The 72089-nt window shown below is 45.7% G+C and overlaps 1 protein-coding gene across 2 annotated transcripts; it reads right to left on the bottom strand.

Annotated features, from left to right (window-relative positions):
• Positions 1 to 28277: 28277 nt before the first annotated feature.
• On the bottom strand, positions 28278 to 67585 carry LOC111158844 (CMT1A duplicated region transcript 4). 2 transcript variants are annotated; one of them, XM_022521127.1, is made up of 3 exons: positions 67450 to 67585; positions 31029 to 31103; positions 28278 to 29112 (listed from the first exon to the last, which is right to left on the bottom strand). In XM_022521127.1, exons 1-3 carry the CDS (start codon positions 67475 to 67477, stop codon positions 28655 to 28657), a joined length of 561 nt encoding a protein of 186 aa, XP_022376835.1. In that variant the 5' UTR covers positions 67478 to 67585; the 3' UTR covers positions 28278 to 28654. The 2 variants fall into 2 exon arrangements, with proteins under 2 accessions (XP_022376835.1, XP_022376834.1); XM_022521126.1 differs by lacking the exon at positions 67450 to 67585 and adding an exon at positions 43808 to 43883.
• Between the last annotated feature and the right edge of the window lie 4504 nt (positions 67586 to 72089).

Below are 72089 nucleotides of genomic sequence, written 5' to 3'. Positions count from 1 at the left end.
GCTCCTCGGGCCTCCTGAGATCCTTCTTTGCTTGAGGCAGAGGCAGAGACTGCGCTTCCGTTTCATGACACAAAAAGGAACTATTAGGGTGAGCAAAGAGATGGCATGCGTCCTCCCACACACAGATGACCACTTGGTTACCTTGGCTTTAAGGTCTGGACTTGCCCAGAAATGGGAGCGTTCCTCTAAAAGTGCTGAGCTGGGTTTAGCATGGAGAAGCACACAGGGCTGATAAGGACACAGTCTCCGTTAGCCAGGAGGGACAACGGGCACTCACCTAAGTCACTACAGAAGCTGTCCGTGATTGGTGCTGCTATGGGCTGAATTGTGTCTCACGGAATTCACATATTGAGGCCCTAACCCCCCAGCACCTAAGAAGGTGAGTCCATTTCAAGATAAGGTTTTTAAAAAGTAATTAAGTCAATAAGATCACGAGGGCAGGCCATGAGTATGACTGGGATCCTTCTAAGAAGAGATTAGGTTGCTGACACATACAGAGGGCACAGAGGGAAGACCCCAGGAGGACACAGGGTAAAGACCGCCATCTACAACCCAAGGAGAGAGGCCTTGGGAGAAACCAACCCTTGCTGGGACATGCAGCCTCCAGAAGTGAGAGACAATAAATCTCTGTTCTTCTAGCCCCCAACTCAGTGGTACTTTCTTAAGGTCACCTGAGCAAACTCACAGAAGTGCCACAATAGAGGAAAACCAAAAGTGCTACCAGCATGCAAAGGAGACAGAAATCAAGGCTTACAAAGAAGGAAGTCAGTGGAGGGGTTATTTGTGGGGGTTCCAGGATAGACTGGCTGGGCTCGGACACCCCTGACCTGCCAGTCCCCTCCACGACTGTCCCCACCAGGTGTGGTCATGGAGAGGATCAACTGAGATGAACGGGTCCATAGAGTAAGCCCACAGGAAAGAGTAGGTATTGCTTTATTAATTATTGTAGAGGAATCGTTCCTCACATAAGCAGAGAACACAAGAAGAGGAAGCCAGGGCCTGAGAAGGGGAAAGGTGAGTCACCTGCGAGAGCCAGGAGAAGGAAGATAGGATGGTGGAATGCAGGGCAGGCAGGAAAGCCAGGGAATGCTGGATTTCCCTGCCGGACTTTTTCTCCAGTAGAGAAAAAAGAACTGTTCAGGGTTCCTAAAGCAAGTCAGAAGTAGGGCAGGGAATGCTGACCAGCTAGTGGAAGAGGAATCTGAGAGAAAGGCAAAAACCCAGGCAGACCAGATGCAGGTTTCTCTGATGCAAAGGAGAGCCCAGTGAGTAACGGTGGCCCTTCTATTCGTTGATCTTAAATATTTATTTTAATGTTTGCATGCATAAACAATGCAAAGAGCCCAGACGCAGTCACTCCCTCCAGCTCTTAAAAGATTTCTGCAAAAGTGTTCCTGGAAGAGGCAGTTAATGCCTTTGCTCCTTTGCCCTGAAATTGATTTCTGAGCAGTGGGGCCCTGCACTTGCGAGCTGGCTGTGAGTGGGGTTCCTTGGGCCCCTCACACCTTCTGGGTGGGGATGTGATGAAACTCTGGGAGCTCGGGTTTCCAGAGAGAGAACAGTCCCTAGAGAATTCGGCAGGGAGGTGCCCGATAAATAAATAAATGGGTGCTCCCAGGGTCCTGTCCATTCACCAATACTCTGCCCTCTAACCCTCTATCAGAATGATTCAAGCATGAGCCCTGCCACCTCTCAGCATGAATGGAGCCTGGCTGTGCCCACTATCCCTTCTTTCCTGTCTACCCTGTGTTATTTGGGTAGCAGAGAGGTTGAAAGTTGTAGGTGGCTAGAGTATGATCTAGTTCAATGCTCCCATTTTGCAGATGAAGAAACTGAGGCCCAGAGAAGGGATCTGCTCAGTGTTTCAGTCCATCAGTGCCCACAGATGACATTGGAATTCAGACACCATGACTCCCAGCCCAGGGGTTTGTCCTGTCCAGTGCCCACCAGAGAAGCGTTGACCCACAGAAACATAATGCAAGCCAGAGATGTTGTTTCAACCTTTCAAGTCGCCACATTTAAAAAGTGAAAAGAAACAGATGAAATTCACCTCCGTCATGTATCAGCCGATGTGTGCAAAATGCACAGACTCCCTCAGTCCACACCTCTCATTCCACAATCTCGAAGCACGCTGTGCGCCTGCTTGGGCTTGGCAGGGAGGAGGGCAAAGAGAGGGGGTTCAGACTGAATAGCAGCCTTTCCAAGAAAAGCAATCAATGTGCAAGCCCACTACGCCGTACATTTTGCAGAAAGTCTGCACTTCTCTCAGGAGCATTAAGCATATAGAGAAATATCCTCGTAATGAATGTGTAGGCCGTGGTCGACATTGTCCCAGCCTACAACACACAGAGGACTTTTCATCCAGGCACCCATTTCCAGTGTGCTTTTAGCTGACAAAGGACTCCTGTGGGCTGCTGGCATTCCAGTTATCTCCTGAGGTGGCTGGAAGTGGGTGGCAGTGCCAACTTCTGGGAAGAATGTTGGAACAGAAGGGCCTGGGGAGAGAAAGGGACTGCCTCTCATACTAGAGCCCATGTTAGGTCAGCCCAGATGACTAACGTGGCATTCCCTCACTTTTTGGGTGCAGGGAACTATACCAACTCGCAGAGCTTCCAGAGTTCTATCTGAAACTGTAGCCAATGTCAGAGCTCCACTCATTTCCAACAGTCTGGAATTTCATTTCAATTCCTTTAAAAAGCAGTTGCCAACCGGCTTGGCCTTCATCTTGTCCAAAGGCGTCAATGTGCATCTCAGGGCCAAGGGCTTCTCTGCCCCTCTAGGAGTTCTTTTCTTAGGGCCACTGAACAGATAGACCAACCAGGGCTGATGATAAACAACAGATTCCCAAAGGAACAGAACTCTAAGAGCAAGGCTGGTATACTCTCCACGACCAGCTGGCCCAAGGCATGGCTTACCTGACCACCATCAAGGCCAATGCTCAGGTCAATGGAATTCACAAGCTCCTCGGACAATCGGTGGTCTCAGAGTGTGGTTGCAGAGTTTGCTTCTAGAGTTAATACCGGTCTCAGAGGGTGGTTGCAGAGTTTGCTTCTAGAGTTAATACTGGTCTCAGAGGGTGGTTGCAGAGTTTGTTTCTAGAGTTAATACACACACATGGTCAGCAAGTCCTTGAAATGTGGCTGGTCCAAACTGAGAGGCCCTCTAAGTGCAAAATATATACCAGATAGCAAGGGCTTCAAATGAAAAAAAAAAAAAAAAGATGTCAAATACCTCATCAAAAATGTTTATATTGATTCCATGTTGCAATTATTCCATCTTGCATATATTGGATATGTATTATTAAAATTAATTTCATTTTTTTTTTTAAATGAGACATGTGGCTCACATTGTATTCCTACTGGAGAGCAATGTTCTAGTAGAGGCATTTGCTCTGAAAGGCCACTTCCTGGGATTTAATTCCAGTGACACTGGATGGGATTTGACTAGGGGTGTGGGGATTGATGGCATAAGCTTGGTGGCTGGTGACCAGGACAAGGATGTGAAATGGGAGGGCTGGTTGAAAGCACTGGAGCAACAGGGGCCCCCCTCTGCACTCCCTCCCCTGATTCATGGCCCTGGAGGCCATGGCTTAAATTCAGGTGAGGCACCATCACCTGGACGCAGGTCTCTCTGTTGGAAACCTGCAGCAGAACATCTCCAGATAAGAGCTGAGTTACGTGATTGCTTCTCACCCTTTGGAATTGGAACATGAAATCTAGTGCTGAACCTTGTTGACACAAAGGATCCTTATAATGATGGAACTGATCTGCATCTTGCTTTTGGTGGTAAATGCACAAAGCTATGCAAGGATGGAAAGAGTTCCGTGGGCGTGCGGTGATGAGGGCGGCACAACCGTGTGAGTGTACTACATGTCACTGCATTGTACACTTAAAAGTGGTGAAGATTATAAATTTAGTTAAGTGTATTTTCCCACAATTTTTTCAAAGTCAGGGACTTTGCCCTAAAGATCTAAAGATCAATGACTTTCCTTCCTGATTTACCCTGTTCAAGAAGGTAGAACCAATAAGCCATAAAGCATGTTAGCAAGACCTGGGGTCCCAGCTTCTGGGTGATTGACCTTAAGAGAAGCAGAAGAAGGGTGTGTCCCTGGCAAACCTGTTGGGAGAAGGTATGGACTGCCCTGGTGGTCCAGTGCCCAGGCCTCTCCTCAAACATGTTCCATACCCAGATGGGTCCTTTATGCCACCCACAGGTGGACCCCCAACCTATTAGTATGGAGGTAGCCTTGATCAAAAATGCTCATCATTGTGGGTGTCAGAGAGCCAAAAGTCTAGGTGGAAGTATCAGTGCCTAGAGCTCCAAAGGCACTGGGAAGCCAAGGATTATTCCTGGTAGAGTAAATCGAATCTGCTTTACCATGTGAGGTGGGATTGGCATTTGGGGAGGTATTTCTCAATATCACCTCACTCAAGTTGCAAGGTTTTTCTTACATAAACTAAGGGGGCTTGACTTCATGGGGCCAACCCAATAATTATAGTCAAAGCAGCCCCGAGTTTCCTCGTTCACATGAAACATGTAAAAGAGCCCACTGAGGGGCACCTGGGGGCTCAGTCAGGTAAGAGTCTGCCTTCGGCTCAGGTCATGATCCCGAGGTCCTGGAATTGAGCCCCAAGTGGGCACCTTGTACAGCAGAGAGACTGCTTCTCCCTCTGTTCCTTCCCCACCTCACGTACTCTCTCTCTCTCTCTCTCTCTCTCTTTCTCAAATAAATAATTAAATAAAATCTTTAACAACAACAACAACAATGAAAAGAGAAGGGCAGGGAGTCTATCTGTACCCCAAGAAATAGGCCACCCAGAGATCTGCTGCTGAGTCACCAGGAGACACCAGTCAGCAGGGAGGAGGGAGCTGCCAGGCTGGGAGTGTCTCTCTTATCCCATCATAAGAGAGCACAAGATAACAAGGGTCCAATTTTGGTAATGGGGTCAATCCAGAAAATAATGATTTCTTTCCCCTTAAATTCACATTAGGCTGGCCAGAGCCCCTAGACTGCCCAGACTGTGTATTAAGAATGCCAGACAGCTTGGCCATAAATTTCAGCCACAAGTGCATGTATTTAGACCCAAACTTCCTCATCCCTCTGGTCTTGACCTCCACCATGGCTGCCCAGAACCTGCGCCAGAAAGCAGTATCAGTGGTTCTACATCTGACCTGGACAAAAACATGTGGACATCTATGAGATTCTGTTCCGTTTACGATGTCTCCTTGGCCACTTTACCCCGAGCCAAGAGATTCAACTGTTTATGAAAAACAGTATTGTATTCCCTCTTGGTCATCTAAGTCATGGGAAATTTTTGTGCGGTGATGCATAAATCCCAGAAAGTTTGGTTTAAAAAGTCCTCTAAAGTGTGGGTGGTTCCTCAAGTTTGTCCAGATTTACTGAATATCCTGTGACCATAAAACAGGACTGAAGGCTTCACCCGAACATCCACCCCCAAGAGGCCCTTTGGAATCATGGGCTCCCCCATTACAGAGTTTGGACAGCTGATTGTTACATGGAGGACTTTCAAACTTGCAATCAAAGTGAGCCTACAAAGCCCAAGTCAGCAGAGTGGCTGGAGAATATGATGTTTTGACTCTGTTAAGAACGACCCTCCCATGATCCAAAATCCCTCTAATAAAGTCATTGTAGTAAGTCCCAAATTGAGTTAACTATTCTCTTTGAGAAATCCGTCTTAGGGTTTTTTATTCACTCTGTCTTTGGTGTCTTATTCAATCCATCAACAAGTATTTCATGAGCACCTGTGTATCGGAGTGTGACAAGGCCCCTGACTTCTCCTCCCTTCTCCCAACCCTCTGCCCCCTCCTCAGGGAGTTTCTCCCGTGGCCTTCTTCCATGACCAAGTGACCATTGAAGAGCATTCAAATAGAAGCTCCCACGTACTGAGATGGAAAGAGGGAGAGCTTTACTCAGCAAAATTGGTCTTAATTGGTTTCTGTAAATACACAAACAGTGTGTGTTTAACCCCACCTTTGTAAGTATATATTTAGAGATGGATAAATAAGTAGATAGACAGATATTCATGTATATATTTCAACACAATAAATCCGAAAGCAGGTATACAAAACTGGCCACCGCATTACCCGAAAGCATTTATTTTCTTTTCTTGTAGCTTCTTCTCGTATTTTTTCTAGAGTAAACACATATTGCATGTGAAATCAAAAAATACAAGTGGGTTTTCAAGGAAACACTAGCATGAGAGGAGATGGTAAGTCGGTGTGATAACCACTGAAAGAGGTTTACGTGTGTGTATAGTTTGGGGGAGTGTTCTGAGTTCTGGCTGAGATCATAGACACTCTGCACATTTTAGGGAAAAGTAAATTTTGTTGTTTTTCCTGTGTGACTGGGATTAAAATTATATATGTGTACCTGTACATTATATCACTATATTTAGTTATCAAAGAGCCTTGACAACCATTAACATCACCAATGCCTGGACCAATCTTATCCACTATACTAACTGGTCTTGACAACAGGAACTCTATTACCCACACCAGACCCACTAATCAACAAATTTCTGTGTGTTATTTCTATTCACCATGTGAAGCTTAGGTGTTTCCCTGATCAGGATGGGCTTCCAACGCAAAAAGAGTCTTGGCTGGTGCCCTTATGAAGTCTTTTCAGCAATTAGTCTATTATCAATCCTTTTAATAATCCACATAGCAAATGATATCCTTGCAATTATATGGTATCTTTGCAACTTCCTTGGAAAATGAGGAAAGAGTCTTTCTTGCCCTGCCCCTGTTGTTCTGCTTGGGCGGGAGCCCAGAGGAGACTTAGGGAGAAGCTGCAGGAATTGAAATTGATCTACATAAGAAAGAGCACAACAGGAAGGAAAGGGTGGAAAGGCACAGAATGAGGAAGGAAGTGGAAAGAGCTTGAAGAGAGGAGGGAGGGGAAAGCAGGGAAGATCCAGTGCAGCTGGAATTCTTCTAAAAAAAAAAAGTGGGAGGAGAGAAAAGGGGCTTGAGCAGCTGGAGCTCCCTGGGGACTCTGGGTGGGAGGAGAGAGAGGAGAGGACAAGAGAGAAGACAGCATGAGTTATAAGAATGGTACAATGTGACACATTTGGCTTCCCCCCTCCCACCCAAGAAAACCTTCAGCAAATTTGCATTACTCCTCAAAGTTTGTGTCTCTTTGGCATGTATTAGTTGTCAGATCAGGAATCATTTTGTTTTGCTAGATGGGGAATTGAAGGGGTAGAGAAGGTCAGGGGAGATCCCCTGGGAAGCATTAGGCTCTGCCTTCGCTGAGTGGCCCTGCCCCCATGGTGCCACCACCCCCAGCATGAGCCATGGCATCACCCTTTCCATGTGGCTGCATGGAGGCCAGCTGGAACCAAGTACCACAGACTGGGGGCCTCCAACAACAGAGATCTTTTTTGCAATTTTGGAGACTAGAAGTCTCGCAATTTTGGAGACTAGAAGTCCAAGGGCAAGGTGTCACGATGGTTGGTTTCTGCAGAGGGCTGTGAGGCTAGGAGCCGCTTATGCCCCTCTCCTTGGCTCGGAAATGGCCCTACTGGCCTCCCCATGGTTTCTTCCTCAGTGGGTGTCTCTGTGTCCAAATTTCCCCCTTTTTATAAAGACATAAGTCACACTGGATTAGGGCCCACCCTAGGGACCTGATTTTAACTGATTACCTCTTTCAATGACCCTATTTCCAAATAAGGTCACATTCTGAGGTACCAGGGCTTAGGACTTCAAAGCACAAATTTGGGGGTGGGAGAGACACAATTAAACCTCCAACACCCACTGGCAAACCCTTGGCCTCTCACTGCAGCTTCTACCTTGGAGGTCACACAGGGGAGTCCCTCCCCTTTTCCTTCACAGGTGCTCATCCCCAAGTCCAGGCCTCCCTGTCCTCATAAGGTATTGCACAAACTCCTCTGAATTCTGGCTTGGTGACCTAGCCCTTCCCCATTTTTAGCCAGGACATGGGGTTTTATTGGATGCTTCCATTTCTCTGGGAAATTCTGTAGGGATTGAGAAGAGAGGAGACTCTCCCAGGTGGGCTCAGATCCCGTTGAAGCTGAAGCTATTCTTTGTTTTGATGCCCCTGATTCCAGCTTCATCCCCGGGGGGCTGGGAGGGCTCCAGTGGAATGGACAGGAGGCTCCCTACTCCTATCCCGTTCGCTGCTCTGGGATAGACCTGGGCCTTGGCCTCATCTCTCAGGGGACTCCCTGGTCCTTGTGGGGATGAGTCCACTCCCCACAGCCCGGCATCTTCACCCTAGATGCCTGGGAGGATCTGCAACTGGAGAGACTGGTGAGCGGAGCACACATCCAGGCTGGGCAAAGTCCCTGGTGTAAAGGCCAGGAGGGGGATGGACAACCTGACAACTGACAAAAGTTGGAGGAGGGGCTTGCTGGTCACCAGGTGTAGCAAAAGGTTTGCATCAAAACCCAAATTTCCAGCATGCAATACCGGGGAGAACACAGCTCACAAGAGTAAGAACTTACATTTGAAAATGTCTTCAATTGTGTCTTAGGGGATTCGTAATTGTAGGGCTGCTTAAGACAAGTGGTTTTCCCATGGAGGTCCCAGGGCATGCTAAGCCTTCCTGTGCGGTCCTGTGGCCTTCTCCAGGGACCGGGGAGAGAGACAGATGAAGGGGCTCCACCGCCCTCCCTCCACCCCAGCCTCCTCCTGGCTCCTAGCAGATGCCCTGCCCTCACCTGCCTGATAGACCCCGCTCCCCCAAGGGATTTCATAGCAAAAAAAAAAAAAAAAAAAAGTAAAAACCATATATTATATGTAATAAAAATAGATATTATATTATTATATTTTAGGTAATAAGTATATATTAATTATATGTTATGACTTTATATATAAATATACATTGTTTTACATGTATATAAAAATATACATATATATGCATCAATTATTTACCTAATGAGATCTCCATGCATATAAAATCGTTCAATACATAAACTATTCGACTTACTTGTGATTTCATCTCAGGATCGCTACATGACGTCAGCGTGGAGGGCTGTAATTCATTCCTGATGAGAAAGATCCTCTTCCACATCCCGGGGAGCGGACTAACTTGAAAGGACCACTGTCTCCAGGGGAGATGCTCCAGCCGTCAAAAACAAGAAATATTCGGAGGCGGATCAACCTTGGCCTCGGATACTTCTGGTGGGTCCTACGTGCACCAAATCAGCTTTTCAAAATCAAGCGCACTGATCTGGCTGCCTCCGTGGGACACCCCCTTCCGGTAAAAGAAGATCCGACGTGGCAGGGCTGCGCACCTTCTGCGAAGTTGCAAGCTGTTGCTTCAAAGGCTATGCCTCCTAGGGCAGGAAGAGCATGGGGCAGAGGGGATTTTCCTGACACCCCGGTCCTGGGTCACTCAGTTCTTACATCTGGGGATAAGGTGCTCTAAGCAGAGTGGCTCGAAGGAGAGACACCAGGAGCTGGCCTGCTCTACGGCCCACGTTAATTCTGCTCCCCAGCCTTTCGCGGGGTGCCTCCTGTACTCAGCAATGTGCAAAGTATTGAAGTTGAAAGGGGAGAAAGGGGCAGTCCTTGCCCTTAGGGGGCTTCCGGTGTCATTGGAGGGATGGAGCTTTATGCACAGACGATCAAATCCCGTGCAAGGTACTAGCTGGAAGTTGCACTCTTCTAGCCCAGGGAGCACCAAGGTGAGGCAGGGCCCAGTCTGGAAGCCCTGGGAGGCTTTCTGGAGCAAGTTCGTGTGCATTGCCTTGCAGGACTTGCTTTATTGAGTCTTGGTTTATAAATACCTCCGGCCAACACAAATGCACTTCCACAAAAGGATAGAATTTCAGCATTAGAAGGAACCTTCATGTTCATTAACCCCACGGCTGGTCTGATGCTCGAAGCTCTTCTAGGATACATGCACGGAATCGTGGGTTGTTTTGTGTGTGTGTGTGTGTGTGTGTGTGTGTGTGTGTGATTACTCTCAAGACAGGGTGCTCACTACCACCTGGGGAGGGGTTTGAACCACCCCAGGGCACTCATGTAGAGGCCAGAGTTTGCAGAGCCTGCTTCCAGCTTCGGGGAGTCTGAAGGCTGAGGAATGTTCCCCGTGTGTCTGGCTTGTTCCACCTGCCCGGGGCCCCAAGCACAGGGATTCCGGGCTCTCAGGTTGCATCTCGGGTGTTGGAATGGAGCGGCCAGCTGCCCGCAGTCACTCTGAACGCACGCAGCAACTCAGGGCATGGCATGTGCCCTTCAGGAAAAGCAGCCCGGCCAGGCACCCGGGCCCTCCCCAGGCTGTGCCCCTCCTCTGCCCTGGGGCCCAGGGTAACCACAGCCGTGGTGGGGCCTCGCCTGGTAGCTCGGCTCACCCCAATTAGACCTGCCGTTCACGTTGCTTGCAGCATTGTCATCTCACATCGTTTTATATCTGCCGTGGCCCCAGGGTCCCCAGTCCCTCTTCCGAGTGCATCGAATATTCCAGGTCATGAGAGCAGAGGGGCTGGGTCCCTACGGAGCTACTCCCGGTAAAGTCGAATTATCCTCATCCATCCCACCTCCAGTCCCCAGTCAGACCCTCTGTGTTTTTCAGTGCCCTGCCCTCTCTTCCGACCCCTTCCTTTCTTGGCATCCCTCTCTGCCATCCTCCCCGCACGGACCCTCAACAGAGAAGAATTTTGTTCCATCGTCTCCGATAGCCTATGAAGCACATAGTAGGTTTCAACAGGCGTTTGTCAAATGAAGACGTGAATACAATGTGAACCCTGCTCTCCCCACTAAATCTCACAATTATCCAGGGACAGGGAAATGACAACACATCATTGCAAACAAGCAGGAGGAGTATTTGCAAGGGTTGGAGGCTCAGAGCCCATAACCATGAGTCCTCCCTAAACATTTGATTGCTTGATAAACAAGATGTAGACACGCGATGCGTTTCTTCTTTCTCTGCTCCTTAGCCATGCCATCCAAACATGGAGTCAGCTGCCTTTGTTAGAACACACGTCTTTGCTTGTCTGGGCTTAAATAAGGAGAAATGAAAACCGTGGCCATTGCATTTGTGCAGCGATGTATAATCTTCAGGGAATTCTGTGAACAAAGCCATTGTGTGTGCCAGTGATGGACTAGATGGCTTCTGTAGCTTTTTCTAGATCAATCCCCTTGTTTTATGGAAAAGAGCAGAGATTCCAAGTGACTTCCCTGAGTTCCTGCAGGGAGGTGGACACGGGGCTGGAGCTGTAGGTTACCCCATTATCCCACGTTCCATCTGCTCTGCCCAGCCAGCTGCCTCTCCTCCAGCCTCTCCAGGAAAGACTCCCTCTTTTTACAGCTCCCCTCCAGGGATCTTCTGAACAACATCTTTTCTTTCCGGGGCTTATTCAGAAAAGATACGTGACAATGACAAAACATCTGTGGCTTTCCAACCTGTACCTGGAGTTTCTCCAAACCATTTGCTCCTCATCATAGCTGCTGGTACAGCTTTCTCCTGCTCCCACAGTGGAAGCCCGCAGAAGTGGAGCTCTTCCCTGGTGGGATTGTCTGATGAAGATCTAGCCTCCATTTAAGAAATGTGGGAGGGTCGGGGCGCCTGGGTGGCTCAGTGGGTTAAAGCCTCTGCCTTCGGCTCGGGTCATGATCCCAGGGTCCTGGGCTCGAGCCCCGCATCGGGCTCTCTGCTCAGCGGGGAGCCTGCTTCCTCCTCTCTCTCTCTCCCTGCCTCTCTGCCTACTTGTAGATCTCTGTCTGTCTTAAAAATCTTTAAAAAAAAAAAAGAAATGTGGGAGGGTGCCTTCTTGGAGCATATTAATTTTAGTAAGAACCAATTCTAAGATGATTTCTATGCAAATAGAAATATAATATTAGTGGCCATGGAGGTAAAGTGGGTTTCTTTTTTTTTTTTAAGATTTTATTTATTTATTTGTCAGAAAGAGAGAGAGAGAAAGCACACAAGCAGGCAGAGAAGCAGGCAGAGGCGGAGAGAGAGGCAGGCTCCCCGCTGAGCAATCCCAGGACCCTGAGATCATGACCTGAGCCGAAGGCAGCAGCTTAACCCACTGAGCCACCCAGGCGTCCCGTAAAGTGGGTTTCTTCATGAAAAAAAGGAAGAAGAAAAAAACACCCTGATTTGTAGTGTTTGCTTATTTCTGGGGTGTGGATACTCCCACCACGGTTAATTTCAAGCTGCTAACATGTCATTTAAGAGGAGCTGGAAAGGGATGTACACAGTTGGCTCTTATCAGCTCTGCTGGCTCCAGCCACCACATTTCCTGAGATTTTTTTTTCTATGAGCCAGTGCCTTTTTAAGCTCACCTCACTGTGATCTATCTCTAAAAAGCACTGGAGCAAGGAAAAGACCTTCCTGACGGGTTTTGGGAGGACTGAATGAATACACACAAAGTTGATTCACAGCAGTACCTGGCCCACAGGAAGCACTCGAGAGACAAACACAACCGTAATTACCACCATTGCAGCACACGTGATCTCGTGTAATCTCTTCAACAGCCATAGGAAGCAAATGCCCATCAGACAGCTGGCAGGAGCCTCTCCTTGGTGAGCAGGTGTGTAGGTAGAGCTAAGAATATTGGGTAGTGTCTACTGCTCCGCTGGGGAAAGCAAGGCTACACAGTCATCTCTTGACGCCAGCACCGCAACTTCCCAGACCTCCTGAGGATGGCTGTGATGGTTCCCTTCTTGTGTCAATTTCACTAGGCGAAAGGATGCCTGAATAGTTTATAAAATGTGATTTCTGAGTGTGTCTCCAGAAGAGATTACTATTTGAATGGGTGGACGGAGGGGAGGTCCATCCTCACCAACGCAGGTGGACCTCCTCAATGCACTGGGGGCCTGAAGAGAACACAACAGTGAAGGGAGGGGGAATTCTCACCCTCTGCTTGAGCTGAGACCGATTGGCGCCCTTGGTTCTCTGGCTTTCGGACTCAGACCAGGACTTACATCATCGATCTCCCCAGAAGAATTAATCAGTGTTCTCGAGAGGAGCAGGATCAGTAGGACATATAGAGAGGTGTACAAGAGGACATTTATTATAGGAATTGGCTTATGTGCTTATGAAGCCTGAGAAATCCCATCATCTGCCCCCTGCAAGCTGAAAAATCAAGTATAATTCAGCCTGAGAGTGAAGGTTCGAGAATGGGGAGACCCCTGATAATCAAGTAGGTGGTCAGTTGGAGCCCTGGGGCATTTCAGCATCAGCACCCAGGAGGAGGTCCCACAGGCCTGCCCGCTTACAGGTGCATCGGCCCCTCTTACCACCCCCCCCACCCAACACCTGTCAGTTGAGCTTGACACTGAGCTGCTGGGGAGGGCTCTGAGGTTTCCCTGGGTTGAACTCAGGCAACTTCCTTATCCCCCGAGCAGTATTCACAGCCCAGTCACTCCTCATCTGCCTTTGTCCATTTCAAACACACCTCAACGTGGTCTTTGAAAAAGAGAGGTAAGAGTGCCCGGCGCTGAATGGTGTTCACTGGCATGTGTGTGTAAATGAGGTGGGCTCACCTTGGCTTATTAGTGTCAGCTCTGGGCACCTTTATTCCCTGATCCTGAGGTTTGGATGGTTCTGTGGCACTAGATGCTTGGGGGAGGGGAGCAGAAGGCAGCCAGCTGCTGACTCGTGACTGCTCAGTCAGAGTGGGGCTGGGTGGGGGTGAGTCTGGGGCTGTCTTGTGGCTGCTTCTCCGAGGAGCTGAGTTCTGCTCCCCGAGGTCCTCATACACTCTCAAAGATGGTCTCTCCTGAAGGCCGCGGACAGCACCCTTGCCAAGTTGCCCAGGGCAGGGGTGCACAATGGGGGCCTGTTCCTGTGGAAGCCAGGAATATTCTATGAGAAGAAAGCAAAAGGAAAAAAATGTCTAAATATCTGTTTGTGCGTCCTACACCTCACCCACTCCAAACATTAACTTCATACCAAGCTCCCACTGAATCGGTGTCCAGGGATTTCAGGCAGCCCTCGGGCAGGTCAGGAAGGAGCTGAGGAAAGTCAGCCATTTCTATACTAGTTCTGGTGAATGTCAGCCCCACAGCTGAAGCCCATGGTTCTTGTTTTCGGGGGTTTTTTTGGGGGGGGGAGTTGTTGGGGGGTTGTGGGGGAGGTTCCTTTCTCTGTTTTGTTTTTTGTTTTTTTGTTTTAGTTTTTGATGAAATTATTTGCCACAGCTATATTCCAAGGGTGACAAGGGTGGGATTATTTTTTTTTTCTGATTTGCATTCTTCTCCTATTTTTGAGTTATAACTTCAGCTGGCTCCATGAACTGGTAAATTTACATTTTGACCCTCCCTATCACACCTGCTAAGGATCACCTAAGCCATGGCCTGACTTCAACAAGTTTGGTTGCAAGCAAGGTTATGGCTTCAAGGGAGGTGAAGGAATACAGCTTTTATCTTACAATCACCTTGTTATGAGATTTAACCTTTCAGAAGGAAGAAGGGCTCATCAGCTGACAGGATCAAGAAGTTCACATTCCATGCACCAATCTGGTCACCTAAGAGAAAAGAGGGCAGTTTCAAAATCTAAAAATCACTTTCAGTCTTACCCAAAGGCTCAGTGACCATCAGGAAAAAATTACAGAAAGGTCCTCTGAGCTTACTTTTACCAGAAGGAAAGACAGATTTTAAAGCTGCATTAGTGAAAATAATTTGATTCTGGCGCATAGACAGGCAGACAGATCAATGAGCCAAAATGAAGAGTCCCAAAAGGTACTGGAAAACAAGATAATTTAATGTGTAAAAAAAGGGCAAACGTCCAATCATTGAGGGAAAAATGGATTATTCCACAAATGGTCTTCTTTCATGTCCTTATAAAAAATCTCCTCATACAGTGCGCTTAAAAAAGAGATAAGTCACGAAAATACCAGAAAAGAACACAAGATCATTTTTTATGTCATCTTGGAAGAGGAGACAGTCTTTCTCTTAAGACAAACTCAGAAGCCGTAAGTACAAATATCGATGAGGTTGATTGTATAAACATTTAAAGTTTCGTTCATACCAAAACCACTAAAATGACGTCAGAATACAAATGAAAAGATGGAGGAAATATTTGGAAGATAGGTTATGGTTAAAGGACAGATATATCAAGAGCTTAATATGAAAACAGGACTCCTGAACCAAGCCAAAGGCTAACAACTCAAGTTTTTTAACAAGCAAAACATATAAACAAGAACTTCACACACAGACAGAGGGAAAGAGAAACGGCATATTTAAAAAGGTTATAATCTATAAAATTTGTTACTACACTGTCAAAAACAATTTTTTTGTTACTAATTAGGGTGACAAAGATCAAAGCTTTGATAATGCACAGTGTTGCCTAAGATGTGCGGAAACCAGCATTCTCTTGGACTGTGGAGGGAAGCATAGACAGGTGCGACCTTTTCTGAATATCAGTCCAAGAAAGAATGCACACACCCAGCAACCGCACTTGCAGGAACTCATCCTGGAGGTCTTTGCCCACACTCCTCGCCTTTGTCTGTCAGAGCAAGAGAACTGAGCCCACCTAGACGTTCACCGAGAGATTAAATTGGTTAAATGTTGGTTGCATGCACTATGGACATTCACACAACAGTAAACTCTGCAGCCGCGTAAATGAAGGCGGTGGCTCTGTGTGTTAGAAGAGAGACAAGCTCCAAGGTTGCCACGTGAAAACCAGGGAGCAGACTGTGTGTGCCTGCGCATGCGCGTTTGGGTACACGGTTGCGCATTTGCTCAACAAAGTTTTACTGAGCATCCTCCGCATGCAGGAAGCTTTTCTGCACAGTGAACAAAATAGATGAAATCCTCTTTTCACATATATAACCTCTGTGGAGCTCACAGCCTTATTATATCGTATTTTAGCTTCTTATATCAACGGGGAGAAGAGTAAGTGGACAGGGTGGAAAGTCATGTAGACAATGAAGAGATGAGGGTTACAAGGACAGAGATGTCACCGTCAATCAGGTTCTCAGAGGAAAGCTGAGAAAAGCCAAGGTTTGGGATGATGAGGGAGAGAGGCTTCACACCTGGATGGGGAAGAGCCGTCCTCCCAGAAGAGGCAGCAAGTGCAAAGGCCCCAGAAGCAAGCCTGGTGGTAGGATAGAGGAAGAGCCAGGAGCCAGGGAGGCTGAAGCAGTGAGTGCCAAAGAGAGCAGGAGGGAGGCATTCCAGAGGAGAGGGGGCATTGAAGAGCATCGGTTGTTTGAGGGACTCTGGCTTAACACCCAGAGATGTGACATGATTTGACCCCAGGTTTTAAGAAAATACAGAGAAAATTTCCAAACAGATGCACACCAACCCATAATGGTGGTGGCTTCCAGGAAGGGGAAGAAGAGTATGGGGCAGGCAGGGAAGTGTGGGAGAGAATTACTTTGCGTTATATTCTGTGACCTGTTTCGTTTCTTAGTTTTACTGCACACAAACTGCTTTTTCCATTAAGAGCTCCTTTGCCCTGTGTAAAATGCAAAATAGGAGATCATCCCCCAGAAAGGGGCCCCTTTATTCCTGGATGGCTCAATAATCTAGAGGTTGCCTGGGTGATGATTCAGGTTAGGTTCCACTCCCCCACATGGGGAAAAAGCTTCCAGGTGGAGAGTTGCAGGTGCCTGGGGTGGGATGCCAGGAATTGGAGGAGTTATGAGCTGTCCTTCAAAGCACTGTGCACAAAAATAGAGTAAATAGATGGGAACAGGTTGGGCTAAGAGATGAGCTCAGGAAGTTGCACAAAACCCAAGTCTGACCTCTCTTGGTGTCCACACAAAACCAAGAACATCCTGGCAGGAGGACATAGATGCAAACACCATCTGCTTAGTGTGCTCTGGGGGGAGGAGGGAAAAATTTTATTTTTAATTAAAAAAAAATTTTTTAGGAAAATCTATGGTTCACCAATTTGTTTTTTGGTTTTTGTTTAGGAAAGGAATTGTAAAGGGGCACCTGAGTGGTTCAGTTCATTAAGCATCCAACTCTTGATTTTGGCTCAGGTAATGATCTTGGGGTTGTGAGATCAAGCCCCAAGTTGGGGGCGGGTGTGTGTCCATGCTCAGCAGAGAGTCTGCTTGAGATTCTCTCTCTCCCTCTCCCCCTGCTTGTGCTCACTCTAAAATAAGTAAACAAATCAAAGAAAAGAGAGAGAGAAGGAAAAAAGGAAAGGAGTTGTAAACAGCAATCCACTTTTGAATATACCTGGGATGCCCCACCTTGTCCTCCACACCCATTCATATCATTCTCTCTCTCTTCAAGCCTGGCTCTAAAATCTTCACCTCTTCCAGAAAGCTCTCTCCAAGGAATTCCACCTACCCTCATCCAGTCTACCAGGAGCTCCTCGGCACTCAAGCCACCAGGCCCCCACTTACCTGGTCCAGGGCAAATGTCAGCAGCAGACCTGGAAGACTTGGCTGTACTGAAGTCAAATACTTGATCAAATCAGTGGGCCTCTCTGACCCTCTGTCTCATCTTCAGAATAATTGCATGAGATTAAAGGATCTCTATAAAATGATCTCGAACAAATCTACTCAATCATTCATTCTATGCTTCTAAAGCAACTGTTTGTTGGGATAGCCCATGACCCAACTCAGAAAATGAGTTGCTGAAAATGGAGCTCAAAGTCTCTGAGCAGGTCTAGCTTTCTTGTTAATAAGGACACAGCCTTTCACATCAATGACTTTGAAGGCGACAGCTCTGATTTGGTATGAAAGTTATCATATGTACTTTTTAAAATTATTTATGAGTTCCTCAAAGGCAAGCCTCATATCCTACTTTCCCTCATCTGCTCCATCTTCAAGGTTCAGCATTGAGTTATTGATGAGCCCCGTAAGTGAGAGAGGAAAGCCAAACTGGTTTTGGCCTCTGCTTATAGATTGAGCTGTTGCTTTGCCTCAAACCCTGCTATGGCTGTCCATCGCTCTTAGGGAATAGGTTTGTCTTCTGTTTCTCATTTTTCAAGGTGACCCACCTTCACCCTCTACCTACCCCCCAGCCTCAATGTGGGTCACTCAGCCACCACCCTTCCCAATTGGAACACCTCAAAGTGAATCAGGAAGGGCTGATAGATGCCTATGTGGAGTGGCCATGCTGTCTGGTGAGGAAAAGTGTTCTGGGAGTCAGATATAATTTCTCTGCTTGTGTGAGCCTAGGACCTCTCTTAACCTGGGTCTTCCCCATCTTAGGGTGGTTGAAGCATTAAGTAAGGTGCAAGAACACCCTGAAAATCTGTATGTTTCATACAAACATAAGGCATTACTCCACCAAGCCAAATCTGAGGGCAGACTGGGAAGAAAGGAACCCTAGAGCTCTAAGATTTTGTGGAAATCAAACAAGCAAATCAAATCAGGAGGCACTGATTACCACAAGTGTCATCCAGCTATTGAGAAGAGTGAGTTAAATCTCTACCTGTTGACTTCAAGGACATCCGTGAGGTATTGTTAAGTGAGAAAAGCTGAAGAAATGCTTTCACGGGGCACATGGCTGGTTTGGTTGGTAGAGCATGGACTCTTGATCTCAAGGTTATAAATTCAAACCCCACCTTGGGTGTAGAGATTACTTAAAAATAAAATCTTGGGGGGAAAAAAGAAATGTATTTTGTAAGATCCCATCTTTGTAAAAACAATGATTTTTTTTTTAAAGGAAACATTAATTTAGCCATTTCTACCCATAAGGCCAGCATTGTCGTGTTATGCTACTCAGGGAGTTTCATTCTCATGAGAGTCTATGTGAAACTGCATCCCTATCCCCATCATTAGTGCCATTCTCAGCCTGTACAACTGTGCAAGGAATCCTGAATGAGACACTATGCAGGGACCTAGAGGACATAAAAAAGAAGGATAAAGTAGTCACTACCCTGCTCTGCTTCACAGTTATCTTGCTTTGAGATCACTTGAGCACCAGGATCTCTGATCATCCTGTTCGAGCATTTCAGAGGCCAGAACTCTTCCGCCCATAGGCAAGTATCTTGAAATTCTACTGGAAAAGAAGTTCAAATATGGGGCTCCCATACATGATAGCCCACTCACCTCAATTTCCTCAGGAACAGGTCCTCAAAAGTGACTGAGACACTCAAAGACATGGACATGAGAAGATGAGGGGAGGAGATTCCCTCAGGAAAGACATCAAGACCAACTGCACCAATACTAGGTTTCCAGAATAGAGGAAAACCTGGAATCAACCTTCTTATCCATCAGGAATGGATAAAGAACGCTGGCACCTCAAAGTGATCCAAAAGGATGGAGGCAATTTATGCGCCACAACAAGGAGAGATGTCAAGTGAAAAAAGCAGAATACGTATAGTGATTTCATTAAAAATAGCTTATGAATTACGATACGCATATATTATGTATATGCTTATACTAATTGTATCTGCTTTGAAAAAAGAGCCTTCAAGTCTTCAAGCTATTGCCAGCTGTAAATAATGGTTACTTGCTGGAGTAGACAAGGAGGGAGACAGACTTCTACTATTTACGTTAGACGCTCAATAAAAGCAAACTCTGAACTTATGTCAGGGGTTCTTAACATCTTTTAAATAAAATGTATAGGATGAAAATAATTATTTTAAAACTAAATAAAGTATTTTTTAAAAACAGATCTTTTTGGGGCTCCTGGGTGGCTCAGAGTGTTAAGCCTCTGCCTTCGGCTCAGGTCATGATGTCAGGGTCCTGGGATCGAGCCCCGCATCAGGCTCTCTGCTCAGCGGGGAGCCTGCTTCCCTCTCCCTCTCTCTCTCTGCCTGTCTCTCTGCCTACTTGTGATCTCTGTCAAATAAATAAAATCTTTAAAAAACAGATCTTTTTGAATTAGACTGTGGGTTTTATTAATGCACTACATAATGTAATGTAATGCATTAATAGATGTAGCAGCAAGATATAGCAGCAAGTCTAATGCCTACTACTATTTCAAAAAGGCAAGGACCATACACAATACCTCAAGATGTCTATGACCATCGTGTGGTATGAAAATGTCTGTGCTTCCTACTGGTGACAAAGTCACAGGTACTATGAACCCCAATGTGCCAAAACTCACTGAGAGGTCAGTGAAAATAAAGATATAACTTTTTTGCTGTTCAAGTTCATGGACTCCTGAATTCTATTTGCAGACCTCAACTGAAGAACTCTGATTGTTTCTGGCATCTAGAACATCAGCACTTGTATCTTGGTCAATTCTTCCTTCTCTTCTCAAGGGACCACCTTGGAGAATTTGATCCATGCAGATATAGGGGATATTCTTGAGGTGTCCAGTGTCAGTGAAATACCTCAAATTCAGATACTTCTCATGGTCTTTTCCCCCCACTTTCTTGAGATATAACTGATATTTAAGGTACACAGTGTATTGATTTGATACATTTATGTATTGCAAAATTATTACTACCATAGCATTAGTTAACACCTCCCTCTGTCACATAATTACTTTTTTATTGTACTGAGAAAATTTTAAATCTTCTCTCTTAGTAACTTTCAATAATAATACAATACCATTAGTTATAATCACCATGCTGTACATTAGATCCCTAGAACTCGTTAATCTTATAACTGGTAATTTGTACCCTTTGATCATCTCTCCACTTCCCACCCCTGGGCCCCTGGTGACCACTCTACTTCTATTTCTTAGAGTTCAGCTTTTTTAGATTCCACATATAAGTGATATCCTACACTATTCGTCTCTCTCTGATTTATAAAATAGGTCTGTGAGACTGTGCCTTCCCTGGTTAGTGATGGTGGTGGGGATGATGGTGAAGGTGGTAACTGTGGTGATGGTGGTAAAGGTGATGGTCATGGTGGTGATGGTCATGGAGGTGATAGTATTGATTAGTGATGGTAATGGTCATAGTGGTGATGGTGGTGCTATTGATGATGACAATGGTGGTGGTGGTGAAGGTGATGGCCATTGTGGTGATGGTGGTGATGGTAATGGTCATGGTGGTGATGGTAATAATGATAATGGTCATGATGGTGATGGTTGTGGTGATAGCAAAGGTGATGGTCATGGTGGTGGTGGTGATGATGGGATGGTGGCGGTGGTGAAGGTGATGGTCATGGTGGTGATGATAGTGATGGTAATGGTCATGGTGGTGGTGGTGGTGGTAGTGATGGTGATGGTTGTGGTGGTAGTAATGGTGGTGAAGGTGATGGTCATGGGAGTGGAGTGGCTGCTATTGTATGTGTTCTGCCCAAGAGCTACTCACTCATGGACATCAAAATGTATAACTTCCCCACACTCTGGAAGCAGGACCATAAAGAGGGTGAGACAAAAGCCTTCTGTTCTGCTGAAGAGTTCTGAAGCCCCAAATGCACTATGTTCTGTTGAATATTGTGATTGTCTTTTCCGGGCCAGGGAAACTAAACCGAATCTTATGAATGAGGCAGTTGGTATTCCCCGTGACAATTTTGTTTGCTATCAAAAACAGAGGGATGTTATTGACAGGGGGGAAGTAGGGTAGAGGTGGCTCTTATATCTCCAGGAATAAGGTGGAATTGGACCTGGATTGTGAGTTAATGAAGATGCACTGAAATCCATATTGGAGGCTGAACTGGCCCTCACCAGGGAATAGAAGTCAGACTGAGACTTGTAGGCCTTCCAAAATAGATGCTTCTGGTAGCAATTGCTATTTACTCTATCATGCTTCTGTGATCCCGAGTCTTCAGAGCAGACTTGTTGACTGTTACCATCTGGGCAGAGCTGTGCTTCAGGAGGCTTCAGGGACCCCCCCCCCAAAGGCTAGGTTGGGAAGAAGCCAGATGGCACTGACCTAGAACCTTGAGGCAATGCTTCAGGGTGAGATGGGTGGCCAGACTGACAGGTGCCCATGAGGAAGGTTTTTGGAATATCCAAACACTCATCAGAGCCCCCCACAAAGTACCTGAGGACTTCCTGTTGTCCTCAGGTTGGAGGCTCAGACTTCCAGTATCTGAACATTAGGGGTCATGCTTCTCCCAAAGTTTGTGAGTTCAAGGTCATCTTGGTCACTTATGCTTTGTGGAGACTGAGTCACTTAAAACAAGTATCATTTAACTTCAAGATGACTAAATAGAGGCCCCTGGGTGGCTCAGAGAACTAAGCCTCTGCCTTCAGCTCAGGTCATGATGTCAGGGTCCTGGGATCGAGCCCCGCATCAGGCTCTCTGCTCAGCAGGGAGCCTGCTTCCCCCTCCCTCTGTCTCTCTGACTGCCTCTCTGCCTACTTGTGATCTGTGTGTGTTAAATAAATAAAAATCTTTAAAAAATAAAAAAAAATTTTTTTTAATTTTTTAAGACTAAATAAATAAATAAATATGAAGATCACATGGAAGGGAAGAAAGTGCGGGGAGGAAGAGATGGGAGCAGGACAGGAGCTCCATGGGTACGACCAGAGAGAGGAAGGAGTTGGAGCAAGAGCAAAGATAAGCAGGGGGAGCCATGAGACAGCACATTGCTTTCTCCCTGGGTCAAAACACACCCCTTGCCCCAAGTCCATAGAGGGGCCTACAAAAACCTGGAAAAGCTGGTAGGAAGCAGGGCTGTCTGTCATAGAGAAGAGGAAAGGTCGACTTGATCCTTTAGCTGTGGAGATCTGGGGAAGTTGCATTCAGGCCCAGTAGGCTAAGGGTCAATGCTGGAGGCCTGGGCTTGGCCCCTGGCCTGGGGTCTGATGGGGACAGTAAGGGACCCCTGAGGTCTCCTTTGAAGCTGCCCAGCCCAGTCCTCCAGGACAGAAAGGCAGGCAGGAAGTGAGTGTGTTGGGACAAGCAGTGTGCAAAGGTGTGTTTGCAGTGTGCACTGCCTCTGGGTTGCTGCAAGGGCTCCAAAGGGAGACACCTGACCCCGAAACACATGTGAGCTGGAAAAGAGTTCCACAGTGCAACAGAAACAAACATGAATGTTAGGGGCCAAGCATCAACTGGAGGCAGCTTTGCAAAGTTTGAAAAACTCAGCAGTCCACTAAAAAAAAAAATCCAACTTGGCCAAAAATTTGCCATGACCTGACTTTTTTTTTTTTTTTAAATGAACAGCTGTCCTGACACTAATCCTGCGTCTTTCCATAATCTCTTTTCATGAGACTGGAGGGAACATTTCAGGAGCCTAAAGCAAACATGCTGTCACTGAAGCCCAGGGTTCTATCGCAATTGTCCTCTGTCTCCATGGCCAGATGTAAGCCTGAGTGTGCCATGTTCACAGCTGGGCCCCCGGCACGGCACCTGGCACAAGCCAGCACTTGGTGCCCATCGGCGTGGCTGCAAGCATGAGAATGGGAAGGGGGGAGTAGATCTGTGAAATTGTGTCCCTTCTAACAAAGGTTAGAGAAAAAATATGGCCAACTTGGAATTCCATCTTATAGACATGGGCTGGTCATTAAACAGAACCACCAGACATTCAGTTTTAAGAAATTGCCTCTTGACCCTCCAGTATCCTATCAGGAAGGGCACGTGAGAGGTACGTGCTGCATTCTTTTCCTGAATCGTAGGACCAGGACTAGAAGGAACTTTAGAGCAAAGCTGCCTACTCAATGCAAGCTTTGCACAAAACCAGGTCAAGTGGTTTTTCCAGCCTCTGGACATTATGAAAGAAACCACTTCTTCTCAGGACCTTTTTGTTTCAGGTGTTAGGATTTGCTGTTGTAAATCATCTGCTCAAGATATAGTTGAGCACCTACTATGTGCCAGGCTCTGGGAGTACGACAGTGGGACTGACCTTGTCCAGATCTCACGGCACTCTCAGACTCTCCACACAGGCTCTGCTGCTCCAGCGGCACACAGCAAATGGGCTCTGAGGAAGTATGCCCCATGTGGAGGCGATTCCAGTAAAGGCTGCTTCACAAGAGAGGGTGACATAGCTGAATCCATGGGTCAGCAACCAACAGCCAAACACATCTGCCCAGCTTGAGGGTACAGCAGCAGGACAGCCTCAAGGATAGAGGAGAGGATGTGAGGACAGGGGAGCAACCCCGACTTGGAGTTGGGAGCCCAGGTTCCCATCCCAAAGGAGTTCACTTACCCGAAGGTTAGCTAGCCAGCTAGGCAAGCAAGGATGTAATCCTATGGAGAATAAAATGGACAAGGACAAGCTGTAGCACCCAAAAGTGTGAGCACACTCAGGGCACACTCGGGGCAAACTTCTTTCCAGCTGTCTGTCTGGTACTATGTTCACTCTCCACAAGAGTCTTCCCAGCTGGCAGGCACACAGAAATGATTCCACTGAGGTGGGTTGCCTGAAATGTTGTGTCTTCCCACAACTCTTGTCTACTCCAAATAATGCAACATTCTGGGTGGCTGAACAACTGAATCTAGACAGGAAGCGAGTTGATTCCAGGAGTCTTGAAGGGCCCCAGATACACTTCCTAGAAGGGCTTCTGGTAGGGTGAGAATTCTTATTGCCCTGGAATAGAAAGCCTGGGAGAAGAGATGGGGGTCTCGACATGAAGTCCAGTATCTTTTTCATGGCACTGTTTATTCTGCCCTGTCCCATATGGAAATCGCGTCATGGTTGTGTCATGCCGTATGGGGGTGGCAGTGGATTCCAGCTAAAACTGAGGTGTTCCTGCATTCCTGCTGGCCTTGACGGCACCCCACCCCCAAAGCCCCAGAGAAATTGCACATGCCTGCTCACTCCGGGAACATGCCCAGCCCAGCCATGCCTGACAGTTTTGGGACACAGTAAGGAGCTGGCTGAGGCTCTGGGTCCCAAGCAAAAGATTGGGATGGGGGAGGGGGTGGTGAGGGAGGAAGAGGAAGGATTTCCGGATTACTTGACAAACATAAACCCAGGCCTGAGCTTCAGTCCCTGTTCTGAGGACGCAGGATCACAGCAGATCTCAGGTCCCTGTTTACTCCCACCATCTCCCCCACGCCTCTCTCTTTCTGTCCTCTCTTATCTGGCACCGATAAAGTGCGGGCTCTAAAAATGTGCGGTCAGTCGTGAAGGCTGGGGCTACCAAAAAGCTTCTAGGAATGAATGACTCAGCCAAGGCTGAAAAGAGCCACATTGTCTAGATGCGTCCCTTTGCTCACACACATCTCACAAAGAAAGCACTTTTATGACCATTTTACCACCTCTGTTGACCCATGGAGCGAGGCTGCAGGCTTGGGATTCCTGCTGCTTCTGGTTTTCTGTCTCCACACAGACGCTGTCCATCCCTGGTTGGGATTCCTGTGCTGTATCTCCTCCTCCATGAGACTTCTCGGCTATCTCCAAGGACCCTCATCAAAGCCCAAGGGTCAAAATCCCTACCTCAGGGTCCCCATGCTTTGTTCTCCATGTCCTGACAAAATGACTTAAGGGGGACCAATGTGAGGTCTTTGTGGGTCCTACCTGAGGACCTTGGGTCAAGGAAAGGAGGATTAGCTTCTTATGCTGTGCTGGCCACATGGGCTGTTAATAAAGTCCACCACTCTTGAAGTCCCCTCCATTTTGGTCCCACCAGGCATCCCATTCCAATCAGAGAGCTCCCAGACCACCCTCAGATATTTGGCTCGGACACACCTGTGCCGGCAGGTTTATGTAGTTAAGCTCCTGGAGAGCTTTCCGGCAGCATCCTATTTGCCAAGCAGCCTAATCTTCAAGACGTGCTCCCGGGCCACGGCTGAGACATTGCAGCATGCGGACATCTGATGTCCTTACAGACCCACCAGAGTGAAAACGGCCAGCAGCCGAGGTCAAGCATTACTGTTTAAACACCAACAGTGGAATTTGCAAATGGGTAAATACCATTTTGAGCGCAGGAGCCAAAGAATTTGTTCTAAAACAGCTACTCAGTATGTGTCAGGAGGAGGCCTTGGTTACAGAGCAACGGAGAAAGGGCAACAAAATATGGATTCCGGTGTTTTGTAAACCGACCATGGCAGGGAGACTAAGGGAAACGGCTCTCCTGCCAAATAGAATAATTCCAGATGCCACGGGGATAAATTAGAGGCTGCCATCTGTGGAACATCAGAGAGAGCTAGTCTCTAGTCTCTAGCTCTCTTGTCCCCTCTTAGAGATGGAAGTTTAATATGTTCAGAGGAACTGGAGATAGCCCAGGCCCCTCCAGCTTGGACAGGCCCATGAGCTTCCGTGAGGAGAATCCCCATTCTGTTCCATGCCCCACCTGCTCGGGTCAGATTTCAGATTTCAACAGGGCTGCACACCTGTTCTGGGAGCACGGGGAATCTCTCTCAGGTTCTCATGAACAAAGCTGGTGCCGCCAAGCATCCACTGGCCTCTGGCAGGCCCAGGGCAGTGGGATCCTGCGTGCTGGGGTGTTGTGAAATCAAGAAACTCTCTCCCCTCCCTTTCTGTGCATACTCAGGGCTTTCTAGGGTTTTAGCAAAAGAGCCTTTTAGGAGGATTTTGACTCACTGCTCCCCACCTCCATCACGCTCAGGGAGGTCTGGAGCAGAAGACAATCTAAGCAACAGGGATTACTGAGGATAACCCTCCCTCCCCCAATGTGGAGGCTTCATGACTGGGTCCAGCTGGTCTTGTTGAACTGGGTCTTTCCTGCAGTGCTCATGCAAATGTAGTCACAGCTGGTCAAATCCCTGTGTGGTGGCTGGGCCTGTGAACCCCAGTTTGGGCTCGAACAGAGTCCCCCATTTCAAAAGGAATTAGGCTTTTTCTTTCTTAAAACTGTCTTAGGAGGCACTGTGGCTGGACTAGAGTCCCAGATACAAGCAATTTTCATCACAACGTAAGGTGTTAATAATGTCCTTCCACTCGTGCTTCTGTTGTTATAATGGGTTGAGAATCAACTCAATCTAAGCACTGTTACCTGTAAAACCATCATTTTAATTTAGAGAATATACAGATACTTTTGTAAAAACTATTAAACACCTAAAAAAAAAACTTAAAAAAAAAAAGTAACTGCTTTGCCCTCAAAGAGGGATTGGAAGAAATAATCCCAAATCTCGATAAACTCTAACACTCAATGTTAGACATTTGCTGAAACTAGCTTTGCTCATGAGAACCTGAGAGACATCCCTGTGCTCCCAGAACAGGCAAATCTACTCCCAAATCTACCCAAAATATACTCTGGCTTTAAACTCCCATGAAAGGAGAGAAGAGAGAAAAATTCTCATTGGGAGGAATTTACCACCTGCTTCCATGTCTATAAATGATCCCCGGACACGAAATACAGTCATTCACATTCACTGGAAACCACCTATATTTTTGCAAGAATTCATTCTGGCCAAGACCTGGCAACCCAGGAATGGGTCCAGGGCTCCTAATTTGTGAAGCTGTCCCAACGCTACTCACAGCAGCCAGAGGTGAGTGCCAAAATTTCTGCAAGATTCCTGTATGGAGAGAATGCATGTGTAGGGCAAACTTGACTTCTTCAAATGGCATTTATAGCAACTTGCCTCTACACGTCTGTTAGGGAAGCAAGATGCGTATCAACTGCTTCACGAATATAAATACAGAAATTCAGGTGAAGCTACCAATGGAGGCATGCTATAGTCAATAGATAAACCCCAGTTGTGACATCAGCTAGGTCTCCCTATCATAACCAGATTCCCCTTGCATCTAAAGACAAAGCCTGTCCGCTTTGAGACTAAGTTTAACATCACTTGCTTTGGGGCCAATTGGGAACTGCCCAGAGCACGGATGGACCAGTGCTAAGTGTGGTCTGACAAATTACAGCTGGTGTCCAGCCAGGAACTTCTCCCCTGCCAACTCGACTCCACAAGGCAAACCTTAAAGTAGTACAGGGGAGGAAATCCTCCGTTTCTCAGCAGGGGACACTCACGCCCCGACTGCCGCTTTGTAAACCCACCAAGGAGTAAACATCTCAATTCCAAGTTCAGGTGCCTGGTGGAGCAATGTGGGCTCACTCAGAACACCAGCGTGCTAGTTCTGAAGCTAATGTATTCCTGGCTTCAAGTCTATCCTTTCATCCAACGCTGAGATGTTGGCCTTCAGGATTCTGCAAACCACATTCCTGCTTTCCTCCCTGATAGCTTCTGCCCATAGCGGGTATGGGGCAGCGAGGCTGGAAGGGGAGGAAGGAATTCTCTCCTGGTTTGCTTCCTATTTACCCCTCTGGTGGCTTCCTGTCCCTGTCTGTTTCCACTGGCAACGCTTCTTGTTCTCTCAGGCAGGGTCAATTCCTTCCAGAAGCATTTGAGTCCAGTTTTTGGTTTTCTCAACCATCCCAGAATCAACCTCAGCCAACGCGCTTCCCCTCCACAGAGACTGAGATACCCTCCCTGCTGGAAATTTCCTCCAAGCTCAAGGACACCAGAACCCACTGAGGAGTATCCCCCACCCTGCCCAGTCTCAAAAATCTGAAATTGAGCCCACATGCCCACTCTCCAAATGCCTAACTTTTAATAAGTCCAATATCTTGCCTTTGCTCCCCCAGCCTTGGGAAAACTGCTTCCTTGCACGTGGCTGCCTCCACTAATACCACTGGGTTCTCATCCCACCTTTCCAGTTACCTGGTTAGTAATTCTTTCTATTGGATTACCTCTGGTTTAGTAACCGGTGTGGTTTCTGTGTCCTGCCTGGAATGGAACTCATTCATCCTCAGTTAGGTTCTAAGCATATATGGCAGGAACTGGGGCGTGGGGTTTCCCAACCCCATCTGACTGTCATGCTGGAGGGGGTATACCTGCCCACCCACGGCCCACATTCAGATCTGGTTTATCTCAGCCAACCTCTGCACAAGCAGGGACAAGTTCACATTTAAAGGACATAGGGAAATTTGCAGCACATGGAGCTTAATTACTGTACGATCTTGGTGGAGGGGTGGAGATGACTGCAGGGGCTCCCTGCTAAACACTTGAATGTTTCTCTTTGCTGACTAGAAGGGAGCTGTACGGAAGCAGCCTCATCATGGGTTTTCGAGAGAAGATGATCTTGTTATAGTTTGCAGTGGGATTTTCTCTGGAATCCGTATGGAAGTGCCTTGGCTCTGGCATAGCGGTGGGACCTGTGGCCGGTACGGAGTAGGAGCTCCACACTGATAACATGGTCTCTGACCTCATGTCCTTCAACATCAAGTTTCCAGGGCCCTTAGATGACTTTTTCCTTTTCAGCTGCGTGATGCTGGCCAGCTTGTTCTGCCTCAATGTCCGTTGGCTTTCCTCGAGTGCCTGCGCGCATTCCAGATCTCTAGCTTTGCTTTTCTCAATGAGTCTCTTCACCATCGGGGACATATATGTCACATAGGCTGGCCAAGGATTGTGTTTCTCAAGCACACACAGGGGAAGCCCGATGTTCTCTGTGAGTTCTACCAGCAAAGAGAAAGACAGGTGATTTACAGGAGCTTGTCTACAATAATCCAGTTCTTTGAAGAACTGGAGGGTATTGGGACCACGTTTTGAACTTTTCCCCGTCATGCATAATTGGTCTTACAACCCTTGTATTCAGTGAGAATAAAATCAAAGCCAAAGATGGGAGATTGAATGACATTCCATGGGGTATATCAATTAAAAAACAGCATGGTGGTAAAGGGTGGGGAACTTGGGAGTCCAGCAGGCTGGGCTTCAGACCTTTGTATAAGGCTTCAGACCTTCTATTTCTTTTCTACCAACAAAAGTTGTTACCAAGAGACCACTGTAAGGATTAAATAAAGCAATATATTTTAAGGGCTTGGAATGGTTCAGCTTAGGGCCTGAAAACATGGGCTCTGCAATTAGACTGGTTGAGCCCAAATTCCTTCTATACCCATGCAATCCCTGTGAACCTGGGGAACCCCTTAGCCTTTTTAAACCTTAGTTGCTTTCAGTGCAAAATCATGGTTAGAATATAATCAATTTCATAGAGCCTTTTGTGGGTTAAAGGAAATGTAAAGCTTTTCGCACAGTACCTGGCACATAATAATCAGTAAATGGTAACTATGAACATTTTGGCTATGTCTCCTTTCCTGTACTATTTTGTTTAATCCCCCAGTTAACTGAGGATGAGCTTGAGGCCAACTAGCTTGCATAACTAGTGAACGGTGGGTTTGAACTCAAATCTAATGTGCTCAGAAATCTATAAGCTTTTCACTATAGTGCTGGCCAGAAGTTTTGAGTATTTGGGGTAGGGAGGCTTTCTTAGAAAATTCTATTTATGAGTTTAACAAGCTTCTTCCTTTGTAGATACCAAATCATGGGAAGGTCATTCCCTCCCTCTTCCCTCCACAACTTCACTCTGTCTAGCAGAAATGCCTCATGATTTCTCTCCTGATGGTGCTACATTCCTTGTTTTCTCAAATGATGCATACTTTGGTCATTTCAATAGGGGTTTGGGAGGCAAGGAAGTTAAAAGGTTGATCTTGCCATCTTCAATGTAAATTCCATGAAAAACACTATCATTGGGCATAATCAGAGAAAATACAGATCATACAGTTATTCCCAGGCTGCCTTGTGGATGTTCGGGAGCTGGAGCTCATCTAGGGATAGATCTGTCAGTAAAGAATGTGTTGTGAAAGGCTTCATTTCCCTGCAAAAGTTGTATATTATTCTGCCTAAGGCAAGATGTGTGACATCACCTCTCACTAAATTAAAAAAAAAAAAAATGCACATTGAAGCTTCCAAATGCAGACTCGATGGTTCTTCTTCGTCTCCTCCAAGCAAACCCAAAATGCCAAGATCTCAGGGTGCCTGGATAGCTCAGTCAGTAGAGTATGCACGTGACTCTTGGTCTAGGGGTTGTGAGTTCAAGCCCCACGTTGGGTCCATGGAGATTACTTAAAAATAAAGTTTAAGCAGCGCCTGGGTGGCTCAATGGGTTAAAGCCTCTGCCTTCAGCTCAGGTCATGATCTCAGGGTCCTGGGATCAAGCCCTGCATCAGGCTCTCTGGTCAGCAGGGAGCCTGCTTCCCCCTCTCTCTCTGCCTGCCTCTCTGCCTACTTGTGATTTCTGTCTGTCAAATAAATAAATAAAATCTTAAAATAAATAAATAAATAAAGTTTTTAAAAAAATACAAAGTATCTTGCAGGTTGAGGCATTTTCTTGTATCTGGCAGAGGTGAAACTATATTTGTCTGGAACAAAATGAGCAACAAGTCCTCCTTCATGCCCCCGGCATGCTGTATACTTTCTACCTGCATAACAAGAGTGCCACCCCGAGCCCCACCTCTATGTCTCCCCACCCCAGATCTCTCAGCTTTAGCTCGCAGCTCGCAGCAGGAGCTCCCATTGCTAAGGTCCCAAGCCCTACCTTCTTCTGTCTTTATCTTTCGTGCATCGATCACCTCCATCACTAAAGAGTTCTTCACATCGAAGGCCCAAAGACCTTGGGAAAAATAACACTTGTTAGCCAGGGCTAGCACAGAGTGAACTGAGAGAAGAGGACGCACTTTCCACGGAGCTGGGGAGGGGCTACGTGGGCTCAACACAAGAGGTCAAAGTAAACATCATTTTCTCTACCAGCATCCACGCATGGTCATGTTACTGGGCCAAGTTTCTGTCTCCTGGCTGCACTTCTCAGCTAGCATTTCGGGGAAGGTGATCACACCTGTGGGCAGTTTGATGGGAAGTGTGGTCTAGTGGTTCTCAAACTGTAGGATGCACCTGTCTAGAGGGCTTGTTAAAACCCAGGGTGCAGAGCCCCACCTCCAGAGTTCCTGATTCGACCATCAACGTTCTAAATCATTAGTGGGGAGGGAAATGCTGACCATCTTTGAGGTTTTATTATTAACCCCTAGTGACAGGAAACAGGTCCAGGAGGTCTCTGTAGGTCCTTTCCAGTTCTAAGACTGGTAAATGTGCATCTGGGAATTTTTAGCCAAGAATTCGTTATTTTGTAAGTTCTGTCTGGCCATCTCTGTGGACCTTGAACATTTGAAATGCCGTGGAACATTTCTACCAACATCTGTGAATGTCCAGTGAAGAAAGTCTCAGATGGTTTTTCCTAAGTTCCCAGGTGATGCTGGTGCTATGGGTCAGGAGATCACACTTGGAGAACCTCCAGTCTAGAGCAGTGCTTCTCAAACTTTAGTGAACACTAACATTGCCTGGAGAGCTTGTTCAAGCAGACACCTGGGCCCGCCCACCCTGCGACTCTGACTCAGCAGATCTGCTTGGGAGACCTGGGAATGTGCATTTCCAAGAAGCTCCCAGGGGAGGCTGCTGGTCTGAGAACCACACACTGAGTAACGCTGCTTTAACTGAATAATGATCCCACGTGTTTCTTTCCACTGCAGCATCTGCAGGGGTTGACCTGCTGGTGTGTGAAACATTCCCCTGAGATAAGCAAATTCCCAGGTTTTCCACCTATTTTTTTCCTCCTAACCAAGGAAGTATGTTACTTACATGGCCAACCTTAAATCCCACTATATTTCTAAAGTAAGTTATTCCCAATGTCAACATTTTATTATAACACACTTAACAAAGGATAGCGCATCCTAAACATTTATTCATACTCTTTTTTTTTTTAAAGTTACTTTTTGTCAAACCTGCTCAGATCCAGGCCTTATGAAGTCCCTACTGTTCTGTCTTAGTGGCAGTCTTTCATGACAATAAATTTTTAGGAGAATGCACAGTATCATTTTTCTGAGGTTAGAGAAGAATAATGTTCACATGGACCTCTAGCCTACAACTTCAGGTAATAATGAACAACAAAAAAAGAAAGTTCTATATCTCCTTCGAAGGCCCACCATGGATCTCAGGATTGCAGACCACTTATCCCAAGTCCCCAGTAATGAAGAGATTGTCACCCCAGGGCTCACCCAGCACGCCTGTTCACCTCCAAAGGAAGAGATTTCTTGACTTATCTGCCATGCAGCAGAACTTTTGGAAATGTATGATAGGATTCATCCATCGTACCAGATGATGGGGAAATGTTTTGAATTCATGATATTTGGGGGGTTTGGATAAGGACTTTTATCCTTGCATCTAAGTTTCTAGCTAATAAACCCCAAAGCCTCAAAGAGGCTCAGTTCTTAGCAAACCGTTTGTTTCAATGCCCACGTGCATTCATATAACCCAACATCTTGCCCAAAGCCTCTCACCATATCTCACGGGACCCCCTACAATAGTCTTCTGTGGCTCATAAACAGTCTTACAGAATAGTAGGTTTTTGCTATACCTGCTGATGCAGGAACCAGGAAACTACAAACCCAAGGCAGGGAATGTTTGAGATGGCCTCAGAACTCATGGGGAGGACTTGTTTGTTTGAAAATAAAGGAGAAAAATAGTTGACATTAAGTCTGAAGACAAGCTGTGGGCTTTTATAATTTCCTTCAACTCTGGCACAAAGGTTCCATTTTTGTCTCCCTATAAATGAAATGCAAACCAGCAGTCTACAGACAGAAACAGCATTGATGGGAGGGGCAGGAGGCATAACATTGAAGTGGCTTTCTTGTTTCTCCTACAGGCACAAAGGCTTATGTTCAATCCACTGGGTTTTCAAGCCCAGCCCTTCCCACCCCAACCCATCTCTTGTCCCACCATTTCCAGAACCTCATCTGATATGCTGCACTTGGCTTAAATAAATTCAAAGGAGTGACACTTACCTAGAATCTGTCACAGATTTGTGACCCTGATCATGTTCCTTAATGTCTTAGGACCTCCGTTATCTCTCTGCTCTGTTCCTCTCACAGAGGTTATGGTTGTTATAATAAACTGTCCAGAAACTAAAGTGCTTCTAAACCAGCAGTCCTCCAACTTTACTGCATATTGGAATTACCGGGGATCTTTTAAAAATTCATATGTCTGGTTCCCATCTGCAGCACTGTGATTTAGTTGGAATGGAATGGAATGGAATACAGCCATCAGAATTTAAAAGCTTGGTTCTAGTGTGCAGCAAAGTCGGGAACCACTGTTCTAGGAACCAAATCAAGAAACACTGACGATTTGTAGGGTATTCATTACTTAGAAATAAGAAACAGGTTTGGGGGATCATTTAGTCCTTTTGCAATTTTAAGACATACTTTCATTGAAGGATCCTTGGGTATATATGTATAAATATACATGGTATTAAATATCAACGGCCTTTAAACATTTAAAAGTGCATTTCCACTACTACCTGCCAATACCAGAATTTACTTGGATCAAAGGACAGCCAGAGCCTTTAAGTACTGAGCTAAGAAAACTGGCTGTGGATAGCATTCTCATCCAAAGCTAATCTCACCCTCTGTCTGTGGCCACAAGCTGCATCCTTATCTCAGGAAACCATCTTGCAAAGGGATTTTGTGGATTCCAGGCAGGACTGATGGATGAGTGCATTGACACAAGTCAACCCCACTCAGACTTTCTAGCCCACTAATGCTGTGGAAGTAATGCTATTTGCATGCTCATGATGGGCAAAACATTATCTTAATCCAGTGTTTCCTAAACCATGTCCCATAGAATGCAAGAATCTCTCAAGACATTAATTAGTGTTATTTAAAGAGTAGGGAAATAGAGCCACCCTGTAAGGCTACGTAGATTGTTTAATCCAGGGGACAGAGCAGGCATGCCTCAGTCAGGGAAGTTTGAAGAATGATCTGTTCAATAAATTCCTTTAGTGCAGGACTTTTCAAGAGCCTGTAATATGCTACCTTGCTCTTTTACCTTCCAAAAGGGACATCGCTATGCAATACCCCCTCATCTCATTTGACCAGAACCTCATCCATCCACCCATCCATCCAAACACTGGATAGAGCATATCATGGAACTAGTAACCAGTAAACATTTGTGTGGATTCTAAAGCAAGGTCCTTCTGCATCCTTGTTTTGGAACTCTGAGCATCAGACACAGTGATAACATAAGAGGATGGAAGGATGAACTTGCTCAAGGTATAGCCAGATCTTCAATGACTCACTTCCTCTGAAATCAGCCTCAGAAACTCAGTCCTGCAAAGGAGTCCACACCAAAAACAAGCCAACACGAGGGCCTTGTGCTCCATTGGAAACTAGACCTATTTTCCTCTTTTCAGCCTATCTCCTCTCTCCCCTGCTCCACGCTGCAGGCATCTCATCTTGCTTACCTCTCATCTTCCACTCTTCTCCTTGAGCCACACCTAAGAGTCGTGTCTGGCCCCAGAAGGAGAACAAATTCCCAAACAGGAAACTGATGTGGGGTGTTGTTTCACCTCTGCCTGCCATCTACCCCCACACCTCACACATCCTCCCCTGCCCTCTGTTTCCTTTTCTGCCCTCTGGCTACTCTTCATTTATTTTGGCTGAAGAGGAAGCTGCCACTTAGGTTATTAGCATCTTGGAAGGTTTATCTCTAAGATCAGCAGAAATGTTCCTGGGCAGAAATCAACTTGGTACAGTGTGCGGTTGATGTGTTGTGTCCATCCCAAGTGGCCTGCCCAGGAGACACAGACAGCCCCCCTCTTATAGGCCAAATGCATGCTCTGACCTCCTGCATTCCAGGGAAATACAGTGCACATCCAACAAGCTTCCCATTAACCCTGCCTCATCATGACTCTCTCCGTCTCACTACCCTGCCCCATCCCATGGATGTTATGGAAACCCTTGTCATAGTCTTACCTCTACCTGTTCAGTTCTAGGGGGATACACACATTGTAATGGTTTGATGTGTCTTTAAGGACACTGATGATGGGGTACATATGGAAACCTAGAACTCTTAAGAGAGGAGAGTGAGAGTGGGGAAAGGCAAGCTAGTCTCCCCCTCTCTATATATAACAATATGCTGGCCCGCTTGCTATCCTCATCTCTACCCCTCCCCGAACACATACACTCCAAACTCCAAAGAAACAAGCCCATTACTGCACTCTGTTAAGTTATACCTGATGGACAGCCTAATTGGTAGTTGTCAGCATGTTCTGATATAGACCATGCCTCTCTCTGGGTGAAGCAATTGTCTCTAACTACATCTAGGGTGGGGAGGTGGGAGTCTAATCAGAATTGCCCAACATCTAAAACACAGACCTGGCATTACTGAATCACCATTTATGGTGGGTGGGAGGGGGATACACTGCTTCTGGAAAATGCATCTGTCCTCTACACATTTTCTCTAACGATTATGCATGTGCCTTGAGAGAGACAGAGTGGAAATAAAGTCCAAGTACCTATGGCCAAGCGATATCAGTTCATTCACACAGGCATTCATTCAACACCGAGTTCCAAGCACTATACCTTTAATATATGCAGGTTGTGCTTACCCAAAACACTTATGAATTCTCCACGTTCACCCCTTGCTTTGGGGTCATTTCTCCTCAATGTCAAAGGCTTACAAGGCAGATCTGTTTTCTCTGCCAATAACAAATCAAACAAGAATAATCCTCATCAGTCTTCTTCATCCTCAAGAAAAAAAACAAAAACAAAAACAAAAACAGAGAAGTCTCTGTGCAGAGGTCAAGGTAAGCCCCAGGAGGCACTCTGCAGAGGGTTACTGAGCATCCCCACGTACCAGGTACCGCAGTCAGGGCTGGAGACACAAAACAGAATCGGGCATAGCCTTGGTTCAAGGAACTCGCAGCCCTTTGAGGAGGACAGACCACAAGCTTCCTAGCTCAGCCTGGGTGGGGAGAGATGTCAAACAACAAATTGGAGAAGAGAAGATGTGTTTGTGCTGAGTCTTGGAAGACAAGGGAAATGATGGCCAGAGGGCATGGTTTAAATGCCAGCCTCAGTGTTGTCAAATGTTGAGTGGTGTGCTCAGGGTCCACATTCTTCTTCCAGTTTGCAGATCATAGAGGCTATTTCCAAATGGTATCCTTTCTGCATATGAACCACAGTGCTGAGCTGGCTGAAGGAACACTTTACAAATTCACTACAGGAAGAATCACAGGCCATTGTATACCTATCCGGCAGAGCTACGGATCTGAATTTTATATTTAACCCAAGGTCTACTCAGTTATAAATATTAAAATATCCATCTTAAGATATAATATGAAGACCCATTAGGCACAAAGCACATGTAGGCATGTTATCTGTAGCTCAAGTTCCTAACCTTTTTTTTTTTTTAAGATTTTATTTATTTATTTAACAGAGACAGAGATCACAAGTAGAGAATCAGGCAGAGAGAGAGGGGGAAGCAGGCTCCCTGCTGAGCAGAGAGGCCGATGTGGGGCTCGATCCCAGGACCCTGAGATCATGACCTGAGCTGAAGGCAGAGGCTTTAACCCACTGAGCCACCCAGGTGTCCCTCAAGTTCCTAATCTTAACATCAAATTTCCAGAACAAGCCAAACAGGCATTATCCTAGGAGAGCTTTTCAACCTTTCCTTTCATGGACATTCTGGGGACACCTGTGCCTGGATAAGCTAGACAGGTAGGACAGATGTGGAAAAACAGGCAGCAAGAAATAGTCTTATAATTTCCTATTCAGGAAACCAAATATGAAAGGCCGTCAGCAGTTTGTGCGTAGAGACCCTCCCTCTGCCTGGCAGCTGCCTCATGAGCCATGGGACTATGAAAATGTGGGCCCCGCGATGTTTAATCAATCAGAGAAAGGAAGTCCTGCTTCACGGGAACAATGGGGCATTGTGAACCTACTTAACACATGGGGGAAATAGGCAGGCATTTCCCAGGACTGGCCTCCTCAATGGGCCAGGCCACCCACTTTTGAAATGCTCAGAGCACCAGGAACCCAGGCCAGCATTTGTTTTGAAGAAGGTGAGTTGCATTTGAGACGTGGCCTTGAAGCAAAACACTAAAGTAGCTGCCTTCTATAGGATTCACTTGTTCCATCAGCCTATTGACAGTATGTCCGTAGCATCACATAATTACCCCAGTTCGTGCCAACATGTGAGAAAATCCACTCATCGCCCGTGGCTTGCACCCAGCCCTTGGGTCACAGACAACTCTGAATTATAATTAAATCAAAATTCTCGAACGCCTGGGGGTTGAGTTTTCCCTACCTGAACCACAATCCCAACAAATCGTCCTCCTGAAAACTGAGAGACTGACTGTGCTTCGTACCAGATCCCCTCGTTCATATTGAGCGACAACCTCGGTCCTAACACAACACACAAAATGGAAATGAAGCAAAAGGAAGAGGTGATGTTTGGGACCGAGGCCAAGGAAGGAGAGCTTTGAAGATGGGTACTCAGCGCTATTACTGGTGGACCGTGGGGTTAAGGAGGCTAATTTCAATACTGTGCTAAAATAGTTCTATCTGATTAGCATAGTCCCATACTCCTTCCTGAATGCGGTCAGCCCCCTCGTGCCCTGGCAGATTGTGGGGAGGAATCAGAACAAATCATCACCTTTCTTAGAAGAGCAATTCAAGGCATGTGTCCTGTCAGTGATGGCCAGTTGATCTTGCTGTTTTTATTTACATGTGGCCTCGTAACAGAAATCATACACCAGCACTGTAGAAAGTTTGGAAAATATTCTTTTTTTAATTTCACGATCCTGTTTGCCAATACACAACATTTATCTGAGTGCTCTCGTTCTTGGCTTACATAGTGATGGCCACAGGATGTACACATCCTTCTAAATCCATCATTTTTGTCCTAACATGAAGTTTGTATTTTTTCAAATGAAACAAGATGGGATTGGGAGGGAGACAAACCATAATACTTTTTTTTTAATTTTTTTATCTTTTTTATTTATTTTACTTTTTTTAATTAACGTATAATGTATTATTAGCCCCAGGGGTACAGGTCTGTGAATCACCAGGTTTACACACTTCACAGCACTCACCATAGCACATACCTTCCCCAATGTCCGTAACACCACCCCCCTCTCCCTACCCACCCCCCCACCCCCCACCCCCCCCAACCCTCAGTTTGTTTTGTGAGATTAAGAGTCTCTTATGGTTTGTCTCCCTCCTGATCCCATCTTGTTTCAGTTATTCTTTTCTTATCCCCCAAACCCCCCACGTTGCCTCTCAACTTCCTCATATCAGGGAGAGCATACAATAGTTGTCTTTCTCTGATTGACCATAAGACACTCTTAATCTCACAAAACAAACAGGGTTGCTGGGGGGAGGGGGGTATGGAGAGGGCAGTTGGATTATGGATATTGGGGAGGGTTTGTGCTATGATGAGTGCTGTGAAGTGTGTAAACCTGGCGATTCACAGACCTGTACCCCTGGGGCTAATAATACATTATATGTTAATAAAAAATAAAAAATTTTTAAAAAGATTGTATTTTCTCATGTTCTTAAAGTCTTCATGGTTATTTTAGAGGCTGCTTAGTGATCCGTCAAGTGAATGACCTATTATGAATCATGCCTGCATTTGGGGATTTTAAGGTATTCCAATTTTAGCTGCTGTAAGTGATGGCAGTGTCTTTTAAAATGGAGAATTCATTGGTGCCCTTCTGTTGTTTATAAACCTGTATATAGCAAGGTGCTCAGGAAATGTTGGCTGCTGGTTTTTAGTCTCCCAAAGATCTCAGTACTGCCAAAACCACTCTCCTCTCAATGCTGAGAGGTGATTTGTGTCCTCCCTGCTCCCCTGTCTTCATGGACAAAGAGCAATTGGGATATTTGTGGCCATAGTCCCTAGGGGTCCTACCATCTCCTAGGTCTGTCGTTCACTGGAGCACAACCCATCATGATGAGGTCAGAAAGTAATACAAAATCTGTGAGTGATGGCTCCCAGTGCCAAAATGAGGCAGACTTCAGGCAGAAGAACTGTAGCTAAACTCCTCCCTCCATCCCGCCACCCCATCTGGAAGGGTCAGGAGAGAAGTTAAAAAGAATCAGCTCCCTTGGGGACAAGACCAGCTGTGCACAGGAAGTTGTTCCCCAAAAGCCGCCCACAAGCTGCAATGCTTTCAGACTGTATGTGTTATCAAGGAGCTAGCAATGAGATCAATGAAAAATACTCTAAATTTTCCAGGTATTGTGCCTAGAGCTCAAAGTGTAGGAGCCAACTGAAGCCAGTCAACAACTGTCTCCAAACAAAGAAGGTACAAAATATCCCAGCCAACTGTCAAGACCCTGGGTGACTGTGGAAGGAACCAAAGAACCTCAAAAAGCATACCAATTCCCCATAAAAGGACAAAGCGCATGAACCTTTTAGTGAAGGGCCACCAATTCCAAATCCCCATTCCACCCTCCAGCGGTAATGAGACCATCCCAGCAATATCGTTCCCAACTGAGATCATATATATTCTTGATAAGGTCCCTGAGTCATCAAGAAATTGTCAAATTGTGTGCCATATTTTCTAGTGAGAAAGCAAGGAAGTATGAAAAAGATCTTTCCAAAGTTTACAAGTTTCTTCCAGCAATGTACAAAAGGGGAGGGTGCCAGGAACTTGGAAACATCCATATTTGTTCTCCAAAAAGTGACTGAATAGAAAGGGGGGGTTTCACTGGTTATATAGGTTGATGAAAGTGGTCCCTTTTGCTCTTGTTGACTCAGCAATCTTCTGAAAATTGACATATCAAATTACTCAGGTATATGTCCCATTATAAATTATTATATTGGCATCCTGAATTATTAATCATTTTCCATTGAGTGTGGTCAAAATCACTTCCCCAAAACCGTATCACTCTACCACTTTGGTACCACTAGGACCTTGATAGTTAACCAAAACATGTTCCAAGAACCCATCTCTCTTCTGAGAATAGATACTTATTTCTAACAGCATATTAAACAAGTTTCTCTAAGTGTTTTGTCTTTCATCTGTTTGAAACTAAGTCAGTATCTGCTATTACATCCATACTTCCACAAACATCTCCTCCATCTCCATGCCTGGTATCTGCCAATGACATCTTCATCCTTCCTGAGACTCAACGTAGAAACTCAATTCCTCCTACCCTCTCGCACCCTGAATTCAGGCTCTGTTCTCTAAATGTCTTCCCACCCCTATTCTTTTTCCCTCTTGCTTATCCTCCATATGGTGGCCACAAGAATTATCATTTATAAATATATTCATTCATCCATTCCACAAATATTTACTGAGGGATTATTCAAGCACTACTCCAGGCATGACATTCTAATGAGAGAAAAACAACTGAGGAGGTTCCGATGGTGTCACACTTCTGTTCAAAAAATATTCACTACCTATTTCCAAGAATGCCCCTTCCTTAAAATTCGGTCCCAGAAAAGCCTCCAATCCAGGTTCCTATCACTATGATTCTCCCCTGCACACAAACATAGAGACACATGTGCACTCAACTCCTCCCTATTCCCCCACACTGGCCAAGCCCTAGACATGTACCACTGCCTTTGTCCTGAGCCTTCTTCTCACTCCCCACTTTGGGGAGCTGCATGTCTCCCAAAAACCAGAGCATAACTCAACCACTCAGAGAAATCTTTTCTAACCCTCCCAGGTAGAACATCTGTCCTTACCCTGTGTTCTTGGCAGAAGGCAAACATGACCCTGTTATAAATAGCATTTACAACATTACATGAAGAAAATTGTCAGGAATCAAAAGGTGTTGGATTCATTTGGAGCCTTAAGTAAACTGATAAAACTGTGCTCAAAATCTGAAAAGCTGAGGATAAGAAGCTGAAATGTGGAGATACCCCCACCCCTATACATCCCTGGGACTTTTCTGCAACAAATGCTTTGTTGGATCATCACCAAAGGACATGTCCTCTCTTCTCTCGAGGGAGGGCTGTTTTTCCCCTGTGGACCCACAAGTTTCTGGACCTGGAGGATGGTATTCATCTTCCTTACTCCCCACTGCCATTCTCAAACCATTTTCCTCCCTTCTCCTTTGAAGCTCATCCTATCACACCATACCACCCCATACCACCTGGTTGTTGCCAGCCTCTGTCCTTCAGCTGCTGGCAACTTCAATTTCTGGCACACTGGCTTCTTTGTATTATCATCACCCCATTATCAATAGTGGCCTCTTCATCATCTCACGAATGATGCACGCACACTGCCTTCCCTCCAACTACGATGGATAAAGTGTCCACATTCTTATCAAAAAACATCTCTCCACTGCACTCCAGACTCCTCCCCCTCTTATCTTCCAAAACACAATGGTTATGGGTAATAGTTGACCACTCTCTTGTGTCCTTGTGTCCTTGAAACATCTTCCTACTTGGCTTCCGTGACATCATACAAACCTGATTTCCTCCCATTTCACTTGTCACCCTCATTTTCAGATTCCACTGATGTTTTCTGGGCTCACTTCTCTTTTTGTATCTCCACTTGTCCCCAGGATGACATCAATGAGTTCTGTGGCCTCAAAGCTCATCGATTTGCCAAATCTTACCACTAACCTGACCGCTTCCCCAAAGACCCAACATATATATCTAACTGCCAACTCTACATCGTCATTTGTATGTCTAATAGGACCTCAAACTCGTCGTGGTTCAAGCCCAACTCTCCACCTTATTCCCTAAAATTTCCCTCTCTAGTCTTTTCCATCGTTCGCCAAATCATTCAATTCAAAAATGTCAAGGTTGTCTATGATTCCTTTTGCTTCTTCACTTAGTACATCCAATTCATTATCTTCTCCCCGTTCATTCTGCCATTATGTAACTTCTTTACATCTCCACCCTAGTCCAAGACATCAACATCTATTCACTGGACCACTGGACACCTGCTCACTGGTCTCCCTGCTTCCACTCTTATGCCCTTAAAATTCCCTCTTCAAAGACCCAGAGTGATCATTTTTAAATGTAAGTCAGATTAAATCATTCCACTTCCAATACCCCAATGGCTCCCCCTGCCATCTGAGATATAATGCAAATACCTTACCTTGGTCTACAAAGCTCTCCTTGATCTAGCCCCCACCTACCCTTCTGGCCTTAGTTACACTCCCCTACCACTCCCTGCAGAGCCACACTGGCCCTTCCTCCTCTTCTCAAGCCCACCAAGCTTGTTCCAATGTTAGCGTCCTTCTCCAGCCTCTGCCTGGGATACACTTTTTTCTGAGTTCCTCGTGGGTCTTTCCTTCTTACGAGTCAGGATCCAGACTAAGTGTGAATTCTTCAGGTCCTCCTGTGACAACCTAGAGTAGCCACCAATCACTACCAAATCTCCTATTTTAATTCTGTGAATGACACCATCCCTAACTGATATATATCCTATGATTTATTCATCTGTTTACTTTCTCTTAACCAGCTAGCAGATTGGTTCCATAAGAGCAGGGATCTCATTCATCACATTTCTCTGTCCCCAGGCACTTGGATCAAAATCGTTAGATAAATGAATGTTCCTGCAATTGCCACAAAAATTGCCCCTGGAATTTCTAAGAATTTTTGGAAATCCAAACATCAGGCAGCTACCCACCCATGCAGGGGGGCACAAAGGGAACCACGGACTAAATAACCTGATAAGAGCTACTACTAAAGAAGGTTGATTGGCCAAGGTGGGACATCACCCTGATAAATATGACAAACAGAAAATGGTTCATGGGAAGAGCTGGGTTCAAGTCCTAGCACCATCATTTACTGCTTCCAAGTGGGCAATCATGTCCCCTCTCTCTGAGCCTTAGGGTTTCCCCATCTATAAAATGGGAATGATACACTTCCCTTGCAGGATTTTGATAAAGATTAAATGAGAAACTGTACGGGAAGCGCCCAGAAGGAACAACGCTTGGAGCCACAACCATCCAGGATTCCGGTCTCCTGAAGAAGCTAAGTGAAACCTTACTAATATAAAAAGTTCACAGGACCTAAATGTACCCAATTCCAACTCAAGCCCTACTCTGCTTTCCCTCTCAACGTGCCTGTGCATTCCTATCCGGTCCAGCACGTGTTCCGTCCCCTCTGCTCCCACCAGACATGGTCAGGTCTCACCTGTACCCGATGCCATACCTGGGGTATCTTCCATCTGTGATGCCAGATGTAACTGCCTTTTCACGGACATGTTTTCTTTCCTCAGAATGATTATAAATTAGATGCATGCTCCTCCCAATACCTCCCCACCCCACTGGTCTCCCTTCCAGGGGCTGGTCCAGCGACATTTCCCTTGGGAGGCTGGTCAGCCCTGCACCCTCTTGTATCTCAACTACCAGGGCCATTTGTTTCACTGTCTGTTACTTAGCTGGATCTTTCTCCCTTCCTACATTGTGTTTCTTAAAGCACAGAAGTAAGATCTTTAATTTCCAGTCAACTGCCAGACCACACGTCGCCTGCTTTGAAGACTAACTATGGTCAAGTTCTAAGGCCAGACTTGCCTACCTTTTTCTAATCTCTTCTTGTCCTTCCTTCTCCCACCTGGAAGTTCTTGCAAGTCTCTGGTGCAATTCATTTGACTAGGTTTCTGAGAAAAATAGAATGAGAAAGGTAAACTTGTAAAACATAATATATTATAACTAATATGCACAGTTTTGGGGGAAATGGGCAGTTGAATGTATAGAAAACCGTTACCTACAGTTGAAAGAGAAAATAGCAACTGCCAATCCCCAGAGGTCAAGGAGGGAGGGGTCTCCTGAAATTGGGGAGAAATATTTAGTTACTAGTCTCAAATGAATCTTTCTAGGCACAAATATACACAAGTAGTATACAATGACACATCATTGCTGTCCACATCGAAAATATGTGTGGGTAACATGCCAGGAAATTTTGAAGTTCTGACAAAAGGAGTTTCTGTTGAGTCAGAAACTCAATTAAACAATGGGGGCTGTAATGTGTCTCCTTGGCATGGAGGAGGGATGCGTCAAATGCTTTTAAGATCCGGGAACAGACCCCTCATGGAGTGTGTTGTGTGGACATCCTCTGCCCAATGAAGGCCTGGCCTTTGAGGTCCACCCACATGCAGCACCACAGGACATGCTCTCTCATTGTTGTTCTTGTTGTGTTTCTGTGATATCATAGTGTATGTCAACATCTCAAGAGGGCAACTGATAAGAGAATTAGCCACAGTTCCTAAAAAGGCAAAGCTCTGTATTAAACAATTGTTCCCAGCAAAGTATGACATAGAATGAAGAACATGAGCTTAGGGCAGTCCACACAGCTGCTTAGCTGTATGACCAGAAATAAGATACTTCAACCTCCTGATCTCTGCATGCTCATCTCTACAAGAGGGGCAGGAACAAGAACTACGCTTAGATGGCCATGAGGCTTTTTGTCATAAGATAATTCAGATAAATCCCTTGGCACAGGACCTAGTCCCATTGGTAAGATCCCACTGGTTGGGTTGGGTTGTGGTCATCATCATGATGGCAGGACTGAGATATTTTCTGTAATGCCAAAGCAATGTGGTTCAATTTTCAGGCTGGAGAAATTAACCAAATGTGTCTCCTTCAAAATGGACAACCAAGCTGAAGATCAGGGAAGAGACTGGAGTAGTGAGAGGTCAGAGGATGGGCTCAGGACACCCACCAATACAACTGTTGCCATCCTGCTGTCCCCGCATGTCACCCATCCCATCCCAACTTTCAGGTCCCAACAGCCCTTCTTACACCTTCTGCTCCCCAAAATGACACCCTCTAGAGATCATCTCTGAGCCCAGGCAGGTCTGAGACATCTGTGTTCACATGCACTCATACACACATAACCCCGAGTAGAACACCCGTAGAGTACACACACACATACACACACGTACACACATGCCTACACAAACACTGTGTTAACTCTCCAATATCACCAGCCATATCTACCGTGCAAACTTCAGCTTTGACATCCCCTGTCCCAGATGGGTTCTATTTCTCTTCTCAGGTCACTGCAGCCCTGGTCTAGAATGACTTAATGAGCAAACTGGGCCAAGTTGTCTCGCCAGATTCCCAGTAGGAATAACCTGGAGACTCAGGTATGCAAACAACTTTAAAAGGGACACAGGGTGGAGCACAGAATTGGAGTCGGGAGAACTGGTTTGAAAAATCCAGCTTCATTTCTGTATGTCCAGTCTTGAGCAAGTTACTTAATCTTTCTGAACCTCGGTTTTCCTGCATCCAGGATGAGAAACGTCCTGTCCCGTTCATATTTAGGGTGATGCAATTAATTCAGGCAAAAGCATTTCATGACCCAAAAAGATCTTTCTGAGTCTGCTTTCCTGTTGAAGACAATGAACCCTGAACTAATGGTATAAATTTCATTCTCTGGTTTATGACCAGGGCTCATTTTGGTAACAAGAATACCGAGTACCACTGGCATCCAAGGTGAGCACTAGATGTACTCCAGAGAAAGCTGCTGGGTTGTGGAGCTCTGTTCATAAGCGACCAAGACCACAGAGAGAGGGCTATCTTGGACTTGTCTGCTTTCCTTGGAGAGAAGGTGGGATCAAATGGAAGAGTGGAGTTTAAGTGTATCTGGTTTAGGAGTTTAGAATCATTTGCCCCTGAGAAGTCTTCAATAAGGCTATTACGAGAGGGTACTGACCTCTCAGGAGCAGTAAGAATGAACACAAAGCTCCTTGCCCCTCACCCCTCACAGCCACTGACTTATCAGAACTAGTGGGGTGACAAGGCCCACAGGCTGAACAGACTCAGCAGCAACTGGACCCAAAGGCCTGTGGTAGGCAGCCTCCAAGATGGCCCCCAATGAGCCCCTCCTGGTATTCACATCCTAATGAAATCCCCTCTCCTTGAGTATGGGCTACATCTAGAGTCTCCCTTCCAACAAATAGAATATGGAAAAATGGCGGAATGTCACTTCAGAGGTTAACTTACAAAAAACCATGGCTTCTATCTCGAACATGCTCTCTCTCTTCATTTTGAGAGAAGCCAGCTGCCACATTATGAGCTGCCCCATGGAGAAGCCTCGTGGCCAACAGCCAATAACCATGTGAGAGAGAGAGATTGGAAGCAGATCCTCCCCCAGTTAAGCTTTCAGATGGGACCACAGCCCCACCAAAGCCATGACTGCACCCTCATGGAGAGACCGTGACACAGTTACATTACACTCAGATTCTTGACCAGCAGAAATTGCGAGATAATAGATGTTTGTTACAACTGAGCCTTGGGGTGATTTGGGGTAATTTGTTGCACAGCAAGAGATACAAGGCCCCTACCAGACGGAGCCCTTGAAACTAAGAGGGAAGAGAGCTTCCTACCCTGCCAGCAGTGGGAGTGATATGACTACATCATCCCACTCCCTTCTCTAGGGAACTAGGCAATTTCTACTGGAAGGAGGCAATTTATCTAAGTAAGAATATATAGTTATAAAGTACCACAGAAATAAAGCCATCCTGTAAAAGCCAATTTTGACCAGGCCACTTATGACACAGCAGACATACTGATGTGGCCAGAGGGTCAGGGATGGAGTAAGGCATGGAGCAAGGTGTGAAGGGGGGCTCAGAGATGGTAGTGGGGCACTTGCCTTGCATAGTACTTGAGACATATAGGAAGTTGAAATTGTAGAGCGTTCTTTTTAAGACCAGGTAAAAGGGTCTTTGGCATAAAAATGGCTTTGTGAGAGCAGCCAGATCAAAATGTCAGGTTCTATCATGGAACGATTTTATCCAACCCCAACACATACTCTTTGGGCTTCTCCTCTGTCCTAAAGACAGGAGGATTGCTACCAATCTTTCTTTCCTGCTTGTGCATGCACAGGCACACACATGTACACACACGCGTATGCACATGCACACACACACAAAATATCCAGGACCCATATTTCCTGGGTCCAAAAGCACAAGGTCTAAAATAATGTGAATTTCAAGGTCACCGTCTGCCTCACACCCTACTTGGATTTGAGCTGTTCCGGTTCAACAGGCTGAAAGGCACCTGCCCAGAGGCTGAAGCTTCACCAAGAACTCTACAGAGATCAAGTCCTTGTGGGATCCCATGAGGGTTCCCCCTGCATTGCTCATCAGCTCAGAACACAAGAATGAAAACATTGTTTATTGTGGCTGGTGGAAATGAAGAACACCTTTATCCTGAAATGGATCCAGTTAGTTTCCTGAAGTGCTCTATCTTTAAAACTATTGACTTATCAACACTTAATGAAGAATGTCTCCCACGTTCCCATGCGGTCCTGTGGTCATCTTCCTAAGCAATAAGTAATACCAGTAGTTACAAGTTGCCACAATCCCCAACCCCTGCGGTTCTGAGAGATCCATTCAGCTCTGTTGGGGACAGTTCCTTCCAGTCCAACTTTCTAGCCCTCATGTCTCTAGGCGTCTCTCTGCCTCAGTTTCCTTGTGTAAAATTAAGGATTTGGGTCTCCCGTCTCCCGTCCAGCTATGTCCTCCTGCGTATCTCTGAAGCCTCATACCGCAGGCCCCAGGAACTGGAATGCACTCCGGTTTCCCAATATCCCACCAAATGAATTCCTTATGCGCACAACTTCTGGGTTTATACTAACAGAGAAAACACTGCAAGGCCTGACCTTCAAAACTCAGCTTGTTCTCACTCCCTGCTGTGTTTTGAGAAAGAAAAGCTAACTTTTGCCCTCTAGGGTGGGAAATGTGAAAGGCACAAGCCCAGGGCTCTGAGTTGGGACCACAACAAACCCCTCCAGGCGCAAAGCCCACAGACCTGGCGCTGACAGTCTTTCCATCCACCGAGTGGAAATTCTAGACGCATAAGGTGCCCAGACGGACCCTGCTTTTGCTCCCCTGCCAACCGCCGTAAACCTGTTTCTGTCCCGTTGGAGTTGCAACATGGAGCCAGAAATCTGGAAGGATTTAGCACCCAGTCGGTTCAGACACAGGAAAACATTGTTCAAAGCAAACACTGGAATCCCTCCCTCATCATCCAGGAATGTAGAGACTGGGTTGAGATCAGCAGCTTCTCAGAAAAGCCATCGCTATGCTTCTCTGTTTGGGGCTACGGCCCAGGAGGACCTGGAGGGGCTCCGGAGCTCTGTTCTGATTGAGACGTGGTCAAGGCTGGGAGGCCAGCACGCGGGGCCTCTCCCCTCTGGGGCAAACAGGGGCAGTGCCGCCCACCACCTCCAGCTACAGAACTCACTGCTTCCCTGTCGGACCCAGCCTGCTTGCAAAGGCCCTGTCCTGTCCCTGAACTTGGGAGAGGCTCAGGAGGCAAAGCGCCCTTGGAAACAAGAGGGGCTTGGGATGCTCCGGGATTTTCCATTTCCTTTGCCTCTGGCGGGCTGTGAAAGGGGCACTTTTCCTCAAGGAAGAAAGAAGGCTCTGTTGCCCGGCGTGGGTGCAGCGCCACTAACCAGAAGACGTGTGTGCTCCATGGGATGTGGCCACCAGTGTTCACCCCACTTGGACTGAGACTTAACTAATTCCATCTCCCCAAAGCCCTGTGCCAAGTCCCCACCCCATCTCCTCTGGCTCTGGAGAGTGGAGAGGAAGGACTGGCTTCACCCAGGGGCTGCATAATGGATCCAAGAAAGACGTTACACGTTAAATCACTTGTGTCACTGTGTCCCTTTGCCTCAAATTCTGTCTAAACTCCACCCACGTAGATCCAGTTTTGAAACAAGTTGCCAAAACTTTTCTGACAATGTGTAGGACAGAAACTGCAAGTTAGGAACAGTTCAAGGAGAACAACGCAGAAAGCCCTAGATGGCAACTTTGCCCCCGGAAGGTCTGAGAAGAGACATCATGGCGGGACTGCTGGGGAATTTAGGGGAACAGCAAATCACATGACAGCTTGTGTCCTTGACCCTGACCACGACACTCACCCTGCTCCTCAACTCCAAGGGATCCACAGAAAGGGTATTTAATCCCCTCACTTAATACGGATTGAGCTCCTCCTACTGAACCGGGTGAACAAGAGGGACCCCATATAAGCCAGGGAGCATATAAACCAGACCAGGGGTTGGGAAGGGTGCTCCTGGGACCAGAGCAGCTGTGGTGGTGGCGGTATCACCTGGGAGCTTGTCAGCAATGCAATTTCTCTGGCCCTACCCCAGTCAACTGCATCAGAAACTGTGGCATGATGTCCAGCCACCTGCGCCCTAATGAGACCTCAGCCAATGCTGATGGGCACCGAGGTATGAGAATCACTGATCTGACAGCCAACATTTTACTGGATAATAGGGAAAAGATTAAAAGGTTAATGGTCTGCTTTGGGAAAGGCTTAGACATAGTGTCTTAACATGCTCCTAGATTCAGAAGAGTTGTGCCAAACTGTGGTGTCCCTGGAAATTTTTGATTCCAGTTTCAGAAACACTTTTTCACGTCAGTTGGGTCCCTGGTGGGTTCCTAAAATTTTATTTTGAAGGAGAGGTGAGAGCCGCTTCTCTATTCATGAGCGATGAAGCAGGTGGGATCTTTTACAAGGCAACAACGACCCTGCTTTGTGGAAGGCTGTCTGCTCTTTTGTCTTTGGAATTCCCCCCTCTGTTAATCCTTGTTGGCCATCAAGGAGGGGATACAACCAGACTTCCTAACTGAGTTGATTTTTAAATAAACTGGCCAACTGATGAAGTTAAATTTTGTTTGTCCATTCAGCAAATCGCTTCCATGTTGCCAGACTCAATTATCTACTTGGCATTTAGTACAAGCTTGTCTGACTTGTTGGCAGCAATGTATCCCAATGGCCGCTCTCAGACTTCTTCTCTCTCCTAGTTTTGCCACCTCACAGCCCACTGTTCCAAGGATCCTTGCCAGATCCTGCTTCTCTGCTCTAGCTTTAATGCGAGAGAGCCCCATGCTCTGTCCTGGGTGCCCTTCTCTCCATCTATCTGCACACCCTCCTAGTCTAACACCATCGCTGTGCCACAACTCCCACACGTGTGTCTCCAGGCTTCCCTGAGCTCTTCTCAGAGCCTCTATGAACACTCAACTCCAGGTTCATATATCAAACACCCTGTCAGACATCAATTCTTGGATGTTTTATGGATGGGTCAGAACTACCCTGTTCAACACTGAGGTTGAACATACACACATACACACACACACACACCAAGACCTGCTCCTCCCCTGGTCTTCCCCATTTTACTAAACAGCACTCCAAACAAACCTTTTGCCAAAAAAACTAGGGAGTCTTTTTCCTCTCCCCTTCATCCTTAAGATCCAATGTATCATCAAGTCATGTCAATTCAACCTGTAGAAATATCCTGAATCCATTGTTTTGTCTCCATGTTATCATGATGACTAATAATAATAATAATAATAACTCATAGCATGGTTCCATGTTTTACATATATTAACTCATTGAGCCTTCAAAACTAGGAGTTAAGTGTTACTATTATGGCCTCTTACAGAGGATAAAATGGCAGCACAGAGAGACTCAGTGACTTGCTCAAAGCCGTACCTCTTGTGGAGGATCCAGGATTTGGACGTGGGCACCAGGATCCACGTGATTAAATATTTGCAGTGCTGCCTCCATAACCACCAATACACTCACACAGCCTCCAAACTGGACTCCCTGCTTCTATTCCTAATGCCATACTATTTATTTTATACACACAACATCCAGAGTGGTCTTTCTAAACATGCACCCACATTCACATCCTTTCTGGAGGGTTTCCACATAACCCTGGAATGAAATCCAAACTCCTATGAAAGCTGCCTCTCTCTCTCTCTCTCCCTTCCCACTCCAATCACATTGCCCTTCTCTCTGTCCTTGAACTCACCAAATTGCAGCCATTCTCTCCACCTGCAATGGTCCCCCCTGCACATACAGATTTGGTAAAAAGATGAGGTCAAAGATTGAATGGAGAACAGGAATGAGAACTGAACCATGGGGGGAAAAAAATCAATATTTAAGGAATGGGAAGAAAGAAGAGCCCATGAGAACACTGGGAAGAGACCCAGAGAGGAGGAAGAAGAACCAAGGGAGTAGACTCAAAAAGCCAAGAGAAGGTATCTATAAGGAGACTATGGTATAATTTTTTTTTAATTGGTCTCTGTCCCTTACTCCTGGCTCAAAACTCCTAAAACCTTTGGAAATTATTGTCTCTTGTGTGCTCATGAGATGGCTCAGGGGGGAGCTTTAGATAGCTTCAGGATGGTGGCTGATGGCCAGAAAGACCAAGCAGGTAATTAGATGGTTAGAACTTTCAGCTCCACCCCAACCTCCATGAATGGGAGAAGGGCTGGCCATTGAGTTCAATCATCAATGGCAATTGACGTAACCAATCGTGGCTATGAAATGAAATCTCTATGAAACTCCCTAAGTGATGGGGTTCAGGGAGCTTCCAGGATTGTGAATACATCAACTTTCTGGGAAGGTGGGGGACCTGGAAAAAGCGTGGAAGCTCTGTGCCACTCCCACTCCATCTCTTCCATGTGGCTGTTCCTGACTACATCCTATTTAAGAAGGGAAACATAAGTAAAGCATTTTCTTGAGTTTCATGAATCATCCTGGCAAAGTATCCAACCCGATGAAGGAGTTGTAGGAAATCCCAAATGTATGGCCAGTTAGCCCGACGTACAGGTGATCTCTGGGACTTGAAACTGGCATCGGCAATGGGACCGTCCATTAAAGTCGGCACTAGGAACACACCTATGAGAGCAACTCTGTAAAATGACAGGGTAAAAGCCAGAATTTGGAGAGCTATGGAATTAAATGGGAAAGAGGAAATTGAGGATAAGGAAAGTAATGACAAATCAGAAATGGAGACTCATGTAGGCTAGCACTGCCTCAGGGTGATATATTATCCTTCATTTCACTTATTCCTTATGGTAAACCTACGAGAAAGTATCACCACTTTGTACAGAGAAACAGCCTCAGAAAAATCAAGCCATTTTCTCAAAGTCCTACATCGAGGACATAATGAAGTTAGAATTTAAAACCAATGGAGCGCCTGGCTGGCTGAGTTGGTAAAGCATTAGACTCTTGAACTCAGGGTCGTGGGTTCAAGCCCAGCATTGGATATAGAGCCTACTTTAAATAAATTAGTTAATTTAAAAAAAAAAAAGAATTCAAAACCAAGTCAGTCGGATTCTAAAACTAGTGTTCCCAACTAGTATGCCATGATTGTCTATCTAGAAACCCAAACAAATCTACAAATAAATGGTTAGCATGAGTGAGTTTAGTGAGGTTTTTGGATACAAAGAGAGTGTATCAAAATCATTTGCATTTCTAAACATCTGCCATAAACATAAAATAAAATGTCTAGAAAGATACTGTGTACAATTGTTTTGAAGGCCTCAAAATTAGGACTAAATCTAACAAAAGATGTGTAAGTCCTCTTTATGGAAAACTGAAAAGACATGTTTAAACATCCCTATAAATCAAAGGATTTGTTCATTGTCAAGAATGCCAATTCTCCTAAAATCAGGCCATAGATCTAATGTGATGTCAAAGAGAATCCCAACAGGAGTGTTCATAGAAACTGACAAGCTGATTTCTAAAGTTTATTTAAATATAAAAGGAGCTAAGAATAGAGATGGTAATCTTGAAGACTAATAAACTTGAGGAACGTGTTATGCTGGATTTCAAAAGCCCGAATAATTAAGACACTGTAGAAGGGCATTGTCTACAAGGTGCAGCGTGGGATCAATAGACAATTGCTTGGAATAGAAAGCTCAGACAAGGGGCGCCTGGGTGGCTCAGTGGGTTAAAGCCTCTGCCTTTGGCTCAGGTCATGATCCCAGGATCCTGGGATTGAGCCCGGCATCATCGGGCTCTCTGCCTAGCGGGGAGCCTGCTTCCCTTCCTCTCTCTCTCTCTGCCTGCCTCTCTGCCTACTTGTGATCTCTGTCTGTCAAATAAATAAATAAAATCTTAAAAAAAAAAAAAAAGAAAGAAAGAAAGCTCAGATAAGACCTACCCAACGGCTCTCTGCAGCAGCGAGTGAAGGACGGTATTTTCATTAAATGGTGCTAGATCACTTGATGTCCATCTGGAAAAATAATTACCTTCTCGTAATACCCAAAAACTCAAGTCCAGGTGGGTTGTACTTGTTAGAACTAGAACAGTGAAGCTTCTAGAAGAAAACAGAGGAAAATATCTTCATGCCCTCAAGGTAGAAAAAGAGTTCTTAGAGTTAAGAATTTCTGTTCAACTGGAAGACGCCATGAAGAGAATGAAAAGACAAGCTTCTGTCTGAGAAGATTGTGGTCTTCCATATAACCAAAACGGGCTTGTATTTAGAATATATATTTTTTTAAATGTTTAGGGGCACCTGGCTGGCTCAGTCAGTGGGGCATGCGACTCTTGGTCTCGGGGTTGTGAGTTTGAGCACCACAGCGGGTGGAGAGATTACTTAAAAATAAAATCTTAAAAAGATAAATATAAAAATAAATTTTAAACCCTACTAATCAATAAGAAAAAGACGGGGGGAAAAAAGTGAGAAAATTAGCAGAGAAACTTGAATAATTTCATCGCAAAAGACAATATGAAAATGGCACCATAAACAAATGAGAAGGTACTCATCCCACGGGGAATGTGTATTAAAACCTCAGAGAGATACCACTATATGCCCAAGAATGTCTACAATTTTTTAAACGGACAATGCCAAGTGGAAAAAGAGGAGAGTAATGAGACCACCCGTAACGCTGCCAGGCGGAATGTAAACTGAGCATAATTTGACATCATCTGCTAAAGACAGACATAGGATCACTCTTAGACTTAACAATTGCACGCCCAGGATCAGAAATGCATAACAGGAAAATGCATGGTCGAAAATGTTTCCTATTTTTTTTTAAAGATTTTATTTATTTATTTGACAGACAGAGATCACAAGTAGACAGAGAGGCAGGCAGAGAGAGAGCAGAGGAAGCAGACTCCCCACTGAGCAGAGAGCCCGATGCGGGGCTCGATCCCAGGACCCTGGGGATCACGACCTGAGCCGAAGGCAGAGGCTTTAATCCACTGAGCCACCCAGGCGCCCCTTGAAAATGTTTCTAACTGTGATGCTTGTGATATCCAAAAATTGAAAAGAACCCAAATAGCCACCTAGAATAAAAAGGATTTTAAAAAGTGGTATATCCATTGACTGCAATGGCAGGTAGCACCAGAAAGAAACAGCGGACTCCTGAGTGCATTCATCCTGAATGAATCTCACAAACATAATACTGAACGAAAGAAGTCTAGCAAAATGCAGTGTCTAGAAGTACATTTACTCAGTGTAAAGGACGGGTGTGGTGAGCACAAATTCAGGATAATAGTTACCTCTGAGGATTAGAGAAGAGATAAGTAACAGGAGTGGATGGGCTAGGGGAAGGGGGTGGGGAGGTCCTGGGGCCTGGCAGCATCCTACCTCCTGACAAGGGTGTTGATACCAGGTGTCCACTTCCGGAAAGTCACAAAGAGGTAGGCTGGATGTCTTTGGGCACTTGATGTATATTTCAAATTTTCTTAATAATTAAGATATAAGGATAGCAGGAGAAGGGAGTGGAAGGGACAGGTAGAAATGGGGCAAAAGTTGCTAAAAGGAGGGGTGAGGTGGGGGTGGGTATGGGGGGCTGTGTGTGCACACCTGTGAACGATTCTCTTCGGCATCAGTGGGGAGACTTATACTGGAAGATGGGGATAGGAGAGGATACAGAAGATCTGGTGTAATGCAGAAACAAGTGGGCAGAGGGTGGGGGAGGATTGGGTCTTCCTGACTACGAGTAAAATAATGGATCATTTGGCCAGAGAACCCATTAGCAAAAGAGCACAAGGCCTGGAAAAGCAGCGCAGGTGGCTTGCACCGATCAAAGAAGGCCTGGCCATCAGCCAGTGACTTCAAGGCTATAATTAGCAAATTGGCCCTGTCTCCTTAAGACCAAAAGTAACCATCTAAAACCAAAAACAAAATCATTCTTTCCCGTGTTCCTAAAAACCTTAAAAAATATAAAGGTAAAATAAATATTTATTTTAGAGATAAACAATGAAAATTGAAAATCAAAGTAGGCCGAGTATTTCGCAGGGAGCAGGCCTGACCTGCTGCACATTCCTGGCATCTGGCCCCAACTGGGCATCTGGCCCTCATTGTCACTTGGATGGTGGATTCCTCAAGCCCTGCCCCCTGTGGAGCCCCGTCTTCTCTCTCTGCAGTGGAGTCCCCACCATTTGCTGTAGGCCATGGACATGAAGGTGGTCCATCCCAACTTAAAATACCTCCTCCTAGACACCCTCCTCAGAGCCTGTCCTACCTGCCTATCTGTCCTGTCATCAGCGATATGGTGGCCTGGGGGAAACTAGGACTGGGGAAGTCCCATGAGGTCCTGGGGAAGAAACAGGGCTAGGGGCCAGCCAGGGGTCAGTAGCTGGTAGAGAAGTCTGAGCTGAGATGCACAGACTGGCTGAAGTTTGAACAGCAAAGGACCACTTCAGGAGCCAGAAAAGTGATGTTAGGAGGTCGAGCAGGCAATAGGATTGGACATCATATAGGGTCCAGGGACCAGGGACCCAAAGTCATGTGGGAGTATGGCATGGGAGTTCAGAGCTTGAACCATCGGTGTCAGGTGGTGTTAGGTTCTAGTGCTGGACCTGGCTACTCAGCAGTATAAATTTGGGCTGGTTACTGACCTCTTTTGCCCTCCTATTTCTCTGGCAAAGTGGGAATTGCATAGACATAAGGATGGGGTAGGGATGGACATGGGTTTGGGGTTAGGGATGGAGATGGGAGTGAGCATGGAGATGGGCTTGGGAAGCATGAAGGGATAGGGATAGGCATAGAGTTGGAGACAGAGATAAGAATGAGCATGGGGGTGAGATTGGGAAGGGTAAAGGAATGGGAAGGGGCACAGAGTTGGAGATGGTTGGCCCTGGCAGGAATGAGATGAGGAAAAGAGCTTGCACGTGTACATGAGCAAAATGTCAACCACATTGGGCATTTGCTGCCTTTTCAAAGCTTGCTTTGTCCACTCCTTTGCAGGTCGGAACTCATTCCTGGCAGTGACAGCACCCTGCCATCTCCGAGCATGGTAACAAGTCCTGGGAGCAGAGCAGTGGGTGCGGACATCCGTCTCTCCTCCTGCCTCTGGTCCCATCCTCCTCAGCCTCTCCCATCCAGCCTCGCTCCCTGCTCTGCCTCCCCACCAGCTTTTTCCAAGTGTCCCTCTCCTCTGCTCCTCCCCTTCTGCATTCAAACAACACCACAAGTCCCCGCCTCTAGAAAATTCCTCTCTTGACCCCAAGTTTCCCTGACTTCTATTTTTCTCCTTTTCTCAGTCAAAATCCCCCAGGGAATGGCCCATACCAGCTGCTGCTCTTTCCTCACTCCCCAAGGTCCATCCTCACAGCTCCATGACAGCCACTGGTCAGGAAGGAGCTAGTGGGGTGACTTGTGAGTCACAGCGATCGGGGACTCCAAAAAGTGGGGGTCGGGCAGGCATTTACAAAGACACACACACGTGTACACATGCAAGCATACACATACACACACAGAGACATACATACAGGCACACACATACATACACACAAATACACACATGCACACAGAGGCACACATATACAGACACACACAGGGACACAAACACACAAACACATGCTTACACACATACTGAGACACACAGACACACACATCACTTACACACACACACACACCAACATACAGTCATATAGGCACACAGAGACACACACACAGATGCACACACACACTGGCAAACCGGTTCCAATATGGCACCCAAGTGGCTCTCAGTCTGACTAGAGGGAATGAGGAGGGAAGCCCAGGGCCAGTCGTGGCTCAGCCTGCGGACTCAAGAGAACAAAGCAAAGCTGCTAGAATCCAGGGCACCTGGGTGGCTCAGTGGGTTAAAGCCTCTGCCTTCAGCTCAGGTCATGATCCCAGAGTCCGGGGATCAAGCCCCACATCGGGCTCTCTGCTCAGCAGGGAGCCTGCTTCCTCCTCTCTCTCTGCCTGCTTCTCTGCCTACTTGTGATCTCTGTCTGTCAAATAAATAAATAAAATTTAAAAATATATATTAAAAAAAAAAGAAAATCTAGTTTCTAAAAAAAAATAAAAGCTGCTAGAATCCTACATCCAGAGCAGACGAGGGCTTTGCAGGGCTGGAACACTGCACAGCCTGGGGAGGAAGCTACCGTGTGCCCTGCACGAGTCCCAGCTGCAAGCCCTTGGAAGACATCCCTGAAATAATGTCCACTAAAGTGGAGGGAAGAAGTGCTCCAAAGTCTGAATTGAACCCAAGAACTCTGGCTTCCCGTAGTCTTGCCTCTCTGCAGCTCTCATACTGACTCAGTGTAGTTCAAGCAGGTTCAAAACCCCAGCGGCCAACATAGAGTGGTCTCTGTGGCTGTGGCCACCAGAAACACCACCACAGGGCCCCCGAAGAGGCACCTGTTCTTGCTACCCTGTCTACACTGCAGTACCTGCATTGATCCTAAGGTTTACTGAGTGTTATTTGTTTTTTAAGATTTATTTGAGTGAGAGAGTGAGAGAGCACATGAGAGGGGCAGAGAAAGAGGGAGAAGCAGGCTCCCCGCTGAGCAGGGAGCCTGATGCAGGGCTCGATCCCAGGACCCCGGGATCATGACCTGAGCAGAAGGTAGATGCTCAATGACTGAGCCACCCAGGTACCCCCTGAGTGTTATTTTTATTTAATGTCACCTTTTATACCCTGTTCTTATTTTTAAATAAGCCACTTGAATATTCATTATTTTTTTTTAAGAAGGCTGTTGATCTTTTTCCGTATAGGTTCCTATAGGTTCTTAACAGTGAAGGCATTTACCAGTCCTAGCTTAGTATTCTCTTGGTGCTGAGCTCTGTCCAGAGGCCAGGCATCTCTGGAGATGTGACACGTGATCCCTTGCCGCCCACTGCCCAGGAGAAAACATGGGTGTATTGTGTGGTGTGTGTGTGTGTGTGTGTGTTGTTTTCCTGTTTAAGCAGAATTGTCACCCTGACGACGGAGTAGAATCACCTGACAGGCTCTTTTAAACGTACCCACGCAGGAGCCCTCAGCAAACAAAGTTAATCAGGATCTGGGTGGTGGAGTTTGGACATCAGTATGTGTGACAGAGTCCTGGGGGGTGTGCGACCAGAAGTGGCAGCCACTCAGGAAAAAGACTGCCTGACATCCTCGGAATCCTCAAACAAACCGAAGGCTCCCGTGAAGGACCTGCCTTCCCGTTGGTAGCTGGGTGTGTGCCTTTTCACTGTCACCCTGGACTGTCCCCATCAGAGACACCTGCTGCTCTACCCAGACGCCTACCTGAGAGGTCTCGGTGATTCCCCATGCTTCCTCCAGTTCCCTGATGGTTCTCCTGCCTGGTGCTTATATTTTGTCTGCAAATAGTCTAGTCCTCGATCCCACCTCCCTGTTGGTCTTCTCACTGCAGCCAGCCATCCTCTCTCTGCCACCCTCTCAGGTGGTCCTGACGTCAGGGTAAACAGGGGCATTGTGACATCAGCAGTCACCATGCTCCCCACCCATGAATCTTCTGTCTTGTTCTCTTCCTCCTCGGTGAGCCACACAGTCCTCAAACCCTGGTGCCTGAACAATCTTTCCTGTCCCCCTTAGTGAAATGCCTACTATGTGCCGGGCATGATCTCTCATTTGGGGTCTCTGATTGCTGGAGAGCCAATGAGACATGGATTTTCTTCATTTTAACACACACATATTCTGCACAATACCTGGCCAGGTACAGAGATGGATGAGACTGGTGGTCAAGTTCCTTGGTGCCAGAATCATCTAGAGAGCTTATGAAGACACGGATTATCGGTCCCAGCCTGGAGTTTCTGATTCAGTACCTGAAGGGTGGAGCCCAAGAATTTACCTTTCCAGCAAGCTCCTTACATTCCTCTGAAACAAAATGCTCTTTGGATGAACAGGAGAGAGAATTGCTGTCACCAGGAAGCTGTTTGGAAACAGCCCCCTCCCCTCCACTCCAGTGACCTGTCCATATTTGCAATGGGGTATGCAGTTTCTAACCCCACCTGTGACCCCAACTCTGAAATTTCCTCCGAGATTCAAGGAGGACAGGCACAGAGCTGGCTGGGAAACATGGAGGTGTCATTGCACATATCAACTTGGGATGGAGCTCCAGAGCCAGGCTGGACTTGTCTGTTACAGAGCTATCTGGCCCTTCTGGTAATACCTCCAACATGTTTTCTCCCTGCCCATTACATAAGCCTACCCTTCCTGACTGCCCATGACCCAAACCCCCACTCAGACCCTTGTCACCTTGCTCTGTCCTGACATCAGGTCTTTGCGCCCATTCCCACCCCGTAACTCCCACGCCAGTGGGACAACAGCTCCAACCTCTCCTCAGACATCATGGAGGATACTCCAAATAAGGATGCAGAATCCCTGGCCTGGCTGTTTGGAGGGCATGCATGAGCAAGAAAGGAAATGAGGTCTAAGAACGTTTCATTCTCTCTCCTGGCAAATCTAGGGAAGACTTGGACATCATTGCATCCAAAGATCAAGGGCAGGGCTAGTTTAGAGTTGGGGGGTGGGGATGGCAGGTGACCTACCATATCCCATGGTTTCACAAGAACCTCCAAAGATGAAACTATTAAAGTCTTAGGCAGCTTGAAGGAGTTGTTTGAGGTACTTATAGGTCTAGTACTGCAGGTAACAGGAGCTGGGACCCAGCTGGGAGCCAGTCCCTGAACAAATCAGTTAAAGAACCAGAGTGACATTGAGAAGTGACATCAGTCCTGCCACCTGACAGCACACAGATGGTGCTTCAAGAGGCCATGATGCTAATCACATCCGTGTCTATGTTGTTCATGGCGAAACTCCAAGTCTTGGAAAGAAAATCTATAGCCTGAGTTATTTTCCTCCCACAGGGCTGGCCTGGCCTTTGTTGGCTTTAGGGAGGTGCATTTTTCCCCTCCTCTGTGGGCAGCAAATTCCCCACGAGTCAGCACGATGTGCATCTGGGCTCACCCACTGGCTTCTATTGGCTGTGAGAGGGACAAGCCAAGCAAGTGTGCAATGTAAGCCCTGGTGCTCACCAGTCTGGAGATACTCATAGGCTGCCAAAGTCCCTCAGTGTACCTCGCCAGCCTGGTCACTGGCCCTCCTTGTCACCTCCCAACAGGCAGATGCTGAGTATGGTTCCTTCCCTTCATTCAGTGCAGAATGAGTTAAGGTACACAGGGGGCCTAAGAGCTAGCTCTCAGTCACCTGTGCATGCACCCTGTGCCAAGTACTATTCTCAATTTTTCATGCATTAACTGATCCAGGGTTCAAAATCTTCAACATGGACTTAACACATAGGTTCTACTCTTTTAATCCCCATTTCACAAATGAAGAAACTGAGGCACAGAGAAGTCAAGTGAGCAGCCCATAGATACACAGTTCCTCAATAGAAGAATCAGATGTGCCAACTCCACAGTATATGCCATTAAGAAGGGGAAAATAGAGGCGCCCAGGTGGCTCAGTCAGTTCAGCATCTGACTCTCGGTTTTGTCGCAGGTCATGATCTCAGGGTTTTGCGATTGAGTCCCACATTGGACTGCATACTCAGTGCAGCGAGAACATGCCTATCCTCAACTTGGGATTCTCTCCCTCTCCCTCTGCCCCTCCCCCTGCCCTCACTCATGCTCTCTCGCTCTCTCTTAAAAAAAAAAAAAATACAGAAGGGGAAACCAACTAGCTCTCTGCATCAGCTCAATGTAAGAACCCACTCAGAACCATAGTGGGCTTGCTCAGACCCCCAGCTCCCACCTCTCCTACATGCTCTTACATTCTCTTCCTCTTTCCCCTCACTACTCCCCAAATCACTAACTAAGTGGACTCAGATGTATCTCTTTAGCCCACACACTTGGATTTTCTGTGAAAACTGAAAAGAAAATCTCGGAGAAAACAGTACTTTGGGTCAGAAGTTTATCAGTTCTCCCTGTGGGTCCCCAGCTTGCATTCAGAGTGTTAAACAGCAGCACACATCAACCTCTCCTAGTAAGGTCCCCTACAGACCTGTTTCTCAAGTTGAATAAGCCAAAAGTGGACAAATCAAACCAGGCAATCCACTGCCTAGCCTCTGGCCTGTGACATGGCCTGGAACAATCTAGTTCTCTCAAGAACAGAGATAGCATGTTAAGAAAGAACTGGTACTTGGCAACAGTGCTAAAGCTTAAAGCATGTCCTGAATGGCATAATGGCCATGAGGGGTTGTGGAATCACAATTGCATTTCAATCAGCTGATATCCCTTTTATTGCACAGGTTCCCCTTCCCTCTCTCCTATTGTGTCCTTATTTGCTAAAGAATGAGTTTCCTACAGTCTAGAGTATGCAGATGACATCTCTATGGTGTCCTTTAACTGGTTCCTCTGTCCCCTATGAGTTGGCCATAAGATCTAAAGCCTGGACTGGGTCCAGTTTCACTTTTCCATAGACAATATGGCAAATAGGAGTGACATAATGCCAAGTTGTCTCTGTTTTTGTGAATTTAGCAGCTGCTAATGATTGCTGATAAGAAAAGTTATTTCATCAGGAGTTTCAAATTGATGTTATCTTAATTTTACCATTCCTTCTCTGTTTTTTATGCAGACTAAATCTATAAGAAGACATTTCTCATCAACACTGCTTACACTGAGGCTCAGTACATGGGAAAAGTGGAACAAATAAGTCATGGATTTCTTTTCTCTTATTTATCAGTCTTCAAAATAATAAACTGGATATTTGCATGCCCCAAAAGTGACTGAAGTTTTTGGGTTTTGTGATGAACTTACACTTGAAGTGTTTCAATCCATTGCAGTCCTTATTCTTACAAATCCTCAAACTGTCCCTTTTCTAGCCAGCCAGAACCTTTTCAAGCTGGTTCCTGAGTCCTTTTGACATGAGCCTAGATGTGCTTGATAGCTCCCTTCCTATTTTTATGACAGGCTGTTCTGGGTGCATCTTAAATGTAAGACAATTTCTGTAAGGAGTCCTCTTCCTTTTGGTGCAGAAGGTTGTTGGATGCCACATGAAACTCACTCTCATAGCTATGTTTGGCCACATCTGAAGCCCTCCCCAGATGTTCTCCATAGGCCCTTCCTGCAGGACCCTGCCAGGAACAACCCAACATACACCATAACATTGTGTCTCAAGGCAGATTTCCAGAGATCCATGGTTGCACTACAAGCTACATTTATTTCACTTAAACACTTGTGGGTCCAGAATTCAAGAAGGGCTCAGCTGAACAGTTCTCCAATCCACATGGCATCAGCCAGGGCAGCAGAACTAGAAGGTCTATTTCCAAGATGACTTCTTTATAATTTGTCTGGCATCTTGATGCTCCCTAATCTCTCCCTTCCCTTCTCTCTCCCCATGGTGTCTCATTCTCTAGACTTGTCCACGTGGCTTGGGCTCCTCTCCAGCATGGTAGTCACAAGAGGCAGGAGATAGAAACCACAAGGCCAGTTAAGGACTTCCCTAGAACTAGCACAGCATCACCTCTGCCCTGTTCTGTTGGACAGAGGAATCACATCATTTGCCCAGATTCGCAAGGGTGGTGCAATAGATCACACCTTCTGGAGCAATGACAAGGACAAACTGCAGAAGAGCATGTGATTGTCATGGCTATCTTCAGAAAATAAAGTCTCCCACAGTAACTACACCTAGTCTCAGCCTCGGGAGTCCATTCCCAACAGCACTTTCCCTTGATTCGTTCATTCATCCACTCAACAAACAATTCCTGAATTGGGCTAGTAACTCTTGCTGAGGACTGAAGGTGGAATTTCTTAGAAAATGAGAAAGGTTTGGAAACAACTTCAATTTTTTTAAGTTGAATTTCTCATTAATTCCCAGCTTATTTTTATTTAATCTCATAAAAAGCAAACTTTGCCTGTCTTAGGCAAGCTCCAGTATCATCTCTAGGACGCCTTTCCTGATCTCCCTTTGGACATATTGATAGCTCCCACAGCACCTTGTTCACACACTAGCTGTGCAATGCTTATATCTGATTTGTAGTTGAATTCTCATCCACCCCCAAATAAAGACTGTATTTACCGACTAGATGGCCATGAGACTAAGTTCTGGCCCATGAAATGTAAGTGAAGGTGGTATGTGCAACTTTCAGGAAAGGTCCCTAAATAAGGAGTGTACCTTTGTCCTTTCCTTTCGTCTTTCTTGCTGCCAGGAATACAGACATGATAGCTGGAGCTAGAGCAGCCATTTTGTATCATACGATGACTTTGGGAATGGAAGCCACTTACAGCAGAACAACGAGTTAAAGAGCTCAAGTTCTTGACACTGTGGAGGGCCCCTCCCACTCTGGACCCAGTACATCAAGGTTTTCACATGAGACAGAAATGAACTTCTATAATGAACTTCTATGTGGCTTAAGCCACTGTTTAGGATTTCCTGCCACTCCCAGTTGAACTTAATCCTAGCTGATAAAACTCACATCAAGAGAGTGGGGTGGCAAAATGCAATGCAATGTCTTTTCTACTGAACTATGTACAGAACTTGCAACTCTTGATGGGGAATACTAATTCTACAATATAATTCTATTTCCTAGGCAGGAGAATGGTCAAAGGTCAAATAATAACACAATGGCCTAAACTAAATGCATCTGGTGACATTGTTTATGATATCAAGAGCCTGCAAAAGAACTCAATGTTGCTCAAAGAGGGGGAGGTGGGCTGATTAAAATATGGAATATCTGTGTAATGGAAATTTTATGGCTCTATTTAAGTGAACAAGGCAAATCTCTATATACAATGATCACAATAAATACTTGGGTAAAAATGCAAAGGTCTTTAATATACTATAACCCCAAGGGAAAGCAAGCAAAATCAAAGGAAGCATGTTATACATGAAAAATATGGGCAAAAGTAGGTAACTGCAGAAGCTGGTCAATGGGTATGAGAGGGTTCATTGTACTTGTGTCTCTGTTCATGTGTACCCTGGAGAAAATTCTGTAATAAAAGTGAAAACAAAAAACAAAACCACAGGGTTCTGGGCTCTGTTTTCATTTTTTGTGGGTTTTCTTCACTTTTTATTTTAAAAATATTTTCAAAGTGCTGCTCTTGTGGGGAAGAAAAAAACCAAAGGGATGAGAGGGGATAGATGCATGTTTAGACATTTGGACATGTATCGGTGATTGGCCTCTGGAGAGCTGCAAAATTCTAAAATTCCAACAGCAACCAAGGAAGGAAAGGAAGACCACAGGCCAAAGACGGGAGATGTGCTTTTCATTCTGTAGTTTGTTGTATCACGTGCATGCATGAATTGTTCATTATAGAAAAACTAAACTAAAACTAAAAGGATGTATGGAAAAGAGTGTCACTAATCATATGGTAGGATTGCATACTTTCAAGTAGGTCCGTAAGAAATACCCACCCCCTCATCCTGCCCCCTTCTGCTTCCTCTCTAGCTAATTCAGAGCCAGCCTTTAAGTTTCGGGTCAAAGGTCATCTTCCACGCTGGGACACAGAACTCTATGGCCTCGAAGAGCAGGCTAGGAACATAAATATACCAAACAAATGAGCCTACTTCATTAAGGAGTGGTAGGGGTGAATGCCTGCTCAAAAGCCATTGAATTTGAAAATCTTTAAAATACAACAGGAAGTCTGGACCTTGGCTGCAGTCCTGAAAAAAAAAATCCTCCCCTCCCTCTGGTCCCCACCTTGTACAAAATTGGCCCTTCACTGTGCCCCAGGGCTCTTTGATCATAGGTCTTTCGATGAACTTATATTGCAGTATAGTTGTCATGTGCCTAACGGGCTGTCGCTCATTGAAAAATTAATGACAATGGTTGTCAGCCTTTCTTGAGGGCATATCAGAAGCCAGGCAAAATATGCCAAGAGCTTCACATCGATTATCTCACTTGGTCCTCATAGCCACCCTAGAAATTAGGTACAATTTTTAATCCCCATTTTTCAGAGGAGGAAACTGAGTCTCAGGAAGGTTGTGACCTGCTCAAGATCACACAAGTAGCAATGAGGTGGGTGGGCAGAGCTAGAATTTGAATCCAGGCAATTTGGCTCCAGAACGTACCTTCTTTACCGGTACTTCATTTTGGAAGACGGGACTCATGTCCCAATCCTAGTGGGAGATTCAGTGCTAACACCTTAGCTTAAATAAGACAAAATTAATTCAATAATACTTCATTGGGCAATAGGGCATGCAGAGTTTGCTTCCCTACATCCATAAACCCAACAACAGGGAGAACGTTTTATTATGTCTCACCTGACTCATAAGGGCTTCTTAAGAAAAATAGCTACTATCATGGATAAACCTTGACAATATTAGGCTAAGTGAAAGAAGCCCGTCACAAAAGACACTATCTCATATGAATGTCCAGAATAGGCAAATCCACAGAGACAGAACGTGGAGTAGTAGTTGCCAAGGACGGAGCAGGGGGGTGGGGGAGAATGGGACAATCGAGGAGGTGACAGCTAAAGGGTATTGAGCTTCTCGTTGGGGTGATGACAATTCCCTAAAGCTGTGGGGATGTGTTCACAGTTCTGTTAATACACAAAACAACCATCGAGTTGTACAATTTAGGTTGGTGAATTGTATAGAATGTGAGTTACAGCTCAATAAAACTGTTTTTTCTTTTTATTTTTTATTAATTATTTTTATTAATATATAATGTATTATTAGCCCCAGGGGTACAGGTCTGTGAATCATCAGGCTTACACACTTCACGTCACTCACCATAGCACATACCCTCCCCGTTGTCCATAACCCAACCACCCTCTCCCTACCCCCCTCCCCCCAGCAACCCTCAGTTTGTTTTGTGAGATTAAGAGTCTCTTATGGTTTGTCTCCTTCCTGATCCTATCTTGTTTCATTCTTTCCTTCCCTACCCCCCACACCCCCCACCCTGCCTCTCAAATTCCTCATATCAGGGAGATCATATGATAATTGTCTTTCTCTGACTGACTTATTTCGCTCAGCATAATACCCTCTAGTTCCATCCACGTCGTTGCAAATGGCAAGATTTCATTTATTTTGATGGCTGCATAGTATTCCATTGTATATATATACCACATCATCTTTATCCATTCATCTGTTGATGGACATCTAGGTTCTTTCCATTGTTTGGCTATTGTGGACATTGCTGCTATAAACTTTCAGGTGCACGTGCCCCTTCTGATCACTACATTTGTATCTTTAGGGTAAATATCCAGTATTTAGGCAGGACAGTAAATACCCAGTTTTTAGTGCAATTGCTGGGTCATAGGGTAAAAACTGTTTTTTCTTAAAAGGAAACCTGCTGAATTATCTTTCCAAATATATCCCAAAGATTAGATGAGAAGAGGAAGAGATGAACCATACACGTAATAAATAACCAATAATGATAGATCGGACAGCTGGCCAACTAGAGAGAGATCTAGATAGACAGAAGACAAGTACGTAGATAGATTGAGATATGCTTCCTCTTTTTTTTTCCCTCCATGTTCTCCCTTCTGAGGCCAGCAACTCAAGAGAGCAGATCTCTCAACAAATCATGGCTGTTTGCCAAACAGCAAAGGCAGTAATACACACCAAGCCACATAGACTCAAATCTTCTTCCACCAGTTCCTCCAGCACTTTCTTACCAGTTCTGGTATTCCCAGTTGTCCAGGCTGCCTGGTTTCTTCCCTTAGATATGCATCAAAACCCCCAGCTCTGGATCGCGTTATCAAATTGGAGCCCAAGACATATATCACCTAGTCAACCTTCAGCTTTCAACTCAAGAAAGAATCTTATAATATAGTTATCCAGAATAGCAGGCAAGCCCATCCGAATTTCTTTTATCTTTGGAACGCTTTACGTAATTTATTTTGCAAGAGGTCCACATACTTAATTCCATTTTTCACTGGCAAGTGTTAATATAAGTTCTCATTCTCAGAAGAAACTCGGGAGTTACCCAGGGTGCTGGCAGAGGGAATGGGAAGCTAGGCAGGAGAAAGAACAGATTCTTTGAATCAAGAGTCCTAGAGCACCAAGAGGAAGAGAACCTGCATCGAGATGGCCTCTGCTGGGAACCCTCACTGACCCATCAACTCGGAACATCTACTATTTCATGCATCACTCCCCAGAACCAAGCAGGAGGAGGAAGGATTCAAGTGCCTCACAAAGGGTTGGAGGCATGAAAGTAAAAGTAAAATCTTGCCCCATAGGAACTAAAACTGCATCACAGAATTTCCCTATGACCCAAGTAGGTGGTATCAGTGTGATGATCCACAATGCTCACCATTTACAGCTACATCAGGGACATGCATGCTGCTCCCTCCATCTGGAATGCTGTCTCCTCCTCTACTTTGCAAAGTCCTACCCAAGTTTCCAAACTCATGCTAGCATCTCACCTCTGGGAGGCCTTCTCTGATTCCACCAGGCAAAGCTCACCACTCTGTCTTTGGACCTCCACTAACGTACCATTCATACTTATCTCATTGTAATATTGTTGGCTCTTCACTTCTGTATACTCTAGTGGTTCAACGGCTTCTTGAGGATAGCAACTGTGTTTTAGTTACTGCTCTATCCAAGACATAAAGTGTTGACAATGTGCCTGCCCCACTTCCTGCTCTGCATTATTGAGCAATTATTTTTTAGAAACCCCATACTTAATTAAAATAGTGCAGTTATATTGCACGACACTCTTAGAATATTGAAAAGCATTACTTTTAATTAAGGCTTTTTTTAAGAGCAGTTTCCAGTTTAAACAAAATTGAGAGGGTGGTAAAGAGATTTCCCATATAGTGCCTGCCCCCACATCTGCATCCCCCCAGCAGGGTGGTACATTTGCTAGCATTGATGAGCCTGCACTGACACATCAGCAGCAGCAAAAGTCCATCATTTATCTTAGGGTTCACTCCTGGTATTGTATATTCTATGGGTTTGGACAAGTGTATGACATATTTCTGTCATTATAATATTATCCAGATCACTTCTCAGCCTCTTGGCTAAGATCAAGTATAATATTATCCAGAATGTTTTCATTGCCTTACAAATCCATTATGCTCCACAGAGTTCTCTCCTTTCCCCATCCCCTGTCAACCACTTATTTTTTTATTGTCTCCATAGTTTTACTTTTTCCATAATATCATAAAGTTGGAATCACACAGCATGCAGCTTTTTCAGATTATTTCACTCATAATTAATACGCATTGATGGTCCCTACATGTCTTTTCCCGGCTTGATAGCTCATTCCTTTTTAATGCTAATAATATTCCATTGTCTGGATGCACCACAATTTATCTGTTCATCTACTGAAGGACATCTTGGTTGCTTCCAAGTTTTGGTAATAATAAATAAAGCTGCTAGAAACATCTGTGTGCAGCTCTTTGTGTGGACACAGGTTTCAGTTCATCTGGATCAATACCAAGGAACACAATTACTGGGTCAAATAGTAAGAGTGTGTTCCATTTTGTAAGAAACCACCAAACTGTCTTCCAAAGTGGCTGTACCATTTTGCACTCCCACCAGCAATGCATGAGCATTCCTCTTGCTCTATATTCTCACCAACATTTGGTGTCATCAATCTTCCAGGGTTTGGCCTTCCAATAGGTCTGCGGTGATAGGTATCTCATTGCTTGAATTTGCATTTCCCCTGATGACCCATAATGTGGAGATCAAAAGCATTGCACTTTCATTGTGAACATCAAAGATATCACAGAGAGTTTGGAAACCTATCATTTCTACATTTTACTTCTCTAGGAACCCTGCAGTGGTCTGTGGCTCTCTTAACCTCCAACAGCTCCCATGCATACATCAAAGTCCTACACAAAAAGCATTCGGGAAATGACTGCTGATAAATTCCTACTTTGTTGCCAAATTCCTTTAAGATGGATAAATGCCAAAAGATGGTGCCTTTTCTGTAGGAGATAAAACTTGATATCTTTCCATTTCCTTTCCCACCCTAGATTATAGGATGGTGTGTACCTATAATAATTCTATAAGGCATGTCTCTGCCTACTGACCCGGTCCAACAGTGGTCTCTTCCTAGCATATTTCTTCCCTGGCCACTGGTCCCCTGGAAGCCCCAGGGAGAAAGTATTTCTGTTCCAGGTACTTCCTACTAACCTAGGAGCCTTAGGAATGTTCCTCTCCTTCTCAGAGGGCACAATCTTTTCATTATAAAAGAAAATTGCAGTAATACCTGCGCTCTTCATTTTGCAAGGATGCTCTATCTTAAATTAAAGAATCGATTTGGAAATGTTCATAAACTGTTCAAGGACCATGCAAATGTAAAAGTTTTGCTCTCAGCTTCCTCTTCGCGAGTGGATTAGCCAGGTTTGGTATGGAGAATAGTTCCATTTACATGCAGAAAACATCTGACATAGAATTTATTCTCTATCATATGGAGCAAGAGCTGAATATTGCACACAGTGATAGGCGAGCCTAATCTTATTGTGTAGCAGGGCAACCTTTTGTTAATCTAATGTTTCTTTTGAAAAATGAAAAGAGAAATCCTTCATGTTATTTGAAGTTTCAAATAAATAAATACCAGAAATTAAATATCACGATTCCAGTATGACCCCCTACCCACCCTCTCCGGCTGAAAGCCACTCTTGGGGTTATGAGCTCTTTCCAAATTGGGGATTTATAATAATAGTAAAATTTATTAAAAACTTATTGTGTGCCAGGCCCTGATATAAACATTTTACAAGGGCTAACTCAGCAACTAACAACAACTTTATAAGGTATGTGCTCCATTTTATAGAGGAGGAGACTGAGGCACAGAAAGGGTAGACAGTTTGCTTCCAGACACGCAACTAGAGACTGGCAGGGCCACACTCTGAGTCGCTAAATTCTGATAGGTTTAACCAACCCCTTAACACAGGACTGATCATTGATCAAGTTCAGTGTGGTTTTCATTCAACAATGGAGTAATCTTTCAGAGCATTTGTAGATCGAAGTTCTGAAATACAAAGCCCACCCCAGGCACTGGATAAGGCAGCAAGTCCCCATAGAATACCCACTCTGGGGGCATTGCTTCTCAGACGCCCCCTGCTGGTACCCACTCCAAACCCCATAGAGTCCTGTGTCACATCTAAACAATCCCATGAAACTGTGTGGGTTTGGTTTTTGTTTTTGTTTTTGTTTTTCAATCTTCTTAGATGGGAAACTGAGTCTAATGGGCTTGATCCTGAACAATACAGCTGTGAAGCAGCCACACTGAGACCCATACCCAGCTGTCCCACCGTCTTTCCTGCCTTACTTTGCCCACATCCCGGAGAGCACCTTTGAGATTCCCGGGGCCATCCATGCACTTGTTCAACCCTCCGTGAGAAGACACTCTGAACTCTCATTTCTTGGGACAGAGCAGAGGTCATTTCCATTTTCCTGACAGCCCAGCCTGAAAGCTCGAAAGACTTTTCCAAAAAAAAAAAATTCAAAGCACCCCATGTGTGACATGTCTGATGTAGTACATTTAATGATTGAAATTTTTTCCTTCACAACGGAGCTTAAAGCTGCTAAACATAGAAGGATAGAGGCTCTTGTGGTATATACCAGTTCAAGGTGTAGAAAGTGCTGTAGATAGATTATTATAAGAACAACGGCAGCCAAAAACTACAACTAAAAATCAGACTCATTGCTGAACGTGGTGTCCTTTTGGAAGAGGGAATAAGTGACCGAAAGTCCTGAGGAAAGCTGGGGAGAGATGCCAGGCACGTGGGCACAGTCTGCAAGTGTAACATGAAAATAAGACCTTTCTCCGCCTTGTGGGCTCACTAAAATGTGGACCAGGAGCTTATGGTATGGGGCCAGCTTCCCAGAATGGAGACTCCCCTAACCCCACCAGAATGTAAGCTCCTTAACATCCAAGTCCATGTTTCTCTTGTTTACTTTTGCATCCTTGGCACCTAGAACAGTGCCTGGCATGAGAGTCTTGCTATTCTGCTGTGGGCTTGCCTAAGAAACAAGCCTAAGAGAGAAATGCACCCACCGTGCATCGGTTCAGCCCCTGGTGCATCTGCTACAAAGGAGATCCAATCTGTGACATCAACTCCCCCATGCTGGGGTAGCCCCCAGCTCCAGCTTCTGCCCTTCTTCCCAGATCTCAAGCTGCTGGCCCTGGTGACCAGCAGGCTCAGAGGGAGACTTTAGTAGCATTCAGGGAATTACGGAGAATCCCTTTTGGGAGGGGTGGGTGTAATCAGGTTGGGTTAGATGTCGTTCTGTTGTTTTTTCCCTGGGATTAACACATGAGAAAGAGAACATAGGCACTCTGAAACATTCTGTGCCATAAGTATGATTGATGATAGACACATAGATACATAGATACAAAGGTAGATAGATGATAGAATTACATAGAATTCATATAAATATACATATATGTATGTTTCTATGTCTGTGTGTGTATATATATATATTTATCAAGAAATATACAACGCTGCCTTCTTCCCCCCAAATCTAGTCTGTTGTTTGGTTGTTTTGTCTCCAGCCTCCTTCCCCCCAACTACACAGAATAATTACATGAAAATAAATGGAAATATCTGTTCTTTATTTGGATGGCTTCCCGCAAAATACAGGATTCGCTTTAAGGAACTGTCTCAGCTACAAGAGATGTGGTATGGGCTGAACTGTCCTCCAGATAAAGAAGAAATGTTGGAAACCCTAACCCCCCGGTACCTGTGTATGTGACCTTATTTGCAAACAGAGTCTTTACAGAGATAATCAAGTGAAAATTAGGTCATTAGGGTGGGCCTCAATCCCCAATGACTAGATTTTTAAGCCACCCACTTTGTCACAACAGCTCTAGGAACCAATACAGATAGACACTAGCTAAAGCAGAAAAAGCCGTGTCATCAGAACTCACTTTTTCTCGATATCTCTACGCTCTGCTTTCCTCAGTCTGGATTCCACTCCCAGGCAAGCTGTCGCTCTACG

This window comes from Enhydra lutris, unplaced genomic scaffold (genome assembly GCF_002288905.1).
Source record: "Enhydra lutris kenyoni isolate GAN:26980312 unplaced genomic scaffold, ASM228890v2 scaffoldscaffold63, whole genome shotgun sequence".
NCBI lineage: Eukaryota > Metazoa > Chordata > Mammalia > Carnivora > Mustelidae > Enhydra > Enhydra lutris.
This window is presented reverse-complemented; position numbering and strand designations above follow the sequence as displayed.

Coding starts and splice junctions, on each gene's coding strand:
- LOC111158844 (XM_022521126.1), bottom strand. CDS start 43,877: ATGAATTGCACCAGAGACTTGCAAGAACTTCCAGGTGGGAGAAGGAAG. Junction 31,104..43,807: donor CAAGAAGAGATTAGAAAAAG/GTAGGCAAGTCT, acceptor ATTTTTCCCAAG/GTCTTTGGGCCTTCGATGTG. Junction 29,113..31,028: donor AAAGATAAAGACAGAAGAAG/GTAGGGCTTGGG, acceptor CTTTGCTGGTAG/AACTCACAGAGAACATCGGG.